Source organism: Oncorhynchus masou, chromosome 6, assembly GCF_036934945.1.
Source record: "Oncorhynchus masou masou isolate Uvic2021 chromosome 6, UVic_Omas_1.1, whole genome shotgun sequence".
In the NCBI taxonomy this organism is placed as follows: Eukaryota; Metazoa; Chordata; class Actinopteri; order Salmoniformes; family Salmonidae; genus Oncorhynchus; species Oncorhynchus masou.
The window spans coordinates 33,083,945-33,156,033 of NC_088217.1; the positions used below are offsets into that span (position 1 = coordinate 33,083,945).

At 43.5% G+C, this 72,089-nt stretch overlaps 1 protein-coding gene across 5 annotated transcripts; it reads right to left on the minus strand.

The window, feature by feature from the left end:
- Nucleotides 1–6,213: 6,213 nt before the first annotated feature.
- LOC135541922 (FYVE, RhoGEF and PH domain-containing protein 5-like) lies at nt 6,214–51,744 on the minus strand. 5 transcript variants are annotated; one of them, XM_064968429.1, is made up of 21 exons: nt 51,507–51,744; nt 44,637–47,412; nt 37,750–37,906; nt 37,574–37,632; nt 35,422–35,452; nt 34,183–34,334; nt 33,633–33,789; nt 23,544–23,631; nt 23,065–23,115; nt 22,508–22,566; nt 22,233–22,304; nt 20,263–20,331; nt 11,543–11,626; nt 10,963–11,042; nt 10,567–10,663; nt 10,196–10,333; nt 9,955–10,057; nt 9,397–9,533; nt 8,959–9,084; nt 7,997–8,151; nt 6,214–7,769 (listed from the first exon to the last, which is right to left on the minus strand). In XM_064968429.1, the coding sequence occupies exons 1-21, from the start codon at nt 51,514–51,516 to the stop codon at nt 7,733–7,735; spliced, it is 4,638 nt and encodes a 1,545-aa protein (XP_064824501.1). In that variant the 5' UTR covers nt 51,517–51,744; the 3' UTR covers nt 6,214–7,732. The 5 variants fall into 5 exon arrangements, with proteins under 5 accessions (XP_064824501.1, XP_064824498.1, XP_064824500.1 ...); XM_064968426.1 differs by having other exon boundaries at nt 10,513–10,663; XM_064968428.1 differs by having other exon boundaries at nt 23,544–23,634.
- Between the last annotated feature and the right edge of the window lie 20,345 nt (nt 51,745–72,089).

Below are 72,089 nucleotides of genomic sequence, written 5' to 3' on the forward strand. Positions count from 1 at the left end.
TCCTGTCCTGTTCTGTTTCTAATATCTCACTCTATCTCCCTGTTTCATACTGTCCTGTCCTGTTCTGTTTCTAATATCTCACTCTATCTCCCTGTTTCATACTGTCCTGTCCTGTTCTGTTTCTAATATCTCACTCTACCTCCCTGTTTCATATTGTCCTGTCCTGTTCTGTTTCTAATATCTCACTCTACCTCCCTGTTTCATACTGTCCTGTCCTGTTCTGTTTCTAATATCTCACTCTACCTCCCTGTTTCATACTGTCCTGTCCTGTTCTGTTTCTAATATCTCACTCTACCTCCCTGTTTCATACTGTCCTGTCCTGTTCTGTTTCTAATATCTCACTCTACCTCCCTGTTTCATACTGTCCTGTCCTGTTCTGTTTCTAATATCTCACTCTACCTCCCTGTTTCATACTGTCCTGTCCTGTTCTGTTTCTAATATCTCACTCTACCTCCCTGTTTCATACTGTCCTGTCCTGTTCTGTTTCTAATATCTCACTCTATCTCCCTGTTTCATACTGTCCTGTCCTGTTCTGTTTCTAATATCTCACTCTACCTCCCTGTTTCATACTGTCCTGTCCTGTTCTGTTTCTAATATCTCACTCTACCTCCCTGTTTCATACTGTCCTGTCCTGTTCTGTTTCTAATATCTCACTCTACCTCCCTGTTTCATACTGTCCTGTCCTGTTCTGTTTCTAATATCTCACTCTACCTCCCTGTTTCATACTGTCCTGTCCTGTTCTGTTTCTAATATCTCACTCTATCTCCCTGTTTCATACTGTCCTGTCCTGTTCTGTTTCTAATATCTCACTCTACCTCCCTGTTTCATACTGTCCTGTCCTGTTCTGTTTCTAATATCTCACTCTACCTCCCTGTTTCATACTGTCCTATCCTGTTCTGTTTCTAATATCTCACTCTACCTCCCTGTTTCATACTGTCCTGTCCTGTTCTGTTTCTAATATCTCACTCTACCTCCCTGTTTCATACTGTCCTGTCCTGTTCTGTTTCTAATATCTCACTCTATCTCCCTGTTTCATACTGTCCTGTCCTGTTCTGTTTCTAATATCTCACTCTACCTCCCTGTTTCATACTGTCCTGTCCTGTTCTGTTTCTAATATCTCACTCTACCTCCCTGTTTCATACTGTCCTGTCCTGTTCTGTTTCTAATATCTCACTCTACCTCCCTGTTTCATACTGTCCTGTCCTGTTCTGTTTCTAATATCTCACTCTACCTCCCTGTTTCATACTGTCCTATCCTGTTCTGTTTCTAATATCTCACTCTATCTCCCTGTTTCATACTGTCCTGTCCTGTTCTGTTTCTAATATCTCACTCTACCTCCCTGTTTCATACTGTCCTGTCCTGTTCTGTTTCTAATATCTCACTCTACCTCCCTGTTTCATACTGTCCTATCCTGTTCTGTTTCTAATATCTCACTCTATCTCCCTGTTTCATACTGTCCTGTCCTGTTCTGTTTCTAATATCTCACATTCAGTGTTTTCATTGAAACAGTATGGTAGTATGGGATAATGGAGTATGACTGCTAATGAAGACTTTTTAAGAAAACCCAGGCTGGATAATAGGAACAGGTGCAGAAGGCAGGTACGGGGGGGGGGGGGGGGTTGTGTCTAGGGAGGGAGAGGAATTGGAACAAATTAATGGCCACTAGTTAAGAAGAGCAAGCATCACTGGAATAGTATGCAGTATGAGTAGGGCCTGAAGTTTTTCCTAGTCAGATCATGAAAATAGGATGAGACCTGCATGAACTAAAGAGGACCTAACCAACAGCCTTACAACTGAGAAACAGGATACGTTGTGAAACACAAAGAGAGCTAGACAAAAATAATGAGGAAGAGTTGAAAGAATGAGGGATGCTGTTGAAGAAAGTAAAGAGAAAGAGAGGGACCCTGGGAGAGGGGAAAAGGAGAGCACTGGATGATGAAGGATCCAGCCTATATAGAACGAGGTGTCTGCAACTTTCAGGTACCCCAGAAAACAAACTTCCCCCTTACTATTCTGGGTCAGGAAGCCTCAGGGGAGAGGTAAGAAACAGAGCAGTGCTGCCCTTTCTCCTGTACTGCAACCTGCTGCCTGTCTGTCTGGATCTGTCTGGATCACCAGGCTCTGTTGCCTTACTGCTGCAGCCTTCACAGTAATCTCATTTTCACTTCCAGCATTGGAGAACATTGTACTATTGCAACTTCTGCTTATTTAGTGCCCAGTCAGGCACAGTGGAAATAAGGGTGGTAGTCTAAGGGTGTGTTCCTAAAATTTGCTCTGGCTATCTACTCCAATTTCAGAGCACTCTCTGTGCCAGAGCGCAGAATAACTGATGAATTTACAAACGCTCAACACCTGTTGAATATGGCCGGTGCCGGTAAATGCTGGCAAAAAAATCGTATTTAAATTGTTGCCAGCATCACAGTTACAGTCACCAACGCTCTGAATAACATGAAAACAGCCTAACCAGCTCTTCTAGGGCAAGTAAAATGGTCAGAGTGAGCTGTTCTCTCATTTTTGTCTGGAAGTAGCTAGCTAGATAGCCAATGTTAGCCAGTTAGCTTGGGTGCTTGACTCTCTTTGTGACGTCAGAACTCTCGGGTCAACCCTTCTCCTCGGCCAGAGCGTCCAGTGTGCGCTCTGAACGCTCAGAGAGCGAAACGCTCTGTGGATGGTGGGATAGTTTTGGGGCAACAATCAACATTGGACGTATGTGTGTGTGCAAACAATCTGGCACTGCTCTGAATTTACGAACGCCCAGAGCGCACTCTGGCACTCCAGAGTGAATTTAGGAACGCACCCTAAATCAGCCAGAGAGTGTTCTCACACCTGGTTCGGTCTTTCATCACAAACAGTAAATATGTTACATTCATATCATATCAAATCAACTGTTTTTCAACTGTTGAGAGCTTCAAATTCCTTGGTGTCCACATCAACAACAAACTAGAATGGTCCAAACACACCAATACAGTCGTGAAGAGGGCACGACAAAGCCTATTCCCACTCAGGAAACTAAAACGATTTGGCATGGGTCCTGAGATCCTCAAAAGGATCTACAGCTGCAACATCGAGAGCATCCTGAGCGGTTGCATCACTGCCTGGTACGGCAATTGCTCGGCCTCCGACCACAAGGCACTTCAGAGGGTAGTGCGTATGGCCCAGTACATCACTGGGGCAAAGCTGCCTGCCATCCAGGACCTCTACACCAGGCGGTGTCAGAGGAAGGCCCTGAAAAATGTCAAAGACCCCAGCCACCCCAGTCATAGACTGTTCTCTCTACTACCGCATGGCAAGCGGTACCGGAGTGCCAAGTCTAGGACAAAAAGACTTCTCAACAGTTTTTACCCCCAAGCCATAAGACTCCTGAACAGGTAACCAAATGGTTAACCGGACTATTTGCATTGTGTCGCCCCCCTTTTACGCTGCTGCTACTCTCTGTTTATCTTATATGCATAGTCACTTTAACTACACATTCATGTACATACTACCTCAATTGGCCCGACCAACCAGTGCACATTGGCTAACCGGGCTATCTGCATTGTGTCCCACCACCTGCCAACCCCTCTTTTCCCCCTCAGGAAACTAAAAAGATTTGGCATGGGTCCTGAGATCCTCAAAAGGATCTACAGCTGCAACCGCCTGGTACAGCAATTGCTCGGCCTCCGACCACAAGGCACAGAGGGTAGTGCGTACTGCTACTCTCTGTTCATCATATACAGTGTGGGGGGGGGGGGGAGTATTTAGTCAGCCACCAATTGTGCAAGTTCTCCCACTTAAAAATATGAGAGGCCTGTAATTTTCATCATAGGTACACTTCAACTATGACAGACAAAATGAGAAAAAAAATCCAGAAAATCACATTGTAGGATTTTTAATGAATCTATTTGCAAATTATGGTGGAAAATAAGTATTTGGTCCATTACAAAAGTTTATCTCAATACTTTGTTATATAGCCTTTGTTGGCAATGACAGAGGTCAAATGTTTTCTGTAAGTCTTCACAAGGTTTTCACACACTGTTGCTGGTATTTTGGCCCATTCCTCCATGCAGACCTCATCTAGAGCAGTGATGTTTTGGGGCTGTTGCTGGGCAACAGACTTTCAACTCCCTCCAAAGATTTTCTATGGGGTTGAGATCTGGAGACTGGCTAGGCCACTCCAGGACCTTGAAATGCTTCTTACGAAGCCACTCCTTCGTTGCCCGGGCAGTGTGTTAGGGATCATTGTCATGCTGAAAGACTCAGCCACATTTCATCTTCAATGCCCTTGCTGATGGAAGGAGGTTTTCACTCAAAATCTCACGATACATGGCCCCATTCATTCTTTCCTTTACACGGATCAGTCGTCCTGGTCCCTTTGCAGAAAAACAGCCCCAAAGCATGATGTTTCCACCTCCATGTTTCGCAGTAGATATGGTGTTCTTTGGATGCAACTCAGCATTCTTTGTCCTCCAAACACGGCGAGTTGAGTTTTTACCAAAAGTTCTATTTTGGTTTCATCTGACCATATGACATTCTCCCAATCTTCTTCTGGATCATCCAAATGCTTCCTAGCAAACTTTAGACGGGCCTGGACATGTACTTCGTTACTTTGGTCCCAGCTCTCTGCAGGTCATTCACAAGGTCCCCCCGTGTGGTTCTGGGATTTTTGCTCACCGTTCTTGTGATCATTTTGACCCCACGGGATGAGATCTTGCATGGAGCCCCAGATCGAGGGAGATTATCAGTGGTCTTGTATGTCTTCCATTTCCTAATAATTGCTCCCACAGTTGATTTCTTCAAACCAAGCTGCTTACCTATTGCAGATTCAGTCTTCCCAGCCTGGTGCAAGTCTACAATTTTGTTTCTGGTGTCCTTTGACAGCTCTTTGGTCTTGGCCATAGTGGAGTTTGGAGTGTGACTGTTTGAGGTTGTGGACAGGTGTCTTTATACTGATAACACGTTCAAACAGGTGCCATTAATACAGGTAAGGAGTGGAGGACAGAGGAGCCTCTTAAGGAAGAAGTTACAGGTCTGTTAGAGCCAGAAATCTTGCTTGTTTGTAGGTGACCAAATACTTATTTTCCACCATAATTTGCAAATAAATTCATTAAAAATCCTACAATGTGATTTTCTGGATTTGTCTTTCTCATTTTGTCTGTCATAGTTGAAGTGTACCTATGATGAAAATTACAGGCCTCTCTCATCTTTTTAAGTGGGAGAACTTGCACAATTGGTGGCTGACTAAATACTTTTTGCCCCACTGTATGCATAGTCACTTTAACCATACATGTACATACTACCTCAATAAGCCTGACTAACAGGTGTCTGTATATAGCCTTGCTACTCTTATTTTCAAATGTCTTTTTACTGTTTTATTTCTTTACTTCCCTACACACACATACTTTTCCCCCCCGCACTATTGGTTAGAGCCTGTAAGTAAGTAAGCATTTCACTGTAAGGTCTACACAAAAAGCTTATTTCTCTTAGATTGTGTGCACAAATTTGTTTACATCCGTGCAGATCTCCTTTGCTAAGGTGATCCATCCACTTGGTAGGTGTGGCATATCAGGAACCTGATTAAACAGCATTATCATTTCAGAGGTGCATCTTGTGCCGGGGACAATAAAAGGCCACTAAAATATGCAGTTTTGTCACAACACAATGCCACAGTTGGAAGTGGCATGCTGACTGCAGGAATGTCCACCAGAGTTGTCAGATAATTTAATGTTAATTTCTCTACCATATGCCGCATCCAACGTCGTTTTAGAGAATTTGGCAGTACATCCAACTGGCCTCACAACCGCAGACCACGTGTAACCACGCCAGCCCAGGACCTCCACATCAGGCTTCTTCACCTGCGGGATCGTCTGAGACCAGCCACCTGGACAGCTGATGAAACTGAGGAGTATTTCTGTCTGTAATAAAGCCCTTTTGTGGGAGAAAACTCATTCTGATTGGCTGGGCCTGGCTCCCCAGTGGATGGGCCTGGATCCCAACTGGGTGGGCCTATGCCCTCCCAGGCCAACCCATGGCTCTTCCCCTGCCCAGTCATGGGAAATCTTTAAAATTGGGCCTAATTCATTTATTTCAATTGACTGATTTCCTTATATGAAATGTAACTCAGTAAAATATTTGAAATGGTTTCATGTTGTGTTTATATTTTTGTCCAGTGTATATGCCATCTAGTGACCAATATAGGAATAGCACAGGGTAGTGAGAAGAAGTCATACAAACTGATACACACAAAGGATATCCACTTTACTTGTTTGAGAAACCCCAACAGTTTGAAATAAATAACTCATCCATTTCAAAGTCCACTACAGTGATTATGGCTGATAGCAGTGTTTCACATCAGGGAAACCACTCCCATTATAAGGCGGAGCTGAGGCTTGGTACAAATAGGAATTTGACATATTATGCAACTTAACGTTGAGGACAAGCCTCTTTTTTGTCATTGATCTGATATAATTGATATATCCATGGTTTGCTAACACAGAGAGCGAACTCCAGGCACTGGGCTTAGTGAGTTTGGCACAGGCTGACCAAGACAGATGATCAAACAATAACATTTAGAAGAGTGCACTTCACTACATTGCTCTTTCAGTTCCATTCTTCTTTTATGAGTGCAAAAAAAGCTAAATCAAAATCTCTACATATGTATTTACATGAACTAATTGTTGTATGTAAGGCCATTTCAGAAAATACAGTACATGGCGAAAATATGTAGCTAAGAAACACATTAAATGTAAAACAATACAAGACAATAGTCATACTTTGAGCAGAACCTGTGCTTCAAAATGTCAGGCACGTGAAGCTGGCTAAGTCCAGTGCAGAAACGTGTTCTGATAAAAGGATAGAAATAGGGTGTCCATTCAGTAAATAGAGATCTTTTAAAGTACCGCCATGTTGGTTTACAAAGGCTGTATTGCACTGTGAACATGGAAGCACATACTGGGTCGACCCGGGAGGGGTGAATGACCCTACGACCTCAGACCTTGGTGGATGGTGTAATAATACCTGGAGATCCAATCTGATTCTTCTGACATCACATTAAGATACAGTCACGTTGACATGTGTTCAACGTGTATTAATAACAGATTCTTCATCTAGTAGGACATGCAGTTTAAACACACTTACTGCTAATGTTCTTTTTCTGTCTTGTCTTCTTTACCCTCAAATGTAACCCCTTATCAGGGCTCTTCATGTCAAAAACATGTCAATGTAGTGATAGCTTGATATCAACCAACATATTCTTCTTTGCTTTAATAAATCCAGCATTTCTTTTGCATGCCATTTTCCTTCCATTTTTATAAGTAATCCAGAGTAGTTAATTCCATGAAAAGTGTGTGTGTGTGTTTTGGGGGGGGTCATAGGTAGTCTTGGTGGAATTTTCCAGAACGGAACATATCCGTGCCAGCTCCTCACTTGGCTCTGGGTGTCACACCTTCCGTAGCAGCGGGACGGGGACATTGGAGGGTTACAAAGTAGGCGAGCGTGTCCCCTCCTTTAAGAACACCATGTTTCCTTCTCTCCTCTCTCGGTCCACACACAGTAAGACACAGCCGTCACAGCTGACTAAAGGCAAAATTAACATATTCCTCCCTCTTACTCTTCCCTTTTTGTTTTACATTCAGGCATTCTGAGGCACTGCTATGTGTAGCAGGAGAGTGGCAGTGAGGTCCCCAGGGTAAGTCTGGAAGGTGAGTGATGCACATCCAAAGATACAGACTCAACAACCCACCCAAGATGGCCACTGCTATAAAACTGTGGCTTCCTCCATGGCGTTCACCCATCTGGGTAGAAAGAAAAGTGCTGACTGTAATTATAATACATTGTAATAACAATCTGATTGATACTGTTGCCAATGTGATTCATGCCTAGGACATGACTGAATGTGGCCTGTAAGTGGGGCCAGGAGTTTTACCTCACCACGTATAAGGCTAAAGACTATAACTATGGCCCAGAGTTAGTTTTGGTCAGATCATGTGGTGATATATTTTTGGTGCAGTGCAGGGCTCACCTCTTAGCAGTGTGGCTGTCCTCGGCCTTAAAGGTGTAGTACAGGGTCTTCTTGTGGTACAGCTCAAAGACGTTGGTAGTCTCCGCTCCACCTGGCCTGTCTGGCAGCTTCACTGTGAAGCCCAACAGAGGCAAACTCTCAGACGCCACCTTCTCCTGGAGACACAGAGAGAGACAGAGAGAAGGAGGAAGAGAGAGACAGAGAGAGAGAGACAAAGAGGAGGAAGAGAGAGACAGAGAGAAGGAGGAAGAGAGAGACAGCGAGAAGGAGGAAGAGAGAGACAGAGAGAAGGAGGAAGGAGAAGAGACAGAGAGGAGGAAGAGAGAGAGAGAGAGAGAGAGAGACAAAGAGAAGGAGGAAGAGAGAGACAGAGAGAAGGAGGAAGAGAGAGACAGAGAGAAGGAGGAAGAGAGAGACAGCGAGAAGGAGGAAGAGAGAGACAGAGAGAAGGAGGAAGAGAGAGACAGAGAGAGAGAGACAAAGAGAAGGAGGAAGAGAGAGACAGCGAGAGAGAGACAGCGAGAAGGAGGAAGAGAGAGACAGAGAGAAGGAGGAAGAGAGAGACAGCGAGAAGGAGGAAGAGAGAGACAGAGAGAAGGAGGAAGAGAGAGACAGAGAGAGAGACAGAGAGAAGGAGGAAGAGAGAGACAGCGAGAGAGAGACAGAGAGAAGGAGGAAGAGAGAGACAGAGAGAAGGAGGAAGAGAGAGACAGAGAGAAAGATAGGGAGGGAGAGAGAAATACACAGTGATCATTAACCTGCATCGTTTTAAGGATGCAGTTTGTGGAGGTTTTGCTGACTAAAAAAGTAGAGAGGGTGAATTAGCTTTACTAGAGAAACTCTGCTCTTTCTCCATCTGAGTCGTGTATGTGTACATTACAGAGTTACAGGGAGGGATAAGTGGTTTGGGTAGAGGTGTGTGTGAGGGTTCAGGTTTAAGGGGAGTGTGTGTTCCCCCTCACCTCGCAGGCCTGGTAGGTGTAAAGCACCTTGTCTTTGAGGAGGAACCACAGCCTCTTCCAGTTCCTCTTGCTCCTCTTACTGCGCTGCAGAGTCCCGCTCATAGAGCCCTCCTCTGACACACTCACCTAGAGACAACACAGGAACACACAGAGAGATTACTTACATACATAACAGGGCAAAGGGAACGTATGCTGCTTCTACCCAAGTACAACCAAGGTGCTTGAATTGAAGATCAAGCTGGAAAAAACCCTGTCTAAGAGACACTTTGAGGAAAATGTATGTTTACATTAAAATATATGTTTAGTGCGTGGACAATAGCTTTTACCATTTATTTGGTAGAATATTAGTGGTTTGTGTGTGTGTGTGTGTGTGTGTGTGTGTGTGTGTGTGTGTGTGTGTGTGTGTGCGTGTGTGTGTGTGTGTGCGTGTGAGATTACCTGGGTCAGAGAGGCGGTGCCCTTGCGTCTCCACAGGCTGGGAGGGTGAAAGTTCTGGAAGACGGCAGAGAGCGGGCGGATGGAGCGGCGATTAGAACGAGGACTGTCAGTACCACTCACCCCAGACACATTTGCTCCTATGGAGACAGAGAAGCCCTGACCTTAACACCTGGACTCACACACATTCAATATGCTCCAGTAGTTAAGAGCGGCATGTACAGTACAATACAGTATAGTATAGTATAGTACAATACAGTATAGTATAGTACAGTACAATACAGTATAGTATAGTATAGTACAATACAGTATAGTATAGTACAGTACAATACAGTATAGTACAGTACTATACAGTATAGTATAGTACAATACAGTATAGTATAGTACAGTACAATACAGTATAGTATAGTACAGTACAATACAGTATAGTACAGTACAATACAGTATAGTACAATACCGTATAGTATAGTACAGTACAATACAGTATAGTATAATACAGTATAGTATAGTATAGTACAGTACAGTATCGTACAGTACAGGAAAGGAGGGGGAGTTATGCACCTCTCTTCTGGAGCTCGCTGTAACAGTGGTCACACACGTTGGCCATGCGGTCCTCCAGGTACTTCAGAGGGGTTCTGTTCCTGGAGCAGCTCCGACACACAATCTGAGTAGAGCAGGACCACGTCACAACACCCAACACACACAGGTCAGGCCTGACTGTGGAAAACACACTCCAGCCACATCATACCGTGCTAAACCTCTCCCATGTGACGTAGCCATGCACTGTCTGCGAGAGACTCACCCTCCCGCAGGCGTGGCAGTGGTGTCTTCGCAGTGTGAGGCTGAAGTCTGAGGTGCAGTTCATACACATCATCACATGGGATACAGGCACCAGAGTAGGAGCCTTCTCCCCCAGGGACAGCCACTGACGCTCTCTGGCCTGGAAGAGAGACAGGACAATACGACTACCATACTAGACTTCACAGTCATACTCAGTGACTCATACTCAACTTAAAAGAGAAAATACTCCATCTGCAATGTTAATATAACCTCAGTAAATGTATGAGTATTGGTTTGCTATTGCCATTGAGTGGGGAGCATTGTTATGCTATTGCTAACATTGCGAGCGTCACTTTTCTGTATTCTCCGTCTCCCAGTCAAAGTCCTCCTCACCTCTCCAGAGCAGCTGCTGAATGGGGCAGGTCCTCTGGCGTGGTCAGACACTGTCCGACTCAGAGTGTGGAACCAGTCCTCTCTCTCACTACAGGAGCTGCACAGGGACACACAGAGCACAGGTGATTAAGCCCTCTCACCATACTTCTCATATACCAGTGATGTGTATGACTACACTACTATGAGGGTTATAAATGGCCCAGAGTGGTCTAGACAGATGGTCAGGAAAGCAGCACGGACACTACTTATAAAAGATCCAAAAGGTCTGTCACGAGAAGCTTTACTATACTTAATTCACTGTTTAAACAGTGCATTTGGTGACCATGGGAAGTGTGAACTACAATCGTTATACCGACCATGCCACCCAAGGTGTGAGTGTGTGTTAGTGTGACCCACCTGGCTGCCAAGGTGATGGAGATGTCTGCTCCCTCGATACTCAGAGCATTCTGTACATTCTCTATGATGGGTTTACTGACCTGGAACATCAACAACACATTACACAGACCCATCAGGAATCAGTGAGCGAGAGGACAGATAGGTTTGAGAAGGAAAAGAAGGAGAGATATAAAAGTGAGAGGGAGTAACAGAGACAATGACACAATTATAGAGAGAACAAGGGAGAGAGGGAGGGAGAGGGAGAAGTGAGGGGGTGAGTGATATAGACAAAGAGGAGAGAGAAATTTGGTAAATGGTGATGGAAAAAAACTGTGGGAGAGAGAGAGAAACGGGAGAGAGAGAGAAACGGGAGAGAGAGAGAAACGGGAGAGAGAGAGAAACGGGAGAGAGAGAGAAACGGGAGAGAGAGAGAGAAACGGGAGACAGAGAGAAAAACGGGAGAGAGAGAGAAACGGGAGAGAGAGAGAGAAACGGGAGAGAGAGAGAAAAACGGGAGAGAGAGAGAAAGAGAAACGGGAGAGAGAGAGAAAAACGGGAGAGAGAGAGAAAAACGGGAGAGAGAGAGATGGAGGACTCTGACCTTCATCCCAGTCAGTGGGAGGCTATTCTTCAGTCTGTATTTCCCATCCTGCTGAGGGTAGGTGTACAGCAGCACATCATTCATCTGTTAACACACAAACACACTCAGAATTCACTAACAAACCTCAGAATCACACATACTTCATTGCCTTCATGTACAAACTGTATCTACCTCTATTACCACATGTCCCTGCCAATTGATGTGGTTTTGGTACTCCTTGTATATAGCTTCATTCTTGTGTTTTCATTTTGTCTCGTTTAATTCTGCATCATTGGGAAAGGGCCTGTAAGTAAGCATTTCACTACACCTGCTTTATTCAGCGCATTTGACAAATAACATTTGATTAAAAATACATTGTACATTATTCCTGCACGTTAAATAACCACATGGTGGTGCCCTAAACTAAGAGGAAACCATCTGCTCCTCAACGAGGAAGTGGGCTGTTTTACATATCATCATTTCATCAGATTTTACAGTTAAATGCAGTGGCGGTTTTAGCATAGAAACCTTGGTGGGGCAAAAAATAAATAAAAGTGGAATGCAAGCCAGCAAAGCCACTACACAACACTAAACAATACATTAATTGCAATATGAAGGTGACAAACGGTGCCTACCACCTGTTAGGGCCTACATGAAGCTGTCCCAACAGCAGAGCTTTCTTTTCAGCACCATGGAGTGAATCCTTACCAACTCTACACCTGGCAATCAGCGGAACCGTGTCTGGCAGGGAAACAGTTCATTCAGCCTCATTTACTGCCTTTTAAAAAAACATAGCTGATATGGCTGACTTGCTTAAACAAATGTGGTTTCTACTGACAACTGAGATGTACAAACTATAGCTTAAGGGGACGACAAGCGGATAAGAGTCAATCTGTATTTTGATTTTGACAATGAGCGAGCTAGGACGAACATAATCAATATAACTATTTGTTCAGCACTTCTGAAATGTACAGCAACAGAATTCAGAACATGGGCAGTTCTTACAGTATTCTCCCTGTACACCAAGTCAGAACCGTAGGATAAATAAAGGGGCTTATAAGCAGACAATGAAAGCTCTTACAATAGTCGATGATTACATTTCTCTAAAACAGGTTATAGGCTACAGTAGAACAGTCAGAACAGTAGGCGAAATTAAGAGGGGTTAATATACCAAATTATTAGGGTGATGCACATGGGCTACTAACATCTTACTACACAACATACACTTAGTATGACTTTCTTAGCTACAGTATACATATCTCACTGGAATATTACATCCTTTATGAAGCAGCATACAATACATTGTTGTGCTCGACTCACTTGAACAGGATGAGTTAACAGTTGTTTTGAGCCCGGCACAAACCATGCTTTTTTCACGTTCGTCATAATGATTGGACCAAGGCGCAGCGTGCATAGAGTTCCACATGTTTATTGAAATGAAACTCACCAACAAAAACAATAAACAGCAAACGAGACGTAACGACTGGAGTGCTCACAGGTACTACACAAAAACATAGTCAAGATCCCACAAATCACAATGGGGAAATGGCTACCTAAATATGATCCCCAATCAGAGACAACAATAAACAGCTGCCTCTGATTGGGAACCATACCAGGCTAACATAGACATATAATTCCCCTAGATAACCCACCCTTAATAAACAGCTCTCAATGGTCAGGACGTGACAGCTTCATTGACAGCATGGCCAATGTTGAATGTTTATCATTTTAAACTTGGATTTGGGACCACACAGCCACTGTCACTGATTCCTTCCAAACCACTCGTTGAATTTGCGATTTCCAACTTGTTGTGTAATGTCTATGACCGATGAGCACCGACACGTTTTATCTATAATTCCTTTTCAATATTTCTCTTCATATGACAAGGATTAAAAAGGACTTGCCAGTAGATTGTCGACTTGATTCATGATGATGACTGCTAGCTAAGATTGTGAAAGTATGTCATTGACATGATCAGTCCAATCAAAGCTACTGTGCCAATGACCTTGAGCCTTCATGGATGGGCACTTCTATGGCAGGAGCCGAAGGGCTAGAATTTTCAATGTCCCCTCTTATACTTGGCAGTGACGTAAAGTCCCCATGAGTGACAGAATACTGAGCCAATCACGTCGCAACGCTCCGTATTTTCTGCTGGCTTGCCCCACCACCACAGAAAGCACTGAGCTAGGCTGCCTGCATTTTGGAGCTGCCTAACTCAAGAAAAGAAAAAAGAGACCATGTTTGTATGTGCCATTATTAACTCAATTATATATACTATTTTTACATTGTTTGCAAACTGATACGTGACACGTTTAAATGCCAAAATAAAATGCAAAACAGGCAAGCCCAAAAAATGTCTGCCCCACCTGGCCTGAATGACAGGTCACCACTGGTTAAATGTGTCTCAATTTCAAAAATGAAGATTTCTCCCTGTTTTTCTGACCGCATGACTTGACCAGTTAAAACTCTGGGCATGACTCATCACTCCACTGGGGTCCTAAGCACACCGTAACTCCACCTCCCGAAGAGAGTGAGAGATGTCACAGATTTTATCTCAGAAAAACAATAAATGGATTATAGTTGTGTGTGATCATGAGTGGACTGACTGCAGTGTTTTATTCTTAAATGTTAACGTGATTTCCTACAAGCAGTTCCTATAGTTTATCCTATAATACTTTAAATTACGTTTTATCCGGTTGGATAATATTTCCAAAATATGATTGAGTGAATCGTCTTAGTGCAAATCCCTGTAGTTGGACAACAGTGACCTAGAAAACCTTCAAGTTGACTCATTCTGGGTAGATATAAACAAAGGTCATTGGTCATTCAAGAATAGGCATTTGGGATTATCTTTTCATTTTCACATAACAGATTTTTCTTTTGTTAACTCTATTGTCGATCATTGTTTACCGTCACTGAGAGGCCTGTACATTTGAAAAAATAAGGAAGTCCCCTTTAACTCTGTAATTTTCCATCATATTAACCCATTCCTTGATTTAAGCTCTTTCTCTTCTTCTTCTGCCGACATCCCTCTCTCTCACTTTGAGATGGCAGAATCAGAGTGTTCTGTTGGCATAGTTACAGAGGGGTCTTTCACTGCCAGGCTGCTAAAGAATGGCCTGTCCGAAGTTGTTACTCTGTTTGGACTTATGGCTATATAAATAACACCCTCCTCCTCCTCAGACATGTCACCCCTACTACCATATCCTGTGTTGTGTGGGTGCTAAAGACGGGTATGTTCTTTTTAAAAGATTTTTAGGTGGGGGAGGTGGGTTGAATCTACGAAATTAGTAATGAAACAATTTTAGATGAACATGGCATGGTAAAACAATAGTCGGACATCCAAATTAATATCTACTGATATACATACAAAATAGATATCTAAGTACAATTATGATTAGACAAACTAAATTCAGGTTTAAACAGAGAGAGAAGCACGTTTAGTGTGTGTGACTGTATAAAACAGAGAGAGAAGCAGGTCTAGTGTGTGTGGGCGTATTAAACAGAGAGAGAAGCAGGTCTAGTGTGTGTGGGCGCATTAAACAGAGAGAAGCAGGTCTAGTGTGTGTGGATGTATTAAAAAGAGAGAGAAGCAGGTATAGTGTGTGTGTATTAAACAGAGAGAAGCAGGTCTCGTGTGTGTGTGTGTGCTTATTAAACAGAGAGAAGCAGGTCTAGTGTGTGTGTGTGTATTAAACAGAGAGAAGCAGGTATAGTGTGTGTATTAAACAGAGAGAAGCAGGTCTAGTGTGTGTGTGTGTATTAAACAGAGAGAAGCAGGTCTAGGGTGTGTGTGTGTTAAAAAGAGAGAAGCAGGTCTAGTGTGTGTGTGTGTGTGTGCTTATTAAACAGGGAGAAGCAGGTCAAGTGTGTGTGTGTGTGTGTGTGTGTATTAAACAGAGAGAAGCAGGTCTAATTTGTGTGTGTGTGTATTGAACAGAGAGAAGCAGGTCTAGTGTGTGTGTGTGTGTGTGTATTAAACAGAGAGAAGCAGGTATAGTGTGTGTGTGTATTAAACAGAGAGAAGCAGGTCTAGTGTGTGTGTGTATTAAACAGAGAGAAGCAGGTCTAGGGTGTGTGTGTGTGTGTGTGTTAAAAAGAGCGAAGCAGGTCTAGTGTGTGTGTGTGTGCTTATTAAACAGGGAGAAGCAGGTCTAGTGTGTGTGTGTGTGTTAAATAGAGAGATGCAGGTCTAGTGTGTGTGTGTGTGTGTGTGTGTGTGTGTGTGTGTGTGTGTGTGTGTGTGTGTGTGTGTGTGTGTGTGTGTGTGTGTGGGTGTATTGAACAGAGAGAAGCAGGTCTAGTGTGTGTGTGTGTGTGCCTGTATTAAACAGAGAGAAGCAGGTCTAGTGTGTGTGTGTGTGTGTGTGTGTGTGTGTGTGTGTGTGTGTGTATTAAACAGAGAGAAGCAAGTCTAGTGTGTGTGTGTGTATGAAACAGAGAGAAACAGGTCTAGTGTGTGTGTGTGTGTGTGTGTGTGTGTGTGTGTGTGTGTGTGTGTGTGTGTGTGTGTGTGTGTATTAAACAGAGAGAAGCAGGTATAGTGTGTGTGTGGGTGTGTGTGTATTAAACAGAGAGAAGCGGGTCTAGTGTGTGTGTGTGTGTGTGTGTGTGTGTGTGTGTGTGTGTGTGTGTGCTTATTAAACAGGGAGAAGCAGGTCTACTGTGTGTGTGTGTTAAACAGAGGGAAGCAGGTCTAGTGTGTGTGTGTGTGTGTGTGTGTGTGTGTGTGTGTGTGTGTGTATTAAACAGAGGGAAGCAGGTATAGTGTGTGTGTGTATTAAACAGAGAGAAGCAGGTCTAGTGTGTGTGTGTGTATTAAACAGAGAGAAGCAGGTCTAGGGTGTGTGTGTGTGTGTGTTAAAAAGAGAGAAGCAGGTCTAGTGTGTGTGTGTGTGTGTGTGCTTATTAAACAGGGAGAAGCAGGTCTAGTGTGTGTGTGTGTGTATTAAACAGAGAGAAGCAGGTCTAGTTTGTGTGTGTGTGTATTGAACAGAGAGAAGCAGGTCTAGTGTGTGTGTGTGTGTGTGTATTAAACAGAGAGAAACAGGTCTAGTGTGTGTGTGTGTGTGTGTGTGTGTATGTGTATTAAACAGAGAGAAGCAGGTCTAGTGTGTGTGTGGGTGTGTGTGTATTAAACAGAGAGAAGCAGGGTGTGTGCATTAAACAGAGAGAAACAGGCCTAGTGTGTGTGTGGGTGTGTGTGTATGTGTGTGTGTGTGTATTAAAAAGAGAGAAGCAGGGTGTGTGCATTAAACAGAGAGAAGCAGGCCTAGTGTGTGTGTGGGGGTGCATTAAACAGAGAGAAGCGGGTCTAGTGTGTGTGTGAGTGTATTAAACAGAGAGAAGCAGGTCTAGTGTGTGGGTGTGTGTATTAAACAGAGAGAAGCGGGTCTAGTGTGTGTGTGTGAGTGTATTAAACAGAGAGAAGCAGGTCTAGTGTGTGTGTGTATATTAAACAGAGAGAAGCAGGTCTAGTGTATGTGTGTGGGTGTATTAAACAGAGAGAAGCAGGTCTAGTGTGTGTGTGGGTGTATTAAACAGAGAGAAGCAGGTCTAGTGTATGTGTGTGTGTGTATTAAACAGAGAGAAGCAGGTCTAGTGTATGTGTGTGGGTGTATTAAACAGAGAGAAGCAGGTCTAGTGTATCTGTGTGTGTATTAAACAGAGAGATGCAGGTCTAGTGTGTGTGTGTGTGTGCATTAAACAGAGAGAAGCAGGTCTAGTGTATGTGTGTGTGTGTATTAAACAGAGAGATGCAGGTCTAGTGTATGTGTGTGTGTGTGTTAAACAGAGTGAAGCAGGTCTAGTGTGTGTGTGTGTGTATTAAACAGAGAGAAGCAGGTCTAGTGTGTGTGGGGGTGTGTGTGTGTGTGTGTGTATTAAACAGAGAGATGCAGGTCTAGTGTGTGTGGGGTGTATTAAACAGTGTGAAGCAGGTGTGTGTGTGTGTGTGTGTGACTGTATTCAACAGAGAGAAGCAGGTCTAGTGTGTGTGTGGTGTATTAAACAGAGAGAAGCAGGTCTAGTGTGTGTGTGTTTGTGTGTGTGTGTATTAAACAGAGAGAAGCAAGTCTAGTGTGTGTGTGTGTGTGTATTAAACAGAGAGAAGCAGGTCTAGTGTGTGTGTGTGGGTGTATTAAACAGAGAGAAGCGGGTGTGTGTGTGTGTGTGTGTGTGTGTGAGAAGCAGGTGTAGTGTGTGTGTGTGTGTGTATTAAACAGAGAGAAGCAGGTCTAGTGTGTGTGTGGGTGTGTGTGTATTAAACAGAGAGAAGCAGGTCTAGTGTGTGTGTGTGTGTGTATTAAACAGAGAGAAGCAGGTCTATTGTATGTGTGTGAGTGTATTAAACAGAGAGAAGCAGGTCTAGTGTATGTGTGTGTGTATTAAACAGAGAGAAGCAGGCCTAGTGTGTGTGTGGGGGTGCATTAAACAGAGAGAAGCGGGTCTATTGTGTGTGTGAGTGTATTAAACAGAGAGAAGCAGGTCTAGTGTATGTGTGTGTGTGTATTAAACAGAGAGATGCAGGTCTAGTGTGTGTGTGTGTGTGTGCATTAAACAGAGAGAAGCAGGCCTAGTGTGTTTGTGTGGGTGTGTGTATTAAACAGAGAGAAGCGGGTCTAGTGTGTGTGTGTGAGTGTATTAAACAGAGAGAAGCAGGTCTAGTGTATGTGTGTGTGTGTATTAAACAGAGAGATGCAGGTCTAGTGTATGTGTGTGTGTGTATTAAACAGAGAGATGCAGGTCTAGTGTATGTGTGTGTGTGTATTAAACAGAGAGATGCAGGTCTAGTGTATGTGTGTGTGTGTATTAAACAGAGAGATGCAGGTCTAGTGTGTGTGTGTGGTGTATTAAACAGAGAGAAGCAGGTCTAGTGTATGTGTGTGTGTATTAAACAGAGAGATGCAGGTCTAGTGTGTGTGGGGGTGTATTAAACAGAGAGAAGCAGGTCTAGTGTATGTGTGTGTGTATTAAACAGAGAGAAGCAGGTCTAGTGTATGTGTGTGTGTGTATTAAACAGAGAGATGCAGGTCTAGTGTATGTGTGTGTGTATTAAACAGAGAGATGCAGGTCTAGTGTATGTGTGTGTGTATTAAACAGAGAGAAGCAGGTCTAGTGTATGTGTGTGTGTGTATTAAACAGAGAGATGCAGGTCTAGTGTGTGTGTGTGTGTATTAAACAGAGAGATGCAGGTCTAGTGTGTGTGTGTATTAAACAGAGAGAAGCAGGTCTAGTGTATGTGTGTGTGTGTATTAAACAGAGAGATGCAGGTCTAGTGTATGTGTGTGTGTGTATTAAACAGAGAGATGCAGGTCTAGTGTATGTGTGTGTGTATTAAACAGAGAGATGCAGGTCTAGTGTATGTGTGTGTGTGTATTAAACAGAGAGATGCAGGTCTAGTGTGTGTGTGTGTGTATTAAACAGAGAGAAGCAGGTCTAGTGTATGTGTGTGTGTATTAAACAGAGAGATGCAGGTCTAGTGTGTGTGGGGGTGTATTAAACAGAGAGAAGCAGGTCTAGTGTATGTGTGTGTGTGTATTAAACAGAGAGATGCAGGTCTAGTGTGTGTGTGTGTGTATTAAACAGAGAGAAGCAGGTCTAGTGTATGTGTGTGTGTATTAAACAGAGAGAAGCAGGTCTAGTGTATGTGTGTGTGTGTATTAAACAGAGAGATGCAGGTCTAGTGTGTGTGTGTGTGTATTAAACAGAGAGATGCAGGTCTAGTGTATGTGTGTGTGTGTATTAAACAGAGAGATGCAGGTCTAGTGTATGTGTGTGGGTGTATTAAACAGAGAGAAGCAGGTCTAGTGTATGTGTGTATGTGTATTAAACAGAGAGATGCAGGTCTAGTGTGTGTGGGGGTGCATTAAACAGAGAGATGCAGGTCTAGTGTATGTGTGTGTGTGTATTAAACAGAGAGATGCAGGTCTAGTGTGTGTGTGTGTGTATTAAACAGAGAGAAGCAGGTCTAGTGTATGTGTGTGTGTATTAAACAGAGAGAAGCAGGTCTAGTGTGTGTGTGTATTAAACAGAGAGAAGCAGGTCTAGTGTATGTGTGTGTGTGTATTAAACAGAGAGATGCAGGTCTAGTGTGTGTGTGTGTGTATTAAACAGAGAGATGCAGGTCTAGTGTATGTGTGTGTGTGTATTAAACAGAGAGATGCAGGTCTAGTGTATGTGTGTGGGTGTACTAAACAGAGAGAAGCAGGTCTAGTGTATGTGTGTGGGTGTACTAAACAGAGAGATGCAGGTCTAGTGTATGTGTGTGTGTATTAAACAGAGAGATGCAGGTCTAGTGTGTGTGGGGATGTATTAAACAGAGAGAAGCAGGTCTAGTGTATGTGTGTGTGTATTAAACAGAGAGATGCAGGTCTAGTGTGTGTGGGGGTGTATGAGGAGCGTTCCTGACCTTCCCCGTTCAGTCAGTAAAGAGCAGCTCAGGAAGCTGCCATTCAGAAACATCCTGCCAGGAAACCCTGCTCTCAATAGCAGGGTCTGGGTCTGGGAGGGCCATAGATATAGAGCAAACAGAACAGATCTGCTGCTTATCCTTTTCAGATTACATTTACATTGCAACAAGATGGTGCATAGTTGTGTAGTCTTAATGACAAGCGCGGTGACCATGTTCAAATTTGAGAAAATTGTTATTTTAGATTTTTGGCCTAAAAGCTCTGTCCATTATCTGCAGGTTTGTGACAATGAGTCCCCTACCCTCCCTCCAAACAGGAAGTGACATTTACCAGAAACAGGTGGCGTGGCTGTCTGCACTTCCTGCTGACCTTCATCAGAGTGCCCTCCTTCACAAACACCTGAGTACAAAACACACACATGTACACAGGGTCAGATATATACAGTGGGGCAAAAAAGTATTTAGTCAGCCACCAATTGTGCACGTTCTCCCACTTAATAATATGAGCGAGGCCTGTAATTTTCATCACAGGTACACTTCAACTATAACAGACAAAATGAGAAAAAAAATCCAGAAAATCACATTGTAGGATTTTTAATGAATTTATTTGCAAATTATGGTGGAAAATAAGTATTTGGTCAATAACAAAAGTTTATCTCAATACTTTGTTATATACCCTTTGTTGGCAATGACAGAGGTCAAACGTTTTCTGTCTTCACAAGGTTTTCACACACTGTTGCTGGTATTTTGGCCCATTCCTCCATGCAGATCTCCTCTCAAGCAGTGATGTTTTGGGGCTGTTGCTGGGCAACACAGACTTTCAACTCCCTCCAAAGATTTTCTATGGGGTTGAGATCTGGAGACTGGCTAGGCCACTCCAGGACCTTGAAATGCTTCTTACGAAGCCACTCCTTCGTTGCCCGGACAGTGTGTTTGGGATCATTGTCATACTGAAAGACCCAGCCACGTTTCAACTTCAATGCCCTTGCTGATGGAAGGAGGTTTTCACTCAAAATCTCACGATACATGGCCCCATTCATTCTTTCCTTTACACGGATCAGTCGTCCTGGTCCGTTTGCAGAAAAACAGACCCAAAGCATGATGTTTCCACACCCATGCTTCACAGTAGGTATGGTGTTCTTTGGATGCAACTCAGCATTCTTTGTCCTCCAAATACGACGAGTTGAGTTTTTACCAAAAAGTTATATTTTTGGTTTCATCTGACCATAGGACATTCTCCCAATCTTCTTCTGGATCATCCAAATGCTTTCTAGCAAACTTCAGATGGGCCTGGACATGTACTGGCTTAAGCAGGGGGACACGTCTGGCACTGCAGGATTTGAGTCCCTGGCGGCGTAGTGTGTTACTGATGGTAGGCTTTGTTACTTTGGTCCCAGCTCGCTGCAGGTCCCCCCCTGTGTGGTTCGGGGATTTTTGCTCACCGTTCTTGTGATCATTTTGACCCCACGGGGTTAGATCTTGCGTGGAACCCCAGATCGAGGGAGATTATCAGTGGTCTTGTATGTCTTCCATTTCCTAATAATTGCTCCCACAGTTTATTTCTTCAAACCAAGCTGCTTACCTATTGCAGATTCAGTCTTCCCAGCCTGGTGCAGGTCTACAATTTTGTTTCTGGTGTCCTTTGACAGCTCTTTGGTCTTGGCCATAGCGGAGTTTGGAGTGTGACTGTTTGAGGTTGTGGACAGGTGTCTTTTATACTGATAACAAGTTCAAACAGGTGCCATTAATACAGGTAACGAGTGGAGGACAGAGGAGCCTCTTAAAGAAGAAGTTACAGGTCTGTGAGAGACAGAAATCTTGCTTGTTTGTAGGTGACCAAATACTTATTTTCCACCATAATTTGCAAATAAATTCATTAAAAAATCCTACAATGTGATTTTCTGGAGAAAAAAAATCTCATTTTGTCTGTCATAGTTGAAGTGTACCTATGATGAAAATTACAGGCCTCTCTAATCTTTTTAAGTGGGAGAACTTGCACAATTGGTGGCTGACTAAATACTTTTTTGCCCTGCTGTAGTAGATGAAATGGCAATTAAGGACAGTGTGCCACATATGTGAAGCAAGAGGGTTGGAGAGAGGGCTTTAAAGAGTGTGTGTGTCCACTCTTCTCCACCCGGACACAGAGAGAGGGCCAGGGGATTCCCAGCTGACTGGTTATATAAAGGTCGACACGGGCGGGATGGAGAGGTAGAGGTTGGAGGGGGGAGAGTGTGTACCATTGCCCGGGGCCCTGGGCAGAAACAATGGTGTTATCAGGCAGGCAGACAGGACGGAGCTTACCCTGCCAGGCTGGAGCAGATCCCTCTGGCCTCCAACACTGTACTCTATGTTGACAAGACGTAGCAGGTTCTCCTGAGAAAGTGAGAAAGAGAGAGGAGGGAGAGACATGCCATGTTGAGCAATAACTACCAAATAACAACACTGCATGTGTGCACTCTCTCAAGCACTCTCACACACACACGCACACACAAAACAAACATACACGCAACCATCACAAACACACACACACACAATAAACACACACTATGTTGAAAGACACTCATCTTGAAACTCACCCCATGTTTCAAACTGTCATTGGCTTGATCTGCAATGTCTGAGACTACCACCAGAGCAGCTGAGAGAGGAGACAGTGACAAGACAGAAGCAACGAGTTGTCGTTAACGCAAAATGAAACACATCAGACACACAGAGAACCAGAGAGGGACATGTTCACCAGAGACTATTCTCATATTTCATGAGGTGTTCATTCCAGCCTTGTCCCCCATACACATACAGAGAGATAACATCCCTACAATTTTCCTTCTACACACACATCATCTGGGCTGGAAGTGGCTTTTCTAGTGGCTAGAGATAGCACAGTGGTTAACCCACTCATGAATTACAGATACATCACACACAGAGACAAGAGAGACAAAATGGTTACCTAGTGATTTACACACCAACACAAATACACAAAAAAAACTGACAAAATGTCTCCCTAGTAAGGTAAGAATGCCAAATAAATCCCTTATAAACACAGAAACAGAACTGACATGGCCCTCTTGTGAATAACACAATGCAGAGTAAATAGGTGCTATACATGGCTAGGGCTTACAACAGAGCCCCACTGTACCTTGTGTGTCTTCGTATTCTTTGGAGTCTGGGGAGAGGTTGTTGAGGTAATCTGTAGCAGGAGGAAAACAAGCAGCAGCAATTGAGAAAAGACTCAAAGTGAAAGACACATGACCATTACTAAAACCCCGGTACAATCAGACATAATGAGATCATTTTCATCTGAAGACTGTCTGATGTATAAATGTGTACGTTATGACATACTTTTACACACACACTCCCACCCACACACCCACCCACCCACCCACCCACCCACACACCCACCCACCCACACACCCACCCACACTCCCACCCACACTCCCACCCACACACCCACCCACACACCCACCCACCCACACTCCCACCCACACACCCACCCACCCACCCACACACCCACCCACCCACCCACACACCCACCCACACACCCACCCACCCACACACCCACCCACCCATCCACACACCCACCCACACACCCACCCACCCACACACGCAAACACTTACCGGTGAGGAGCATGCGGTATTGAGCCACACGGACGATGACCTGCAGAAGCTGGTGTTTCAGAGAGACATTGTCACCTGCTGGACTCTGCTGCTGGGACAGACAGACACACACTCAGTACTGGGCCTCACCTACACCCATGTTACTGATACACATCACACAAAACTATTTCCTATGTCCATATCATCCCGAAATGTCTTAAGAGAAGCACACCCTATTTCATACTACCCACACAAACAAAATGGATCACAAATCAAGTCCTGGCAGAGAAATATGTTGATTTGATAAGGGAGAGCTAGCCAGCAGCAATGCAACCAAACACACACACACACACACACACACACACACACACACACACACACACACACACACACACACACACACACACACACACACACACACACACACACACACACACACACACACACAAACACACACACACACACACACACAAACACACACACACACACGAGTGGTGAGCGATTAACCAAATGTCAGTTATTTTTCATTTTTTAAACAACTAATTGACTGACGTCGGTTCAATTATTTGAATTCCATTTTGTATGTTTTTTTCGGTGAGCTCAATGCACAGTTTCTCTAGAGAGAAATCAGATCAAGCTCGAACTGTGCGATGTAGTAGTACAGACTTGTTTAGCACAGTAAACATGGAAATGAACTACCATGGCCATAAAGCACTGTGCGTCTACTTGTCCAGTCGTTGTGGGACAGACATGGAGAGAAGAGACAGAATAAAGCACGATGGAGAGGGATACAGAGCAGCTGCTTCGTGAGGTGTCTCTACCTGAAAATACATGACCTAAGTGATTGATAGTTGGTATTCAGCAGTCATAAAGTATGCCTTATTTACTTTGAAGAACTGCTAAAATAGTGATTTTGTCAGACAGCTTTAAGCAGCAGCTCTATAGAGATGAGATGATGACTTGGGGGATGAAATAATAAAGTCATCAAATAAAACAAATGTAATAACAACTGAAATATTTTATTAACGTGACGTAATGTGATTAAATGATGGTTAATAAGTAATAAGCAGTAATGGGCAGTCACTACCATCATGGGACTATCATCTTCATCTGTTTCAGTTCACACAGGAGATTCATCATGGTGACTGTACATGATACACACAGGAGATTCATCATGGTGACTGTACATGATACACACAGGAGATTCATCATGGTGACTGTACATGATACACACAGGAGCTTCATCATGGTGACTGTACATGATACACACAGGAGATTCATCATGGTGACTGTACATGATACACACAGGAGATTCATCATGGTGACTGTACATGATACACACAGGAGCTTCATCATGGTGACTGTACATGATACACACAGGAGATTCATCATGGTGACTGTACATGATACACACAGGAGCTTCATCATGGTGACTGTACATGATACACACAGGAGATTCATCATGGTGACTGTACATGATACACACAGGAGATTCATCATGGTGACTGTACATGATACACACAGGAGCTTCATCATGGTGACTGTACATGATACACACAGGAGCTTCATCATGGTGACTGTACATGATACACACAGGAGATTCATCATGGTGTCTGTACATGATACACACAGGAGATTCATCATGGTGTCTGTACATGATACACACAGGAGCTTCATCATGGTGACTGTACATGATACACACAGGAGATTCATCATGGTGACTGTACATGATACACACAGGAGATTCATCATGGTGACTGTACATGATACACACAGGAGATTCATCATGGTTACTGTACATGATACACACAGGAGATTCATCATGGTTACTGTACATGATACACACAGGAGATTCATCATGGTGACTGTACATGATACACACAGGAGCTTCTGATGGGAGATCCGTTAGAGGGAATGGGCAGAGAGAGGGGAGGAGGGCTCTTTCTTTCATCCCAGATTCATTCAACACTCATCCTCTATAAGGCTGGAGTATCAACTTCTGAAGGTGGCATAAGCATCAATAGGACTCTTATTCTACACAGCCTGAAGATCAATACACTCCTATACCCAGAATGCACCATGCTCCATTTTTAGCTACAGTCAAATCAAATCAAATTTGATTTGTCACATACACATGGTGAGCAGATGTTAATGCGAGTGTAGCGAAATGCTTGTGCTTCTAGTTCCGACAATGCAGTAATAACCAACAAGTAATCTAACTAACAATTCCAAAACTACTGTCAATCAATGGATGTCAATGAAGACACTACAAGTACATGACAATCAACTCCTTATAATGTACTGCAAGGGAATGCCGTCAATGCATGCAATATAAACTGGAGCATGCAGATATCCAGAGATGTTTGCACTTATCCAATATGCACGGTAGCTCACACACTCATGGATAGCTCATGGTTGCTTACGATCTGAATGATTTTGCTGTGGTTTCTACAATCATGTTCAACTCTGTGGTTACAGTGGTGCTACTGAAGAAGAGGACTACAGACCAGCACCTCAACCATTCAAAGCCTGACAATTACAATACATGTTGATGTGGTTAATAAAACAGACTCCTTTCGGTCGTTCTGCTTTGTGAATGGAGTTATCTTGCTCAATGGATCTTGCTTAATGTATGTATGAAGATCTTTACTTTGTCCATACTAAAAGCCAAACAAAGCAAATGAGATAGGAACTGTGTTCTTTGACATTCAGACATTTCCAACATGTTACTGATGTGGCAGCATTTCATCTAATCTTATAGGATGATGACTTGAAGAACCTGTTATGGTTGCAACCCTTTGTTCTCAATTTCCGCCTGAAGACATACCCAAATCTAACTGCCTGTAGCTCAGCCCCAGAGGCAAGGATATGCATATTCTTGGTATCATTTGAATGGAAACATTCTGAAGTTTGTGGAAATGTTAATTGAATGTAAAAGAATATAACACAGTAGATGTGGTGGAAGAAAATAGAAAGAAAGAGCAAACGTTTTCTGTTTTTTATTGTTGTAGTATCATATTTCACATGTACTAGAATAGCCACACAGTCAGATAGGATGCTGGAGATAATTTTGATGGATAACACAAGAGGGCATCTGTAGGTGTGAAACGTTTGAGACTGATAACTTCAGGAATGGGTGAGCTACATGACATTTAGCATGAAGCCCCCCAGGTGTCCCACACAAGTTGCCCAAATGTACCCAAATGGCCGAATTGGTGAAATGACCTATAACTATATACAGCAGTGCAAATAACTATATACAACATATCAAAAAGCAATTCTAACACACACACACACAAAAAATGTTTTTTTTTTAAACAGAAAATAAATATTTAAAAAAACAGTACACACCCCTTGGAAGTCCTCCTCATAATATTTTGCTGCCTGTGCCATGTCCCATAGCAGTCTCTTTCTGATGTAAAGCAGAGGCAAACTGAACAAGTGGTGCATTTCATGCGACACAGAACACAACGACGCCTCCATGCTGTGCCCTTTTGGCTCTGAGGCACAGTCATGCCTGCAGTAATGAACTGTGGCATATGAACACCACTGGGGGCACAGGTAGAGCGGGCAGCTGGGCACCGGGGCCTCCCAGTCGGAGTCGCTATCACTGTGAAAGAAAACATTTAAAAAATATTTGTATTGTATGAGCCTTTTATCATCACATAAAATAAACAGATATGTATTGATTGTATAGAGCAGAGGGAACAGTCACTAAGGTGTTCCATTCAACTCCGGCCATTGTTGTGTATATATATATACACATATGTATATATATATATATATATATATATATACACATATATATATATATATATATATATATACACACACACACACACACACACCCAAACAAACCAACACACACACTCACAAAAACAAACTACACATTTCATTGCAAAAAAAATATATATATATATATTTTTAAATATATAATATATATATATATATTTTTTAAATATTTCATAAAACGGCATTAGCACTTACCCGTCCAGAAGTATGTCCTGTCCTTGCAGAAACAGCTCCTCAGTTCGTCTGAATCATAACACTCCAAGATTCCTCAAACAAAAAATCTGTCTCACTTTCACTTTTACTTTAGAGTTTGACTTCGCTTTACATGAAGTATTCGCCAGGATATCTTCAATAAAATCGTTGAAACTACAACTTTCCGAAATACAGCTGCGTGTAAAAAGCCTTACAGCAACCCCTCTGATCGTCAAGGCGAAAATGGAGTTCCATGCGCGTGCGATTACAACCAAGGAATTGTGGTCCAACCCCAAACCATTACATACTGGTGTTTACCTCAGCTCATTGGCTATCTACTCAGCTAGATTTCAAGAAGATCAGTGGTCATTGGGCAGAAATATGGTCAATGAAGCTTCGCTAAAATTATTGGTGCGTCAGGTAGTCATTTATCGTTGTCTTCAAATCAGCTCACTTCGGTCAATTCTCCCCGCAAAAAAACAACGTTGTTTGACTGTGTTGCGAACATCCAGAGGAATGCACTGAAACCCACCATGACTATATAAACGATTGTTTACATGGGCAAATCACGCCGAATGCTCCGTAAAAAAATTATAGAGATGGAATTCCTGGCACAAAAAGTTTACAAAATGTTTAGATTTAGACTATAAAAATGGATTTTATCAAAGAAAATGGCACTTCAGTTGATCAATGGGATACTCAGGAAGAGAAATAAGAGCAAGATATCAGAATGTAAGTCATAATTTTACCTTCAGATGTGAAAGTCTAAAAACTGTCATGGCGGAAAATGTTTCTGTTCTTGATTGCTCTTCTCAAACAAAAGCATGGGATTTGTTCTCTGTAATAGCTATTTTAAATTGGAAAACGTAGTTTGATTACCAAGATTCTAATCTTTTGAAGGGTGTAAGACACTTGCATTTTCAAGAATGTTTAATGTTACAAATTGTATTTTTATTTGTCACTCTGAAATTTCCCCTGATGTTGGTCCCTGTACGGGGACAGCAGCCATAACAGGATTTATAGGATGATGACTTGAAGAAAAAGGTTTTCTTCATCAAAAGGAAAAACAGAATAAGATCTTATACGTGTAATACATTTGATTTCAAAATACGCCTGTGTACAGTATTAACATTATCTGTCCACTTCTTGATCTTGTGACTTATGGCTGAAACTCAAACGAGCTGCCTGTGAAAACCAGAAGCTGATTTAAAGCTGAAACCCAGCTGGATAGACAGTAGTTAGATCACCAGGCCAGTCTGTACTCATACCCTGCTCCTGTACTGACCCTCAGACTAAACCTGACAGCATCACATGGACTAAACTCTAGGATGGAAAGAGACCTGAGACCCAGAGTGATCTCTACAGAGACAGAGTGGAGATGTTTGATACTGAGAACTCTCCTGGAAACCTCTGTCCTCCTCTCAGAGCTCACTGAGAAGGATCAGGGAGATTACAGGTGTATAATCAATATTATAAACTGGGTGGATTGAGCACTGAATGCTGATTGGCTGACAGCCGTGGTACATCAGACCATATACCACGGGTTTGAAAAAACACATTTTTTTACTGCTCTAATTCTGTTGGTAACCAGTTTATAATAGCAATAAGGCACCTCAGGGGTTTGTGGTATATGGCCAATATACCACAGCTAAGGGCTGGGTCCAGGCACTCCGCGTTGCGTCGTGCATAAGAACTGCCCTTAGCCGTGGTATATTGGACATATACCACACCCCCTCGGGCCTAATTGCTTAAATAGAGAATACAGACATCACTCTTTATGTTAAAGGTTAGACACCTGATTCTGATCTAGCCTTTTCATTTATTTGTATGTATATTTAATTTCATTTTAAATACTCATTTTTACACCAAATCCATTAGAAAGTCAAGACATCATGATTACAAAATGCTTCTGCAAAGGATGTCAATTTTCAATAAAATACAAGGTCTCTATCTGACTCCCTGACCAGAGCCATTATCATACATCTCTGTCGCAGATCTGGCAGTAACATAGAGTATAGCCTACTAGATCAAACAAAATGTCTTCATTAACACTCATGACAACGATTATCATTTGAAAGGCATTGAAATATCTTGCCTCTAGAAAGTGGCCAGTCATACCTGTTGTAACAGTGCCTCTGTATAAGTGCTTCTGATGTGAAAAAAAACATTGATCATCTCTTCTCACATTATAGACCAACCCATTCAACCACCATATCTACCAACACCCAACCAACAACAACCACTACCCAACAAACAAAAATCACCACCAAACCAACAACAACCACTACCCAACCAACAACAACCACTACCGAAACCAACAACCACTACCCAACCAACAACAACCACTACCCAACAAACAACAACCAAACCACCATATCTAACAACACCCAACAAACAACAACCACTAACCAACCAACAACAACACCTACCCAACCAAAAACCAACCCAAACCAACAACAACCACTACCCAACGAACAACAATCATCACCCACCCACCCAACCAACAACAACCAACCAACAACAACCAACATAACCAACAACAACCACCTAACCATCAACAACCAACAACAACCACTTTACCAACAACCACTACCCAACAAACAAAACCACCTAACCAACAACCACCACCCAACCAACAACAACCACCGAACCACCATATCTAACAACATCCAACCAACATCAACCACTCACCCAACCAACAACAACCATCCAACCAACAACAACCACCTAACCAACAACCATCACCCAACCAACAACAACCACCCAACCAACAACAACTGCCTAATCAACAAAACACTCAACCACAACAACCACTACCAAACCAACAACAACCACTACACAACCGACAACCACCCAACCTACAACCACCACCCAACCAACAACAAACACTGAACCAACAACAACCGCCCCACCAACAACAATAACCACCCAACAACAACCACCCAACCAACAACCGCCTAATCAACAAAAAACACCTAACCAACAACAACCACCTAACCAACAACAACCACCTAACCAACAACAATCACCTAACCAACAACCACTACCCAACCAACAACAACCACCCAACCAACAACAACCACTACCCAACAAAAAACAACCACTACCCAACCAACAACCACCCAACCACCATATCAACCAACAACAACCACTAACCAACCAACAACAACCACTACCCAACCAACAACAATAACCACCCACCCAACCAAACAACAACAACCACCAAACCAACAATAATCAACCACCCAAAAACAACCACCCAAACAATAACAACCACCTAATCAACAAATACCACCCAACCACAACAACCACTACCCAACCAACATCAATCACTACCCAACCAACAACAACCACTACCCAACCACCATATCTACCAACAATCAACAACCACCCAACCAACAACAACCACCCAACAACAACCACTACCCAACCAACAACATCCACTACCAAACCAACAACAACCACTGCCCAACCAACAACAACCAATGAACAACAACCACTACCAAACCAACAACAACCACTACCCAACCAACAACCACCCAACCACCATATCTACCAACACCCAACCAAAAACAACCACTACCCAACCACTACCCAATCAACAACTACCCAATCATCAACCAACAACAACCACTACCCAACCAACAATCACTACCCAACCAACAACCACTACCCAACAAAAAACAACCACTACCCAACCAAAAACAACCACTACCCAACCAAAAACAACCACTACCCAACCACCATATTAACCAACAACAACCACTAACCAACCAACCAACAACAAACGCCCAACCAACGACAATAACCACCCAACAACAACCACTACCCAAACAACAACATCCACTACCAAACCAACAACAACCACTACCCAACCAACAACAACCACTACCCAACCAACAACAACCACTACCAAACCAACAACAACCACTACCCAACCAACAACCACCCAACCACCATATCTACCAACACCCAACCAAAAACAACCACTACCCAACCACTACCCAATCAACAACCACCCAACCACCATATCAACCAACAACAACCACTACCCAACCAACAACCACTACCCAACCAACAACAACTACCCAACCAACAATCACCACCGAACCAACAACCACTACCCAACCAACAACAACCACTACCAAACCCACAACAACCACTACCCAACCAACAACAACCACTACCCAACGAACAACAACCACTACCAAACCAACAACAACCACTACCCAACCAACAACCACCCAACCACCATATCTACCAACACCCAACCAACAACAACCACTACCCAACCAACAACAATCACCACCCACCCACCCAACCAACAACCACCCAACCAACCAACAACAACCACCCAACCAACAACAACCACCCAACCAACCAACAACAACCACCCAACCAACCAACCAACCAACCAACCAACAACCACCCAACCAACAACAACCACCCAACCAACGACAATAACCACCCAACAACAACCACCCAACCAACAACAACCGCTTAATCAACAACAAAAAAACAACCAACAACAACCACTACCCAACCAACGTCAATCACCACCGAACTAATAACCACCTACTCAACCAACAACAACCACTACCCAACCAACAACAACCAACCAGTAACAACCACCCAATCAACAACAACCACCCAACCAAGAACCACCACCCAACCAACAACAACCACCCAACCAACAACAACCACCTAACCAACAACAGCCATCCAACCAACAATAACCATCCAACCAACAACAACCACCCAACCAACAACCACTACCCAACCAACAACAACCACTACCCAACAAACAACCACCCAACCAACAACAACCACTACCCAAAAAACACCACCACTACCCAACAAACAACAACCACCCAACCAAAAACAACCACCCAACCAACAAGCATAGGTAAGTGTCAATACATAATTACATACTCATTATGATATAGCAACTCCATGAGAACATTATAATACAATTTCAGAAGGAACTATTTTACACACATACACATGGTTTGGTATTGCATGTACAGTAACGTTTTAACAGAGACCAGACACCTCCTGTACTTCTCCTTTAGTATTGTGTCAGCGCTCATTGCGGTCATCATGGTTATAACAGTCATTGTGGTTCTAGCAGTCATTGCGGTTATAGCAATCATTGTGGTTATAGGTGTCATCGTGGTTCTAGCAGTCATCGTGGTTATAGCAGTCATCATGGTTATAGCAGTTATTGCGGTTATAGCAATCATTGTGGTTATAGGTGTCATCGTGGTTCGAGCAGTCATCGTGGTTATAGCAGTCATCGTGGTTATTGCAGTCATCGTGGTTACAGCAGTCATCGTGGTTATAGCAGTCATCGTGGTTATAGCAGTCATAGTGGTTATAGCATTCATCGTGGTTATTGCAGTCATAGTGGTTATTGCAGTCATCGTGGTTACAGCAGTCATCGTGGTTATTGCAGTCATCGTGGTTATAGCAGTCATAGTGGTTATAGCAGTCATCGTGGTTATAGCAGTCATCGTGGTTATAGCAGTCATCGTGGTTATAGCAGTCATCGTGGTTATAGCAGTCATCGTGGTTATAGCAGTCATCGTGGTTATAGCAGTCATCGTGGTTATAGCAGTCATCGTGGTTATAGCAGTCATTGTGGTTATAGCAGTCATAGTGGTTATAGCAGTTATTGTGGATAGAACATTGTTACTGAAGAAGAGGAGCAGAGCAGCTGGACCAGATGTCAAACAGTCACAGTCTGATGATGTGAATTACAGTATGTTAATCAAACTGAAACTGTCAATATCAGATAACTTTTAAACAATGTAATCAACATACACCTGATTAAAAGTAAGAATGATATTCCACAGAAAAGTCCCCTCTTCAGCAGAGACAGAATGATGGCCTGCAGCTCCCTGCCACATAATGTGTTTTAGGTGGCATAGCATGACATTCTCACACTCATCTAACATTGTGCATGGAAAGCTGAAACTGGCTAACAAATAGCTCACTGTGAGTAAGGAGCCTGCACACAGAGAGAAACCTAAAAGAAACCTCCTGTGTCTTCTCTGGTCTTATTCAAAAACAGTGTCTTCGCTATGAACAGTCCTGACTTGACTTTAAACAGCCCTGCTGTCTGACCTCATACTGGCTGACGATGGCTGAGAAGGCGGGCGAGGTCCGGCAGCTTTCGTCCAGCAGGCTCATGCTGCGGTCGTAGTGACCAATGTAGGCCGTGAAGACCACAAACTCCAACTTCCTGGATAGGATGACATCCGCAATCCTCTGGCTCTCTTCCCTGAAGGAAGAGAAAGAATCAAATGAAGAAACATGAGGGATTGCATGATCTGATGAATGACCTCTGTGCTGCATTAATGTGTGTTCTGTCGGTCATGAGTACTGTGTGTGTCGGCTGTGTGTGTGTGTGTGTGTGTGTGTGTGTGTGTGTGTGTGTGTGTGTGTGTGTGTGTGTGTGTGTGTGTGTGTGTGTGTGTGTGTGTGGTGTGTGTGTGTGTGTGTGTGTGTGTGTGTGTGTGTGTGTGTGTGTGTGTGTGTGTGTGTGTGTGTGTGTGTGTGTGTGTGTGTGTGTGTGTGTGTGTGTGTGTGTGTGTGTGTGTGTGTGTGTGTGTGTGTGTGTGTGTGTGTGTGTGTGTGTGTGTGTGTGTGTGGTGTAGAGTCTGCAGTGTCTCACCACTGTCGGATGCGGTTCTCTAACTCGGTGAGGATTCTGCGGTGCAGAGTGTAAACATCAGGCAGCTTGTTGAGGATCTCCTTTAGCCTCTCCTCCTCCAGCACAGCATCCCCCTCATCCCCCACTGCAGCCCCCACCGCCTCCCTGAAGTCCTGACACAGAGATGAACATGATTTGATTATATGAGTTATTAACATACTGTATATGACACACACTAATTTTATAAAGTCAATCAGTGCTGCCAGTCCTACGGCTGGAAGAGTCCTCCATTCACACAACAAAAATGTGAATTTCTGAGCATTATGTCGATCTCTCTGGCTGTCGGCCATGATGTCTATTTTTAGACAGACTGCTAATGACTGCATGAGGCAGCCAGTTAGCTCCTATAATGTACAGAGCCAGAGCACTAAATTCTCTCCATAAGCCATAAGATGTAGGCCTGCTATGGTACATGTATGTTTACTTGCCTACATATACTGAAGAATAGCGCAGTACCCTATCAATGACTGCAATAGGGGCATTGCCACATTTTGTGATGGAATTTTCATTACATCTTACAATTACGTCTCTGGTCACAACAGGTTCTCTTCTTTTCACACAGAAATAATACACACTAAAATTGCTGTGTCAATGCATTAACCATGTTGAGCTGACCCACTTTTTGAAGCGCCTTACCAACCCCACCCTGGTTTCTCAGGAGAGGGGTGACAGACATTGTGATGTAATGTAGAGAGAAGTGCACAGAGATGAACTTTGACCCCAGAAGGGTTGCATTCCAAATCGCTTGCCTTCTTCTTGAAATGTGCAATGAACCACTTACCCTCCCATAAAATAGGATAGTTGCTCTGCTGCTAAAAACACTTCCACAGCTAGTTCAGACAGCACTGTTCTCCAGTCTGTAAGTAACCCTCCATTACATCATTCAAAGCCATCCCAATGATTCTATCTTGTCTCTGATTCACACGATTTGACTTTCCACAGACCAAAAAGTATTGTTTGCCATTTGAAATCATGGCTGCTAGTGTTCCGACTACTATACTGTTGTACCAAGTACCAAACATATCCCTGTAGATTACCATCCTAACCCTTACTCCACATCTTCTGTATCTCTCTCCTACCCAGCTCATAGGGACACTAAAAGACGACAGGTAGCTTTCTTGGAGCAGATTTTGTCCCATGAAAGTAAGGGGAAATCCATCAATAAAAACATGTCAAGTTCAAAGACTTCTTGATACTTACCACCTGGAGAAGCTTGAGGGCTTTCACATGTCTGCAGAGAGAGAAATTGAGGCACTGTCAGGTTTCCATGTGCAGACAAATGTAAAAATGCATCAATGTCCAGGTTATTAAGGTGAAAGGGACACAACAATGTTACAGAGTTACAGTGATGGTGATCATTAGTGTTCTATGTCAGTGGTTCCCATACTATTTATAGTCCCGTACCCCTTCAAACATTCAACCTCCAGCTCTAGCACCAGGGTCAGCGCACTCTCAAAATGTTGTTTATTGCCATCATTGTAAGCCTGCCACACACACACTATACGATACATTTATTAAACATAAGAATGAGTGTGAGTTTTTGTCACATCCCGGCTCGTGGGAAGTGATAAAGAGATCGTATAGGACCAGGGCACAAATAAAAATATATTAATAATCAATAATTTTGCTCTTTATTTAACCATCTTACATCTAAAACCTTATTTGTTCATCGAAAATTGTGAATAACTCACCACAGGTTAATGAGAAGGTTATACTTGAAAGGATGACCATAACTCTGCAATGTTTGGTTGTATTGGAGAGAGTCTCAGTCTTAAATCATTTTCCACACACAGTCTGTGCCTGAATTTAGTTTTCATGCTAGTGAGGGCCGAAAATCAAAGTCCAGACCTGAATCCAATCGAGAATCTGTGGAAAGAACTGAAAACTGCTGTTCACAAATGCTCCACGCTACAAAGTATTAACTTAAGGGGGTGAATCATTTTGCATGCCCAATTTTTCAGTTTTTGATTTGTTAAAAAAGTTTGAAATATCCAATAAATGTCGTTCAACTTCATGATTGTGTCCCACTTGTTGTTGATTCTTTACAAAAAAATACAGTTTTATATCTTTATGTTTGAAGCCTGAAATGTGGCAAAAGGTCGCAAAGTTCAAGGGGGCCGAATACTTTCGCAAGGCACTGTATGTACATGGTTGCAAAGGGCATCAGTGTCTTAACAGCGTGATTTACCAAGGCAGGATTCTCTGAGCGCAGCCCTATCCAGAAATCTGGCAGTGACTTCAGAATAAATTAAATTTTCACAAATTGCAACCGCTTGTTGGACTGGAGGCAGGGCATAAAAGGGATAACGAACCCAGTTGTTTGTGTCATCCTTTCGGGAAAGTACCTGCGTAATTGCGCACCCAGCTCACTCAGGTGCTTCGATATATCACATTTGACATTGTCCGTAAGCTTGAGTTCATTTGCACACAAAAAAATCATACAATGATGGAAAGACCTGTATGTTGTCCTTGTTAATGCAGACAGAGAAGAGCTCCAAATTCTTAATCATAGCCTCAATTTTGTCCCGCACATTGAATATAGTTGCGGAGAGTCCCTGTAATCCTAGATTCAGATCATTCAGGTGAGAAAAAACATCACCCAGATAGGCCAGTCGTGTGAGAAACACGTCATCATGCAAGCGGTCAGACAAGTGATACTTATGGTCGGTAAAGACAACTTTAAGCTTGTCTCTCAATAAAAATAAACATGTCAATACTTTGCCAATGATAACCAGCGCACTTCTTTCTGTATGTTGTTAAAGCGTTACATGGTCGCTGCCCATATCATTGCATAATGCAGAAAATACACAAGAGTTCAGGGGCCTTGCTTTAACGAAGTTAACCAATTTCACTGCGGTGTCCAAAACGTCTTTCAAGCTGTCAGGCATTCCCTTGGTAGCAAGAGCCTCTCAGTGGAGGCTGCAGTGTACCCAGGTGGCGTCGGGAGCAACTGCTTGCATGCACGATACCATTCCGCTATGTCTTCCTATCACGGCTTTTGCGCCATCAGTACAGATTTCAACATGAGCAGCAGCTACGTTTGGCTACATACGGACCGTTGGTGGAATTCCGTGAGAGAGTAACGGTTAATGTGATTATTTGACTAGGCTACCTGTATTTGACATTGTGTTGTTATTTCGCTGAACACTAGATGGTTGAATTTTATTATTGGCAGTGAAACGAGGCTACTCGGGAAAGAAATAAAACTCACCCAAATGTATACCCCAGTTGGAAAATATAAATGGACTGTTTGAAAATGTGCAGAAAATGAGAATCACATTTTTATTTGGCGTACCCCCTACGGCATTGCGCGTACCCCAGCTTGGGAATACCTGTTCTATGTGATACTCACAATCTCTCAGTGTCCACCAGCTCTTTGGCAATGTAGAAGGCTCTGGAATGACCATCGCTCTGTCAAGAACAACATTATCACTAACAAATCTCTGTTTAATAGCAAACATAATACAATAGCAAATTCTTAACTTGTTTTTTAACACTCAAGCCGTTTCAAAGGTTTTGAAGTCTCACCTGTCTGCCATATGTGTTATCTTCTCCTCCCTCCTCCTCCTCCTCAGAGGTGCGTTCTTGGTCCTCCTCCTCAGCTGTCCCTCCCCTCGCTTCACCCGATGACCCACCAGGGGGACCAACAGCTAGGGAGCACACGGTGTAGGCTTCTGTATAGGCACTGAATGGACAGGACCGAATCAGAGTATCAGTATACTGTAGTTCACACTTCACACACACAGTTCAACAAACACACACAGGTCAACAAACACACACAGACAAACAAACAAACACACACAGACAAACAAACAAACACACACATACGTATCAACATATGAGACTTTATTTCCAAAACACATTTGTGTTTTTTCGCTAGAAATGATTGATTATGGGTATCATCACGTGTGTGTAAAATATTACTCTTCTCAGATTTTTTATTATAGATTTTAGATGTTTATTGAAATGTGTTTTTTTTGCAAAATGCTATACACTGAGTGTACAAAACTTTATAAACACCTAATCTTTCAATGACATAGACTGACCAGGTGAATCCATGTGAAAGCAATGATCCCTTATTGATGTCACTTGTTAAATCCACTTCAATCAGTGTAGCTGAAGGGGAGGAGAAAGGTTAAAGAAGAGAAGGATTTTTAAGCCTTGAGACAATTGAGACATGGATTGTGTATGTGTGCCATTCAGAGGGTCAATGGCAAGACAAAAGATGGGTGATGGGTTCCTTTGTGCCTTTGAACAGGTTATGGTAGTAGGTGCCAGGTGCACCGGTTTCTGTGTTTCAAGAACTGCAACACTGCTGGGTTTTTTCATGCTCAACAGTTTCCAATGTGGGGCCTCCAGAGTGGCACAGTGGTCTAAAGGCTTGAGGCATCACTACAGATCCAGGTTTGATCCCGGGCTGTGAACAGCCGGCCATGTACGGGAGACCGATAAGGTGGCGCAGGGTAGGGTTTGGCCGGCTGGGATTTCCTAATCCCATCGCACTCCAGCGACTCCTGTGACTGGCCGGGCGCCTGCACACTGATTTTGGTCGCCAGTGGTACAGTGTTTCCTCTGACACATTGGTGCAGCTGGCTTCCTGGTTAAGCGTGCAGTGTGTCAGGAAGCAGTGCGGCTTGACAGGGTCGTGTTTCGTATATTTGACTGTGATATGTCCCATCCAGCCATCTTAAGATCAATGGACTAAGTCGCTCTGGATAAGAGTCAATGTTTATATAAAGATGTCATATTACTGTATTGATTAATAATAATACAAATAATACTAATATTGATGTGACAAATGTATCATTTCTATAGTTCTCTCACACACACACAGTGCAATACCATAACTTTTTGGTTGGTAAACTGAAATCTGGCAGATGGAGAGAGGGAGAGAGAGAGAGAGAGAGGGGAGAGGAGAGAGAGAGAGAGAGAGAGAGAGAGAGAGAGAGAGAGAGAGAGAGAGAGAGAGAGAGAGAGAGAGAGAGAGAGAAAGAGAGTAGTGACCTCATCAAAGATATTGCTAAACCAAAGTACATTTACAGGGAGTCATTATGAAACTGGAATTCATCGGATGGACAGTGGATCAGATCCATAAAAGACAAAACTCTAATTGTTAGACAGATAAAATATTATAAAACATAAAAAAAAACATTCTTCAGATTAATATGAAGTCCAGAGACAGAGTGAGACACAGTTGTCTTCAGCTGGTGTCCATTTCCAAACCAACACAGAGAGATCTGGTAACGCGTCTTTATAGGAAATTAAGAGGAACATGTCAGATCAATGGAAAGGAGTATTAATCAACCCCAGAGTGATCTCTCATAGGCCACGGTGTCGCCAGTTGATGAATGGCTCATAATAACTCAAAGGCTCTTAGAGAAACAAATTAAAAACCATTTGTTCAGGAAGAGAACAATGACGGTGTTAGAGTAATGTTTCAAGATTCTATCTGCCCACTCCAACGCACTGTATGTATGCCGTTTCAATCATTAATGTCTTTATCTACAGACCACAACATGAACTCTTATCTTCATGCAGCTTTTTCATTGATATAAAGTCTATAAAGTTGTTTCAATACACTGAGTGCACAAAACATTAGGAACACCTGCTCTTTTGATGACATAGACTGACCAGGTGAATCCAGGTGAAAGCTATGATCCCTTATTGATGTCACCTGTTAAATCCACTTTAAAGAAGGATATTTCAACATTAGACAAATGAGACCTGGATAGTGCAGGTGTGCCATTGCGAGGGTGAATGAGCAAGACAAAAGATTTAAGTGCCTTTTAACGGGTTATGGTAGTAGGTGCCAAGGCACCGGTTTTAGTGTGTCAAGAACTGCAACACTGCTGAGTTTTTCACACAACAGTTTCCTGTGCGCATCAAGAATGGTCCACTACCCAGAGGACATCCAGCCAACTTGACACAACTGTGGGAAGCATTGGAGTCAACATGGGCCAGCATCCCTGTGGAACTCCCTGTGCCCCTACGAATTGAGGCAGTTCTGAGGGCAAAAGGGGGTGCAACTCAATATTAGGAAGGTGTTCCTACTGTTTTTTACACAGTGTATTTCAGTTTCCTCCACATAATTTGAGCAGTCCTACTCTCCTCTCTCCATAAAGCTTTATCTGTGAGATATATGACGCAAATGAATTGCACTCAACCGTCTGAGTTGACTTTATATGCCTCCATGTTAAAATACTGCTGTAATAATAGCAAAGCTACAGTATGTGGAGGACCATCAGAAGTATGGATAGCATGAATGTGAAATGATGACAATAGATAGACAATAGATTCAGCGTGTGGAGAGACCAATAAACCTTCTGTAGTGCCTCCAGCGACACAGCCATACCCAGGCCATGGGATAGGATGGTACATGCTGACAGATGTACTTCTGCTGGGAGCCTGGGTGGATAAGGTAATGGATAAGGTAATGGATAAGGTAATGATTGAGGCTCAGTGGGGAGAGTGCGTTAATGCTCTAATGACAACACATCCGTGAGTTAGCAGCGTGGCAGACCCTGGTGCTTCTTATTGCTGTGACAGTGTGAATGCTGTGCTTCACTGCATGCTCCAATGGGTTTAACACCACTGAAATATCATTTCCCACCAAAACCACTTCTTAATCTCAGCATGTTACAACTTCCGCACTCTGGCAACACAAGGCAATAGCATCCCAGTCTCTGCAGAATTTGTGCTATGCTGTTTTAGGACAGCCGAAGGCTAAATCTACAGTGGCAAATTACAAAAGGAGTTAAACAATTATTCTTACCCGCTTCCCCAGGCTCTTTGTGAGCCTATTTGTTCCTTCTTCTGATAGTGGGAGGGTGAGTGGACACCGCTCAATGACCTTAAATATACTGAAGGATTTGGTTTATTGGATAGTAAGTATTCTACAGTGGCTAAAATAGTGAAAATACATGTATAGAAGACTGGGGTACAAATCATGTTCAGTGCTGTGCTGTTAATGCTATCACAAGAGGTGTAACACGGTGCTGGACTGTTTCTGCATTAAACACCACAAACAACTCAAGACAACCACATATTGGCTTAAGCAGACTGGCACCAAGGCTACTGGAGGTGTTAGGTCACCCTACTGTTACATCTCAACTTGGTGCACGCCAGTTGAGGTACAGTACTGTATGTACTGTGAGCCCTGTAAAGTCCTCCACCCCCTCTCTTGTCCGGCATTTTGCATAAATAGGGAAGTGGGCGCTCAAAGGCAGTATGATTCCTCCCACGGATGACCTGACAATGACCTCACAGGTTCCACACCCAGGCCTTCCTCCAGCCAACACCTAGCCTACAAACAGAACCCCTGAGCACTGCTGACCAACCTCCACCCAACACCTACAGACAGAGCCCCGGACCACTGCTGACCAACCTCCACCCAACACCTACAGACAGAGCCCCGGACCACTGCTGACCAACCTCCAACCAACACCTACAGACAGAGTCCCGGACCACTGCTGACCAACCTCCACCCAACACCTACAGACAGAACCCCTGACCACTGCTGACCAACCTCCACCCAACACCTACAGACAGAGTCCCGGACCACTGCTGACCAACCTCCACCCAACACCTACAGACAGAGCCCCTGACCACTGCTGACCAACCTCCACCCAACACCTACAGACAGAGCCCCTGACCACTGCTGACCAACCTCCACCCAACACCTACAGACAGAGCCCCGGACCACTGCTGACCAACCTCCACCCAACACCTACAGACAGAGTCCCGGACCACTGCTGACCAACCTTCACCCAACACCTACAGACAGAGCCCCGGACCACTGCTGACCAACCTCCACCCAACACCTACAGACAGAGTCCCGGACCACTGCTGACCAACCTCCACCCAACACCTACAGACAGAGCCCCGGACCACTGCTGACCAACCTCCACCCAACACCTACAGACAGAGTCCCGGACCACTGCTGACCAACCTCCACCCAACACCTACAGACAGAGCCCCTGACCACTGCTGACCAACCTCCACCCAACACCTACAGACAGAGCCCCTGACCACTGCTGACCAACCTCCTGCAGAAACTACAGTCTGATCCTTCTGACCATTACAAACTGATCAACAGCCAAATAGTCTGCTATGCACAATAAAGACAGTCAACATGTGCAGTCTAAACCCACATCAGTTCAAATGTTAGAGTAAAATACAGTAAGACGTGTGGTTGGTACAGGCAGTGGATCTCTGACCCTTTATTTGCAAACAATTTCATTTCAAATGTCTTAGTGCCAATGTATAATTTTAATGTGAACTGAACATCATTTGGATGTTGATGATGCAACAACATGCAACAGCATCACCAATTCAGAGGATTCCCAGAGTCCTGTGTATCAACACACCCTTATGATTACCTCCCATGCACCTCCAGAAAAATAAACGTGGCTACTATACTGAGGGCAACACATCATAGAGCACACAGAATACTGAGATTGCATCTCCCAATCCTGTTTCTGATTGGCTGGAGGGAAGAGGGATGACTCCAAAATGCGCTGACAATTAATCATCTGGGGTGGTCTGTATAATAAGGGTGCAGTACTGTGGGGGTGCAGGGAGGGGGGGGGTAGTAATCTCATCCCAGCACTGGAGATCATCCCCGCAAAAACCATAACAGGAGAATACTCTGCATTTCACACAGTTCACTTCACTATGGACTCAGCTTGTCCAACAAAACAGAATCCCTTGTCCACTGTCCAGCCCCACCAAACCATGGGACTCGTAGGTAGGGAGAGTTGGGTAAGTTGAAAAGATAATTTCATTCAGCATCACTCCGTCAAAAGAAATATAGTATTCTTTCTAACAAATATACCTACATATATTTCAGGATGTTGTGTATCCCTGGAAATAATCAGAATTCAAGTAAACATTACTGTTTTGAAAACATAGCTTGTCCAAATAAAGGGTATGGGGTAAGTTAAGCAGCGATACAGGGTAAGTTAAGCAGCGGTACAGGGTAAGTTAAGCAGTGGTACAGGGTAAGTTAAGCAGCGGTACAAGGTAAGTTAAGCAGTGGTACAGGGTAAGTTAAGCAGCGATACAGGGTAAGTTAAGCAGCGGTACAGGGTAAGTTAAGCAGCGGTACAGGGTAAGTTAAGCCGCGGTACAGGGTAAGTTAAGCCGCGGTACAGGGTAAGTTAAGCAGCGGTACAGGGTAAGTTAAGCAGCGGTACAGGGTAAGTTAGCGGTACAGGGTAAGTTACAGGGTAAGTTAAGCAGCGATACAGGGTAAGTTAAGCAGCGGTACAGGGTAAGTTACAGGGTAAGTTAAGCAGCGGTACAGAGTAAGTTAAGCAGCAGTACAGGGTAAGTTAAGCCACCTACAAATTTCTGTACCGAACAAAATATTACCACTACCTTTTTAAAACCATGTCTATCTTGATTTCCCAAATACAATTCAACACAATCACAATCGCTTTTTTGTCTTATAATCATTTTAAGCATCTTTTAACACAGGCTTAACATCTAAGAAATACTTTGTACTTTTTTCAAACACTTTTAATATAGGCCAGGCCCTATTGTTACCTCATATCCCAACAATAAAGCCTTGCATATTACGCCTATGAAGAAAACACTTCAGTTTTCTCAACTTGCTATTGGCTCAACCATTGGCTCAACTTACCTCAAGGCAAAGAATGTTTACCATATTAGCCCATGCTAAGTTTAGGACCTCATATTGAAGCTTAAAGAGTGATGTATAGAACAATATTAAAAAGATCAAATCAAATGTTTTTGGTCACATACACATATTTAGCAGATGTTAATGCAGGTGTAGCGAAATGCTTTTGTTCCTACAGTAGCTCCAACAACGCAGTTGGAGCTAGGTTTAGACACAAGCATCATGAAACCTCAACACAATAAATTAATTTGAATCTTCTTTTTTACCGAACTTGCTTACCACTTTTTCCATGTGGTTTCCTCCTTCACAGACTACATGAAATGATGACCTCTTCCAAAATATTTGGTCAAATGATACATAGTGTGTAGGGTTTCCAACAAACAAGGGTGGCCCAAACTACCCATTTGGCTCAATTTACCCCACTCTCCCCTACCGTATCCCTTAGGTAGCCATCCAAGGCAGAAAAACTATGAACTGCCCAAATTAATTGTTATGTCCGTTCCTGAATGATTTATTCACTCCTACAGATGTAGAATCTTAATTTGAGCCAGTTTACTAAAGCAATAAATGTGAATTATTATGTGGATTATAATTAATGGAAATCTTTGCAGAGGTTGATACATGTTTCCTAAGGGAAAATCAAGTCAGAACTACAAGTTTAAAATTTTGCACACACACATGCATACACACACCAATAACACACAAGGCCAAACTATACAACTTAAAATCCAAGTCAGTAGTGAAGCTCAAGGTATAAACAAAAATGTCCCCATACCTTTCAGGCTCCTGCTCAGACGATTGAGCATTTCTCTCATACCCAGGGAAGCTACTCATATCCACATAACCATCTGTGTCATTGGCAGAAGACAGCGCCCGACTCGGATGATCAAAAAACTCTGCAAAGGTCCCCGGTCGTACAGGCCTCCGAGAGGGGATCTGGATGTTCTCATAGTCGGAGTTGAGAGTCTGGGCGGGGATATTCTCGTAGTCTGATGTGTCAGCGTTGGGGAAGGAGATGGAGCGGGGTTTAGTCAGGGGGAGGGGGGTGAAGGGGGCGAGAGTGCGATCCTCGAAGGACTCTACCCGGGCCACGCTGCGGTTGAGGAAAGCCACAGAACCCCTTTTTCTTTTCCCGTCCTTATAGAACAGAAAGGTGGATGGGGACTCTGGAGAGAGCTGGGGCTTACTGACTGTCCAGGACTTGAGCTGCGGGGAGCCGCCTGTGCTGCGCCTGTCTGAATCAAGGACCCTGGCAGGGCCGTGGTGGCTGGACTCAGAGGAGGACCTGGAGGAGGACACGTTGACATCCACCAGCAGCTTGCTCTCCGTCTTTCTCCTGAATTTCAACATCAGGAAGTGCTTGAAGGAGGACTTCTTCTTCTTCCGCCTGTCTGGGGAGTCTCCCTCGATGAACAGGGACGGAGAACTTTTGGTGATGGGCTTCTTGGTGATGTAGGCCAGCTCGAAGGGAGGAGGGATGTCCACCATTGATGTAGGGGTGGACAGGCCGCTGGAGGGCAGGGGGCTTCGCTGGGAGAAGCTTCCAGAAGAGCCCGTGACACACGGCAGAGAGAGGCTGTCCTCCCTCCTCTCCCCCGGGGAACCCTGGCCCTCCCTGTACACACTTAGGGGCAGGTCACGTCCCTTCATGGAGAACGAGCGGGGGTACAGGAGAAAGCGATGTGGTTTGGATGAGCTCTTGGCCCGGGTTGAGTTTAACATGGGGCTGCTGCTCAATGCGGGTCCCCTCCGGTCCAATCCCACCTCGCAGTTGTTCTGAACATGGAACTCTGAGCCCGCCTCCTCAGGGACAGTCTCAGGTACATAACCAGGCACTTTCCCCGACAGTGACCGGGACCTGGTGACAATGGACTTCCTGTCAAAAGGCAGGAAATTCTCCCCCTCTGAGTCCAGGCCGGCCTCTTCGTAGACATGCTCATCACTGAGGTTCTCTTCTGTGTCTGTTGTCTCATCCAGGTAGGGAATGATGTGGCCCTCTAGGTCCTCCTCATCCCTGAACACATCAGAGTCATCTGGGGAGCGCAGCTGGCTGTCAGAGTACAACAAGACCTGGGAGGTCTCTGTGTCCGCTGGCACAGAGATGGACAGCAGCCTGAAACGGGGCTGGTTGTTACTCTGGTTAAAGAAAGCCTCCACCGTCTGGAATCCAGGCATCCTTCTCTGACATGGACCTGTCATGTTCTCCCTGTCATCATTATCATCATCATCTATCTCAACGTAGTCCTCAGAGGAGACACACTCAATCTTCCCCATGTCGTCAGAGTCATCACACAGCGAGTCATTGTCACCTATGGCTGAATACTTACTGGGTTCCATGGTTTCTGTGGTGGCCAGTGAAGATTCCTCCGGAGTGCTCTCACTTTCTGCCAATCTGTGAACTTTGCCCTCTGTGGGGCTCTGCTCTGGGTTCACGATGTCCTCAGTTGAGATGTAATAAGGCTCCAGGCTGGGGTCAGCTGCTTCTTCCTCTGTCTCAAAGAGTTGATTTGCTTTATGGTGGCTTAGTTGGCACTCACCTCCTTCCATTTTGTACTGAATAGTCATGGGGTCTTCGTCAATGATGGAAAATGGTTGGTACCTTTCTACTCTCTCATTTGAGGGACCAATTACATTATTTCCATCGTCCTCCTGTAGGACATTGTGAGGACTACCAGGGTTAGGTAAGGATTCCTCTGCTTCCTCCTCATCCTCCTTGAAGAATGAAGGCTCTTGGGTAACAAGGTCATCTTTGTTGTCTTTGATGAGAGCTATGGGTTCCTCAGAAAGAGATTCTGTTACTTCGTCTGCTGTGCTATCAGCTGCTTCTTTTTCTTCCTCTCTTCGGCACTCCACCTCCTGCTCCCTCTCCTCCTCTACATCCCTCTTCTCTTTCCCAGGCCCAGTTTCACAGGGGTAGCATGCTGACTCCTCCTCCTCAATGCTGGTTATGGAGAGGTTGCACACTGAGAGGCCATCTTTGTCGGCCAGCGCCTCGCCTGCATAGCTGCCCTCAGCGTCGATGTCATCATTGATGTACGAATCGATCATCTCCACCGTGTCCTCTGAGTCAATTGTGAATCCAGCATTACTGACCGTCAGCATTTCCAAAGAATCCACCTCCTCTGTTTGAACCCTGTCAGTTAAACTCCAGTCCTCCTCTTCCTCCTGCATCATCTTTTCCTCCTGTTCCCTCTGCTCTTCATACCCATTCTCGTTGACCCCTGAACTGAGAGTGTCTGAAGAATACTGAGTTTCCACTGGCTCCCCCTCTAGCCCCTCCCCTCCACTCAGAGAGTCCTCTGGCTCGTTCTCCTGGTCCAGCTCCTCGTCTGAGGGCAGCAGGTCCCTGTTGGCGCACCCCTCCTGGCTGTTGTTGGAGAACAGGGAAGAGTCACGCCCCTCAATGTCATGTGGTACTTTGGGTTTGGGGGCAATGGGAGGTTTGGGGCCCCTGGCTGAGGAGCAGGGCCGGGACATGAGTGGGGATGGCAGCTTGAAGGAGAGGTGACTCACAAGCTTTGGTTTAGGAGCAAGAGGAGGCTTCTTAAAATCTGAAAACAAAACAAAAGAGATCATCATTAGTGACTTCAGAAATGTAATATTCAAAACATACAGGGGAGGAATCGTGAGGTTAGCGATCTGCACAAAAAAAAACGATTAACTAGGAGTTCAAAGAACAATGCATATAGCGTCAGAAGAGATTTCAATGCTGTAGGCTATCTTTACAACAACTTTCATTATACTAGCTCATATCATTATGAAAAGCATTGCCTAAGTTATTTCTAACTATCTTTGTACCATGATAGCCTTCAAACAGATAGGTAACCTGGGAAGGGTATTAAAAGTGGACACTTTTCTTAGAGGGACAAAAGTTACAACACAAAAGGATTTATTAAAGGATTTCCCCCAAGTCACTTCCTGCGATTCACTGGAGAGAAGCCCCTCTCAGACTGTTTCTGCTCTTTTGAAGGTGTGAGTATCAAAGGACAAAACAACAAAAGATAACACATGACAGCACAACTGGTCAAACATGACCTCGACAGATCAATCAACTACATGATCTCCATCCCTTGAGGAAAACAGAAACCCTAGCTGGACCATGAAGAACCAATCAGATTCTCCATAAAGTTGCAATGTGACATGCATCATAGGCTGTGCATCATAGCCCAATTCTGATATTCTTTTCACTAATTGGTCTAATACCATTAACAACCTTGTCATAAATCCATAATGGCATTATCAAAAGAATATCTGGTGTCAATAAAATCCTCATCACTCGTGCTTAGAAATGCATATTATACTAGATATATTAGATATACACTATATATACAAACGTATGTGGACACCCCTTCAAATTATGGGATTTGGCTATTTGAGCCACAATGTTGCCGACAGGTGTATAAATTCGTGCACACAGCCATGCAAACTCCATAGACAAACATTGACAGTAGGAATGGCCCATACTGAAGAGCTCAGTGACTTTCAACGTGGCACAGTCATAGTATTCCACCTTTCCAACAACTCAGTTTGTAACATTTCTGCCCTACTAGAGCTGCCCCAGTCATCTGTAAGTGCTTTTATTGTGAAGTGGAAACATCTTGGAGCAACAACGGCTCAGCCGCGAGGTGGTAGGCCACAGAAGCTCACAGAACGGGGCCGCTGAGCACTGAAGCACATAGCGCATAAAAGTGATCTGTCCTCGGTTGGAACACTCACTACCGAGTTCCAAACTGCCTCTGGAAGCAAAGTCAGCACAAGAACTGTCCGTCGGGAGCTTCATGAAATGGGTTTCCATGGCCGAGCAGCCGCATACAAGCCTAAGATCACCATGCGCAACGCGAAGCTCGCCGCCATTGGACTCTGGAGCAGTGGAAACGTGTTCTCTGGAGTGATGCATCACACTTCAGCATCTGGCAGTCCGACGCACAAATCTGGTTTTGGCGGATGCCAGGAGAACACTACCTGCCAGAATCCATAGTACCAACTGTCAAGTTTGGTGGAGGAGGAATAATGGTCTGGGGTTGTTTTTCATGGTTCGGGCTAGTCCCCTTAGTTCCAGTGAAGGGAATTCTTAATGCTACAGCATACATTCTAAACAATTCTGTGCTTCCAAATTTGTGGCAACAGTTTGGGGAAGGCCTTTTCTTGTTTTAGCATGACAATGCCCCTGTGCACAAAGCGAGGTCCATACAGAAATGGTTTGTCGAGATCGGTGTGGAAGAACTTGACTGGCCTGCACAGAGACCTGACCTCAACCCCATCGAACACCTTTGGGTTGAATTGGAACACCGACTGCGAGCCAAGCCTAATTGCCCAACATCAGTGGCCAACCTCACTAATGCTCTTGTGGTGGAATGGAAGCATGTCCCCGCAGCAATGTTCAAACATCTAGTGGAATGCCTTCCAGAAAAGTGTAGGCTGTTATAGCAGCAAAGGGGGGACCAACTTCATATTAATGTCCATGATTTTGGAATGAGATGTTTGACGAGCAGATTTCCACATACTTTTGGTCATGTAGCTTATTTTTAGACTATCAACAGCAATTTCCCTCAACACTGCATCACAGATAACTACTACATTGTAGGTTTTCAGTCTCAAATATACACTACAGACCTAGTAACTGTTTCACACTTGGGACTTCAATGGTTGAAATAATATGATTGGAATTGCATGATCAATTCTATATCTAAGCAACAATTTGCTCTCTATTAGGCTTGCCACCAATGGCTATAGGCTATCCCAGTCTGTGGCATTATGATCCCAGGTCTTGTCAACTTCCACCAATTATTGTAGTCTACACAAATCAGTAAGCAAAATAATGTTGAGAAGACTTCCAAAAGATGTTTAAAATAGATATTTTCTGGATGTTGAAAAAACATACTTTCCGTGTGTTAAAATCATGTTGAAAAGATGTCATTACAGACATTGCAATAACGTATTTTATGGAAATTGAAAATAGGTCTTTTTAAGAATTTTGCTTATTGATTCTATGGCCAAATATCAACAGTACATTAATTCTCAATTAAGTTAGCGTTATATCACAATAATCATTTGTACAACTATTTTATATAGGAAAGTGGGCCAAACTGAAGATTGCAACATAGAATATTTATTATTACTCCCATCTGTCACATGCACTTATGTTAGCTTTTTCAAAAGTTTTAAATCTGGCAGCAATGATACATAAAGTAGTCCAATTTACAGAATAAACCAACAGACAACTTCAGCTACAATGAGATTTATTTCTTGCTATGACTGTGATATGTTGTTGTTTATCTACATTAGTTGAATGCACTGACTGTAAGTCTGCTAAATGACCAAAATGTGAAACAAACCCGTGCACAGCATGTTGGGTGCTATTCTAATGAGCTCCGCCCCCAAACAAGTACACAATTTGGTTGGCCCAAACCAGACTAGATCTGAGCGAATCATAGACATCTAGGCTATGTTTTACAAGTTTGTACAGTACAGTACAGTAGAGTACAGTACAGTAGAGCACAGTACTGTACAGTAGTTTTATTCAGAGAGTAGTGTAGAGTAGAGTACAGTAGAGTACAGGAAAGTACAGATTAATTCAGTATAGTAGAGTTTCATTCAGCAGAGTATAGTGCAGTACAGTTTAGTAGAGTTGAGTAAAGTAGGGTACAATACATTATACTGTACAATATACTGTACAATACTGGAGCTGGGCGGTATACCGCATTTTACTATATACTATATACAGGTATTGATGCACAGACCAGTTTGGGTTTCTATAGTATTTCAATGTTTGGTTTGTTAACCCTCCTATTATGTTGCGGTTCAATTTGACCCATTTCCACTTTTGAGTTACTAGTTAACCTCTCTTTATGTCCATGAAATTAAATAACTTTTCCTCGTGTAGGGTCATGAACTTAACTTCAAAATGTGGACACGCTGATGTGTAGATTTTGTATACAAACATGATGTGGGTCATTTTGACCTGTGGACTTTCATGTGTATAGGTATTTGCACAGGTCCAAAATAAACACGTCTTTGATGTATTTTGTTTTGACTGGTTCTGATTGCACGTTTATAATTATGTTTGGATGAAAAGGAGATTTCCCAAGCTTCTCCTTCTCAGTGTGAGAGCAGCAGATCTCTGACACAGACACTCAAAAATGTCAACAAATAGTTCTTAAATATCGTTTTTGAAATCAAATGTTCGTGTATTTCTTCTTTCCGAAAGGTCTGACAAGACAAAATATCGTTTCGGCTGTTTTTACATGATTCTTTGACTGTCTTGAGTGTGTTTAAACTGTGCAGGTGAATCTAATCCATACCACAATGGACATATTTTTTTTCCAGCGAAGCACAAGGGTTAAATGGTTACACCACTCAGACGTCTATGAATGTTCCAGATTTTTTGGGGGGGACACGACCAAAAATCTACTTGAAATCAAGGCCGCACCAAAAAATGACAGACGTTGGCGTTGGTCCATGCTTAGTGGGAAGTATGTCTCCCTACCTCCACAAGCAATCCCTTTCCCATTTTTTATATGGGTAGGACACACTCTTTTTTATAGGGACAAAACAAATCAGACAATCAGCGTTTTATTATGAACTGACCAAAACGTTGTCTAGACCTATATGATCTGTACATTTGTCCAAATTAAAGTGATCTTACCTGTGTTCATTTTCGTGAACCATCCGCGCGAACATCCGAACCGTTTATCATTTATCAATCCTTGTGAGAAAGCAACAACTCGTACATTCCATACAACAACACGTATCCCAAGAAACAGAAAGCAAGCTATTCAAAGACAAGCAAGGTCAAATAATAACTTTTGTTTTCTTATGTCGTTTTTATTTCGTCAAGTTACTTTACAGCTGTTGTGGTCCTCGCCTGGTGAAGCGCGCATTGTATGTGGAGAGAGGCGCGACTAAATTGATGCACGAGGGTTTGGCGTTGGGAGCTGAGCGCGGGAGGTGCTCCCCTGGCGTTTCCTGAGGAGGAAGCGCCTTTTTCCCTGTCAGGGACTGACTTGCCCTTAAAACAACACACATAGAGGTGGAAAAGTTGAACTTATTATTTAAATTGAGTAGCCTACTAATGAGAGTGGTTAATTTAAATAGAAAAGAATATGGCCATTGCATGAAAAGGCATACACAACGAGTATCTTTTATTTTTACATTCCAATTGCCAATATGGGTAGGCTACTGTAACCCAAGAACATTGTAAGACTCGTTGACCCAGAATGCATTGCCTTTTGGCCCTCATCAGACAGATAGCCTATGTTAAATGCATTGACAAACTGGAATTGACAACATGCATGATATAGAAACAACTGATGGATTTCATGTTGTCCAAGCTGATGATGTTTTGTGTGTTGAAAATGGATGGTTTTCTTTTCCACATGAGGCTATGTGATCATAGGCTCTGAGACATCCAGCTGAAAACAGAATGTGTGGGATCCCAGAGACTGCTGCCATTTGAACATTGCTTCCTGCCTATACATCTGAAGTCTGATTGGAGGACAGCAGTCCCTTAAAACATTTCTGCATAACAGGAAATTGCTCTCCCTGTTTCCTGCACAAGGAGGCTTCACTTCCTTAGCAACTAATGGACAAAATGAGCACATTTAACCCTTTGGAGTGTTAAAACTGAAATGATGACAATGTAACGTCACAGGATGTACACCAAAAATAATTTATATTCCATTACAACAATGAAGCGTTGTGTTTAGGAGACCTCCCTATTTCCTATTGTGGTATACATTTCTATACAGTAGGCCTACTTATAAACCATATTTGGCATATTTATCATGAATGTACCATCTTTCAACTGCCTTGTCCTAACGCACCCTCAACGGAGTAGATAGAAACCAGAAACATCCGGTTTTCAGGGATACAGCATCTTCAACCAAGCTTCCTTTCCCCCTGGAAACCGGATGTGGGGACCCCACTCAGGCCTGCAATGTCAGGTTAGTCTTACTGTAACACCACAGCAGCTATTATGATCCATGAGTACTGAACTGACTTTACCTCACTCTGTATCTCTCAGGGTGTGACACATGGACACACACACACACACACACACACACACACACACACACACACACACACACACACACACACACACACACACACACACACACACACACACACACACACACACACACACACTCAGTCATGTTCAGCTGCAGAGGTAATCCTAGCAATCTCACTGTCACATGCAGTTCAGAGAGAGGCTAAACCCGCACAGAAGGCATGTAGATTTCTGCTCAGGACCACCAAAGAGGAAACTCAGAATGCCGGGATTACAGTGTTCCCAACCCCCAGGACATCCCTCCTTGCTGTGACAGTGAACATGGGAGGATATTGTATAAACTGCCTCTGCCTGAGAAAGGACCATGGGGTGCCATCTTCCTCTTGCTCTCTCTCAAAACATTGAATGGTCAAAAAATCTGGGCACATTAAAGCCGGCCTGGGGATTACTGCAGATATAATTCAACATGCAAAATACATGTGTCACACCCTGACACCCTGAGAGATGCAGAGTGAGGTAAAGTCAGTCCCATTGCTGGCACTGGCAGCATTACAATAAGAGACACAGAAGGAAAACATCCAACTGTAGACCTGTCTCATAAAGAAAAAACTATCTACAGTCCAGTCTAGTACTCCCAGGCTCAAACTAGACGGCACCACACTCTGATCATAATACACATTGATTAAACATACTTGAATTCGACCACAACTGTATTTCTGCAGAATTGTCCTATTTGTACTTTTCAATCAGGGGCATCATGCATTTTTACCAGTCCATATCATTTAAAGCTAATCCCTTAACTTCAATAGGCATGACAACTGTTTTCAACAGTCCCCCAACTCAGGCCAAGTATAGCCTACTAGCAGCACAGATTGTTTTCAGATGATCGAAAAACATTAAGTACCATTACCTCTGACCCCTTTTGTTTGTCCAAGAAGAGTGTTTTCATATTGAGTCAATAAAGGGGAGGGAGGTGGGCTCAGAGAGCAGCCCTGCTCTGTGGTGTGAGAGAATAATGGATCTCCTGATAACACATGACTGCAGATGTGGAGCACATGAAAATATGTGTTGGGCTCTGAGATGGGGGGGGGTTTCCTCCACACACACACACACTCTCTAACACACACACACAGACACACACAGCAATCCTTGCCCCCTCCTGAAGGGGAACAGATGTGAAAGAGCTATTTAACATGCCAGCTCCACAAACTGATCTGAGGCCAGTGTTGTCTAACACCTGTGCTGTGTGCAGCCAGCTGTGGTGTTACAGAGCAGGTTGTTGTGGGAAGAGGAGGATGATTAATGGATGGATCCATTCATGTGGCTGCTACACCACATGCAGTAATTAGGTCCACTTTCAAATCAGCATTTATAACCAAAGAGTGAGGAAAAGTGTATGTGTGTCTAAGAGAAAGAAAGAACAAAAGAAGGAACAAAAGAAAGGAAAAAAAGAAAAGAAAGACAAAAGAAAGAAAGAAAACGAATGAACGGGGAGGACGGCTCATGAACCCAGTCAATAACTTCCCTTTATTACAATGCCTTGTTCTCCTGGTTGTAACATTCATTAAAGGGAATTACTGACCCAACCAAATGGTATTTATTTGTGCACAGTGTGTTACAGGGGATTTTAACATTAGACTAAACATGGACGGTATTCAGTTGTTTTCTTTAGGAGCATGAAGGACTTTCTGTGAAGCAGCCTCATAGAACAATCTCATGGATGATATTACAATGACCACCCTCTCATAGGAACAGGTGTTATTTAGAGCCATTCAAAAACAATGACAGCACAGTCAAACCAAAAGCCAGCAAAATCACTCCTTCACACAGTTGGCTGTCAGGCCATGCATCGGAGAGGCACATAAGCATGCTTCTCGGTGCTGTGGTTTGGCTCTATCATACCATGCACAATGGTCTGATACTGAAGCATTATACTATCAGTGCACTCCATAATTATTGAGAAGGTGAAGCATTTTTTATTCTCTACACTTCAAAACTTTGGATTTGAAATCAAACACTGACTAAGAAGTTAAAGTGCAGATTGTCAGCTTTAATTTGATCCACATTGAATCGTTGTCACGACTTCCACCGGAGGTGGTTCCTCTCCCTGTTCGGGCGGTGCTCGGCGGTCGGCGTCGATCTACGCCGATCTCATCAATATACACACAATACCCCATTATGACAAAGTGAAAACAAGTTTAGGCATTTTTGCAAATGTATTAAAAAGAAAAAACAAAAATGTATTAAAAATAACAAACATAACAAACATACCGTCTTTACATAAGTATTCAGACCCTTTGCTATGAGACTCAAAATTGAGCTCAGGTGCATCCTGCTTCCATTGATCATCCTTGAGATGTTTCTACAACTTGATTGGAGTCCACCTGTGGTAAATTCAATTGATTGAATATGATTTGGAAAGGCACACACCTGTCTATATATAAGGTCCCACAGTTGACAGTGCATGTCAGAGCAAAAACCAAGCCATGATGTCAAAGAAAATGTCCGTAGAGCTGCGAGACAGGATTGTGTCGTGACACAGACCTAGGGAATTGTACCAATAAATGTGGGAAACATTGAAGATCCACAAGAAACAGTGGCCTCCATCATTCTTAAATGTAATAAATTTGGAACCAACAAGACTCTTCCAAGAGCTGGCCGCCTGGCCAAACTGAGCAATCAGTGAAGCATGGTGGTGGCAGCATCATGCTGTGGGGATGTTTTCAACGGAGAGACTGCCACCACCATGCTTCACCGTGCCAGGTTTCCTCCAGCCGTGACGCTTGGCATTCAGGCCAAAAAGTTCAATCTTGATTTCATCAGACCAGAGAATCTTGTTTCTCATGGTCTGAGAGTCTTTAGGTGCCTTTTGGCAAACTCCAAGCGGGCTGTCGTGTCCCGTGTATATACACTGCTCGAAAAAATAAAGGGAACACTAAAATCTAACTTTGATGTAATGTCCTTAAAACAAGTCAAAATGAGGCTCAGTAGTGTGTGTGGCCTCCACGTGCCTGTATGACCTCGCTACAACGCATGGGCATGCTCCTGATGAGGTGGGGGATGGTCTCCTGAGGGATCTCCTCCCAGACCTGGACTAAAGCATCCGCCAACTCCTGGACAGTCTGTGGTGCATGGAGCAAGACATGATGTCCCAGATGTGCTCAATTGGATTCAGGTCTGGGGAACGGGCAGGCCAGTCCATAGCATCAATGCCTTCCTCTTGCAGCAACTGCAGACACACTCCAGCCACATGAGGTCTAGCATTGTCTTGCATTAGGAGGAAACCAGGGCCAACCGCACCAGCATATGGTCTCACAAGGGGTCTAAGGATCTCATCTCGGTACCTAATAGCAGTCAGGCTACCTCTGGCGAGCACATGAAGGCTATGCGGCCCCCAAAAAATGCCACCCCACACCATGACTGACCCACCACCAAACCGGTCATGCTGGAGGATGTTGCAGGCAGAAGAACATTCTCCAAGGCATCTCCAGACTGTCACGTCTGTCATATGTGCTCAGTGTGAACCTGCTTTCATCTGTGAAGAGCACAGGGCGCCAGTGGCGAATTTGTCAATCTTGGTGTTCTCTGGCAAATGAAAAACGTCCTGCACGGTGTTGGGCTGTAAGCACAACCCCCACCTGTGGACGTCGGGCCCTCATACCACCCTCATGGAGTCTGTTTCTGACCGTTTGAGCAGACACATGCACATTTGTGGCCTGCTGGAGGTCATTTTGCAGGGCTCTAGCAGTGCTCCTCCTGCTCCTCCTTGCACAAAGGCGGAGGTAGCGGTCCTGCCGCTGGGTTGTTGCCCTACTATGGCCTCCTCCATGTCTCCTGATGTACTGGCCTTTCTCCTGGTAGCGCCTCCATGCTCTGGATACTACGCTGACAGACACAGCAAACCTTCTTGCCACAGCTCACATTGATGTGCCATCCTGGATGAGCTGCACTACCTGAGCCACTTGTGTGGGTTGTAGACTCCGTCTCATGCTACCACTAGAGTGAAAGTACCGCCAGCATTCAAAAGTGACCAAAACACCAGCCAGGAAGCATAGCAACTGAGAAGTGGTCTGTGGTCCCCACCTGCAGAACCACTCCTTTATTGGGGTGTCTTACTAATTGCCTATAATTTCCACTTGTTGTCTATTCCATTTGCACAACAGGATGTGAAATGTATTTTCAATCAGTGTTGCTTCCTAAGTGGACAGTTTGATTTCACAGAAGTGTGATTGACTTGGAGTTACATTGTGTTGTTTAAGTGTAGTGTATATATTTTTTCCTTCGTGTATATTTCAGATATATTTTGATATATATTGTATATTTTTAACCTCAGTTAACATACTCTCCTGCAACCCGCCTCATCCAATGTGGTTTGGATCTGCTATTTTCTATACTTTAGAACCGGAACCCCCAACAGAAGCTAGCCAGCTAACTAGCTAATAGTCAGTTAGCCACTGCTAATGGTCATCAGCTAACCTTAGCCTGGTCAACTCCTGTTAGTCTGCACAGTGTGTTTCAACCCAGAGCATACCGGACTGCTCTTTCTCCACATCTCTGATTTCCTAACGCAAGCTGAACCCTTCCACCTGGATCATTGCAGCTAGCTAGCTGCTATCCTAGTGGCTACCCCCTGGCTAACGTCTCTGTCCCGAAGCAAGCACCAATGAGCCTGGAATTACCCTCATGCTAGGCCCATCTCTCAGCTAGCTGAAGAGGTCCATCAGCCACTCCTTGGGCTACAATACATATTTTGCCAATTGGCCTGGACCCCTTTTACTGCCGACACGGAGCCCGCCGATTCCACCATGACTGGTCTACCGACGTAATCCGCCCGAGGGGTTTCAACAGGCTCCTCCGTCACGACGTCCCCTGAAGGCCCATCCGATAGCCTGCTAGCCGCGGCCCGCTAGCTGTCTAGAGCATATCGGACTGTTAGCTGAAAAGGACCATCAGCCATTTCTTGGGCTACAATAACTATTTTACTAATTGGCCTTACCCTTTTACTGCCAACACGGAGCCCTGCCAATCCAACACGTCTGGTCTGTCGTCGTAACCGTCCGAGGGTGCTACAACAACAGATTTGTTCTGTTGCTATGTCCCCCCTAAGGTCGTTCTGCTAGCCTGCTCTACCCGGCCCGCTAGCTATCTGAATCGCCGTGTCTCCAACTAGCTTAGCCTCCCACTGGTACCTATAATCACTAGGCTATACATGCCTCTCCCTAATGTCAATATGTTTTGTCCATTGTTGTTTTGGTTAGTGATTATTGTCTTATTTCACTGTAGAGACTCCAGCCCTGCTCAATATGCCTTAGCAAGACCGTTTGTTTCACCTCCCACACTTGCGGTGACCTCACCTGGTCTAAATGATGTCTATAGAGGCAAACCTCTCTCATCGTCACTCAATGCCTAGGTTTACCTCTGCTGTATTCACATCCTACCAAACCCTTTCTGTACATTATGCCTTGAATCTATTCTTCCGCACCCAGAAACCTGCTCCTTTTACTCTCTGTTCCGAGCGCACTAGACAACCAGTTCTTATAGCCTTTAGCCATACCCTTATCCTGCTCCTCCTCTGTTCCTCTGGTGATGTAGAGGTTGATCCAGGCCCTGCTGCACCTAGCTCCACTCGCATTCCCCAGGTGCTCTCATTTGTTGACTTCTGTAACTGTAAAAGCCTTGGTTTCATGCATTTTAACATTAGAAGCCTCCTTCATAAGTTTGTTTTACTCACTGCTTTAGCACACTATGCCAACCCGGGTGTCCTATCCGTGTCTGAATCCTGGCTTAGGAAGGCCACCAAAAATCCTGAAATTTCCATCCCTAACTATAACATTTTCCAACAAGATAGAACTGCCAAAGGGGGCAGAGTTGCAATCTACTGCAGAGACAGCCTGCAGAGATCTGTCATACTATCCAGGTCTGTGCCCAAACAATTCGAGCTTCTACTTCTAAAAATCAACCTTTCCAGAAACAAGTCTCTCATCGTTGCCACTTGTTATAGACCACCTTCTTCCCCCTGGACACCATATGTGAATTGAATGCCCCCTAAACTGGGACATGCTTAACACCCGGCCATCCTAGATGCTAGATCCCTTCAATCTCACACAAATTATCAATGAACCTACCATGTACAACCCCAAATCTGTAAACACGGGCACCCTCATAGATATCAAATCAAATCAAATGTATTTATATAGCTCTTCGTACATCAGTTGATATCTCAAAGTGCTGTACAGAAACCCAGCCTAAAACCCCAAACAGCAAGCAATGCAGGTGTAGAAGCACGGTGGCAAGGAACAACTCCCTAGAAAGGCCAAAACCTAGGAAGAAACGTAGAGAGGAACCCGGCTATGTGGGGTGGCCAGTCCTCTTCTGGCTGTGCCGGGTGGAGATTATAACAGAACATGGCCAAGATGTTCAAATGTTCATAAATGACCAGCATGGTCTAATAATAATAAGGCAGAACAGTTGAAACTGGAGCAGCAGCACGGCCAGGTGGACTGGGGACAGCAAGGAGTCATCATGTCAGGTAGTCCTGAGGCATGGTCCTAGGGCTCAGGTCCTCCAAGAGAGAGAAAGAAAGAGAGAAAGAGAGAATTAGAGAGAGCATACTTAAATTCACACAGGACACCGAATAGGACAGGAGAAGTACTCCAGATATAACAAACTGACCCTACCCCCCCGACACATAAACTACTGCAGCATAAATACTGGAGGCTGAGACAGGAGGGGTCAGGAGACACTGTGGCCCCATCCGAGGACACCCCCGGACAGGGCCAAACAGGAAGGATATAACCCCACCCACTTTGCCAAAGCACAGCCCCCACACCACTAGAGGGATATCTTCCACCACCATCTTACCATCCTGAGACAAGGCTGAGCCCACAAAGATCTCCGCCATGGCACAACCCAAGGGGGAGCGCCAACCCAGACAGGATGATCACATCAGTGACTCAACCCAATCAGGTGACGCACCCCTCCCAGGGACGGTATGAGAGAGCCCCAGTAAGCCAGTGACTCAGCCCCTGTAATAGGGTTAGAGGCAGAGAATCCCAGTGGAAAGAGGGGAACTGGCCAGGCAGAGACAGCAAGGGCGGTTCGTTGCTCCAGAGCCTTTCTGTTCACCTTCCCACTCCTGGACCAGACTACACTCAATCATATGACCCACTGAAGAGATGAGTCTTCAGTAAAGACTTAAAGGTTGAGACCGAGTTTGCGGACTGAGACAAAGAGGAAGCGGAGGGCGCATGTCTCACATGGGTAGGCAGACCGTTCCATAAAAATGGAGCTCTATAGGAGAAAGCCCTGCCTCCAGCTGTTTGTTTAGAAATTCTAGGGACAATTAGGAGGCCTGCGTCTTGTGACCATTGCGTACGTGTAGGTATGTACGGCAGGACCAAATCAGAGAGATAGGTTGGAGCAAGCCCATGTAATGCTTTGTAGGTTAGCAGTAAAACCTTGAAATCAGCCCTTGCTTTGACAGGAAGCCAGTGTAGGGAGGCTAGCACTGGAGTAATATGATCACATTTTTTGGTTCTAGTCAGGATTCTAGCAGCCGTATTTAGCACTAACTGAAGTTATCATCATGACCAACCTGCCCTCTAAATACACTTCTGCTGTCTTCAACCAGGATCTCAGCGATCACTGCCTCATTGCCTGCGTTCTAAATGAGTTTGCGGTCAAACGACAACCCATCATTACTGTCAAATGCCCCTAAAACACATCAGCAATCGGGCCTTTCTATTCGACCCGGCCCGGGTATCCTGGTAGGATATTGACCTCACTACATCAGTAGAGGATGCCTGGTTAATCTTTAAAAGTGCTTTCCTCACCATCTTAAATAAGCATGCCCCATTCAAAAAATGTAGAACCAGGAACAGATATAGCCCTTGGTTCACTCCAGACCTGACTGGCCTTGACCAGCACAAAAACATCCTGTGGCGTACTGCATTAGCATCAAACAACCCGCGCAATATGCAACTTTTCAGGGAAGTTAGGAACCAATATACACAGGCAGTTAGGAAAGCAAAGGCTAGCTTTTTCAAACAGAAATTTGCATCCAGTAGCACAAACTCCAAAAGGTTCTGGGACACTGTAAAGTCCATGGAGAAAAAGAACATGTCCTCCCAGCTGTCCACTGCACTGAGGCTAAGAAACACTGTCACCACAGATAAATCCACGATAATTGAAAATTTCAATAAGCATTTTTCTACGGCTGGCCATGCTTTTCACCTGGATACCCCTACCCCGGTCAACAGCCCTGCACCCCACAGTAACTTTCCCAAACCTCCCCCATTTCTCCTTCACCCAAATCCAGATAGCTGATGTTTTGAAAGAGTTGCAAAATCTGGACTCCTACAAATCAGCTGGGCTAGACAATCTGGACCCTCTCTTTCTAAAATGATCCGCTGCAATTGTTGCAAACCCCTATTACTAGCCTGTTCAACCTCTCTTTCCTATCGTCTGAGATCCCCAAAGATCGGAAAGCTGCTGTGGTCATCCCCCTCTTCAAAGGGGTAGACACTAGACCCAAACTGTTAGAGACCTATATCTATCCTACCCTGACTTTCTAAGGTCTTCGAAAGCCAAGTTAACAAACAGATCACCAACCATTTCGAATCGCACCGTACCTTCTCCGCCATGCAATCTGGTTTCCGAGTTGGTCATGGGTGCATCTCAGCCACGCTCAAGGTCCTAAATTATATCATAACCGCCATCGATAAAAGACAATACTGTGCAGCCGTATTCATGGACCTGGCCAAGGCTTTCGACTCTGTCAATCACCACATTTATTTTTTTGCATTTTCCAATTAAGAGCATTCAAAACAAAAGTGAAAAGATATTAGACAACGATATGACAAAGTGACAGTAACAGACGAGCATAACAAAAAATAAATAATAATAATAATTATATAAACAAACATACAACAAGAAAAACAATAATAATGAGACATTGGATCACCTGCCGTAGGCTACATATTATACATTACGTGTGAAACATTATGTGAGGATTATATATAGATTCAATCAATGAGATGTGGGGGGAGATTCTCCATATAGTCAATAAAAGGTTGCCAAATTCTGTAAAATGTCTTTAACTTATTCCTCGAGCAGTAAGTGATTTTCTCCAAAGGGATACAACTATTAACTTCCGATAGCCACATTGCAACTGGCAGGGAGGAATCCAATTTCCATTTCAAGGCAATACATTTCTTGGCAATCGCTAGCAATATTTCTGTTAGCTTTATAGTATGGCTTTGCCTAAGATTGGTGTTCGTAAAGTTACCCAGTAGACAGACCTCCGGGTCTAAAGGGAACCCCGTGAATTGAGGATATGGTATCGCATACCCCCTGCCAGAAACCGTGTAGTTTTGAACACTGCCAAGTGGAATGGAGGAATGTTCCTTCATCTGAGCCACATCTATAACATAGGGAGGAGATATCTGGGTTGAACTTGTGCAGTCTAGATGGGGTGATATAGAGCTGATGGAGGAAATTAAACTGGATCAGTCTGTATCTGGAGTTCAATGTGGATGTAACACCATGCATAGGTCACTCCATAGATCCTCATCAAGATCAATACCCAGATCTTTTTCCCATCTAAGTCTGGGTTTATCTAGCCCAGGCAGTGTTAGTCCTGACATAAGAGCATCGTATACATGGGAAATGGTCTTGAACAGTGGTTGGTCTGCGTGGCAGAGTTGTTCAATAGGTGACATCTTAGGCAGGTTCCATTGTCCCTTGAGAGTCACCCTCATAAAGTTTTGTAGTTGTAGGTAGAAGTCCCTGTTAGGCAAGTGGTATTTCTGTTTCAGCTGATCAAAAGACATAAGAACTCCCTCCTCGTAACAATGTTCCAGAAGAGTGATGCCCTTAAATTACCACATTCTTATCGGCAGACTCAACAGCCTTGGTTTCTCAAATGACTGCCTCACCTGGTTCACCAACTACTTCTCAGACAGAGTTCAGTGTGTCAAATCAGAGGGCCTGTTGTCTGGACCTCTGGCAGTCTCTATGGGGGTGCCACAGGGTTCAATTCTCGGGCCAACTCTTTTCTCTGTATACATCAATGATGTTGCTCTTGCGGCTGGTGATTCTCTGATCCACCTCTACGCAGACAACACCATTCTGTATACATCTGGTGTCACGCCCTGAACTTAGAGATCCTTTTGATGTCTCTATTTGGGTTTTGTCAGGGCGTGAGTTGGGGTGGGTATTCTATGTTCTATGTTGTGTTGTTCTATGTTTTGGCCGGGTAGGGTTCTCAATCAGGGACAGCTGTCTATCGTTGTCTCTGATTGAGAACCATATTTAGGCTGCTCTTTTTCCCACCTGTGTTGGTGGGAAGTTGACTTTTGTTTATGGCACATAGCCTGTAGCTTCACGGTTTGGTTTTGTAGTGTTTGTTTGGTTTTGTTGTGTTAACTAACCTCCAGATGAGCTTCAATGCCATACAACTCTCCTTCCATGGCCTCCAACTGCTCTTAAATGCAAGTTAAACTAAATGCATACTCTTCAACCGATCACTGCACGCACCTGCCCACCCATCCAGCATCACTAATCTGGAAGGTTCTGACTTAGAATATGTGGACAATTACAAATACCTAGGTGACTGGTCAGACTGTAAACTCTCCTTCCAGACTCACATTAAGCATCTCCAATCCAAAATTAAATCTAGAATCGGCTGCCTATTTCGCAACAAGGCATCCTTCACTCATGCTACCAAACATACCCCCGTAAAACGGACTATCCTACTGAACCTTGACTTTGGCAATGTCATTTATAAAATAGCCCCCAACACTCTACTCAGCAAATTGGATGCAGTCTATCACAGTGCCATCCGTTTTGTCACCAAAGTTTTGTCACCAAAGTGCCTTGCGAAAGTATTCGGCCCCCTTGAACTTTGCGACCTTTTGCCACATTTCAGGCTTCAAACATAAAGATATAAAACTGTATTTTTTGTGAAGAATCAACAACAAGTGGGACACAATCATGAGGTGGAACGACATTTATTGGATATTTCAAACTTTTTTAACAAATCAAAACTGAAAAATTGGGCGTGCAAAATTATTCAGCCCCTTTACTTTCAGTGCAGCAAACTCTCTCCAGAAGTTCAGTGAGGATCTCTGAATGATCCAATGTTGACCTAAATGACTAATGATGATAAATACAATCCACCTGTGTGTAATCAAGTCTCCGTATAAATGCACCTGCACTGTGATAGAGGTCCGTTAAAAGCGCAGAGAGCATCATGAAGAACAAGGAACACACCAGGCAGGTCCGAGATACTGTTGTGAAGAAGTTTAAAGCCGGATTTGGATACAAAAAGATTTCCCAAGCTTTAAACATCCCAAGGAGCACTGTGCAAGCGATAATATTGAAATGGAAGGAGTATCAGACCACTGCAAATCTACCAAGACCTGGCCGTCCCTCTAAACTTTCAGCTCATACAAGGAGAAGACTGATCAGAGATGCAGCCAAGAGGTCCATGATCACTCTGGATGAACTGCAGAGATCTACAGCTGAGGTGGGAGACTCTGTCCATAGGACAACAATCAGTCGTATATTGCACAAATCTGGCCTTTATGGAAGAGTGGCAAGAAGAAAGCCATTTCTTAAAGATATCCATAAAAAGTGTCGTTTAAAGTTTGCCACAAGCCACCTGGGAGACACACCAAACATGTGGAAGAAGGTGCTCTGGTCAGATGAAACCAAAATTTAACTTTTTGGCAACAATGCAAAACGTTATGTTTGGCGTAAAAGCAACACAGCTCATCACCCTGAACACACCATCTCCACTGTCAAACATGGTGGTGGCAGCATCATGGTTTGGGCCTGCTTTTCTTCAGCAGGGACAGGGAAGATGGTTAAAATTGATGGGAAGATGGATGGAGCCAAATACAGGACCATTCTGGAAGAAAACCTGATGGAGTCTACAAAAGACCTGAGACTGGGACGGAGATTTGTCTTCCAACAAGACAATGATCCAAAACATAAAGCAAAATCTACAATGGAATGGTTCAAAAATAAACATATCCAGGTGTTAGAATGGCCAAGTCAAAGTCCAGACCTGAATCCAATCGAGAATCTGTGGAAAGAACTGAAAACTGCTGTTCACAAATGCTCTCCATCCAACCTCACTGAGCTTGAGCTGTTTGCAAGGAGGAATGGGAAAGAATTCAGTCTCTCAATGTGCAAAACTGATAGAGACATACCCCAAGCGACTTACAGCTGTAATCGCAGCAAAAGGTGGCGCTACAAAGTATTAACTTAAGGGGGCTGAATAATTTTGCACGCCCAATTTTCCAGTTTTTGATTTGTTAAAAAAGTTTGAAATATCAATAAATGTCATTCCACTTCATGATTGTGTCCCACTTGTTGTTGATTCTTCACAAAAAAATACAGTTTTATATCTTTATGTTTGAAGCCTGAAATGTGGCAAAAGGTCGCAAAGTTCAAGGGGGCCGAATACTTTCGCAAGGCACTGTACTACCCATCACTGCAACATGTATGCTCTTGTTGGCAGGCCCTTGCTTCATATCCCTCGCCAAACCCACTGGCTCCAGGTCATCTATAAGTGTTTGCTTGGCAAAGCCCCGCCTTATCTCAGCTCACTGGTCACCATAGAAACAGCACTCGCTCCAGAAGGTATATTTCACTGGTCACCCTCAAAGCCAATTCCTCCTTTGGCCACATTTCCTTCCAGTTCTCTGCTGCCAATGACTGGAACGAATTGCAAAAATCACTGAAGCTGGAGACTAATTTCTCCCTCACTAACTTTAAGCATCAGCTGTCAGAGCAGCTCACAGATCACTGCACCTGTTCATAGCCCATCTGTAAATAGCCCATCCAACTACCTCATCCCCATATTTTATTTATTTATTTTGCTCCTTTGCACCCCAGTATCTCTACTTGCACATTCATCTTCTGCACATCTATCACTCCAGTGTTAAATTGCTAAGTTGTAATTACTTCGCCACTACGGTCTATTTATTGCCTTACTTCCCTAATCTTACCTCATTTGCACACACTGTATATAGATTTTTTCCTATTGTGTTATTGACTGTATGTTTGTTTATTCCATGTGTAACTCCCTGTGTTGTTGTTTGTGTCACACTGCCTTGCTTTATCTTGGCCAGGTCGCAGTTGTAAATGAGAACTTGTTCTCAACTGGCCTACCTGGTTAAATAAAGGTGAAATAAAATAAAATAAAATAAAAAATGTGCCTTTTACTGAGGAGTGGCTGGTCACTCTTCCAGGACCTCTGACTGGGGAGAAGGTTCACCTTCCAACAGGACAACAACCCTAAGCACACACTCCCCAAATACAGGTGTGCCAAGCTTGTAGAGTCATAGCCAAGCAGACTCGAGGCTGTAATCGCTGCCAAAGGTGCTTCAACAAAGTACTGAGTAAAGAGTCTGAATACTTATGTAAATGTGATATTTCAGTTTTATAAATGTGCAACAAAAAAAGTATGTTTTTGCTTTGTCATTATGGTGTATTGTTTGTAGATTGATGAGGGTAAAAGAACAAAAGTTGAATCAATTTTATAAAAAGGCTGTAACGTCACAAAATGTGGAAAAAGTCAAGGTCTCTGAATACTTTCCAAATGCACTGTATTTGTGTCATTTTGGAGTCACCTTAATTGTAAATAAGAATAGAATATGCTAATTTTTAAATTAAGGAATCCAGAAGGAATCATGAATAATGATGAGTGAGAAAGGGGGGGTCAAAGATCATACCTCCAAGACATGCTAACCCAGGGTTTCCCAAACGTAGTCCCCGGGACCCCAAGGGTTGCACATTTTGGGTTTTGCCCTGGCACTACACAGCTGATTGAAATAGTCAACTAATGTATTGTGTCATTTTAGAGTCACTTTTATTGTAAATAATTATAGAATATGTTTCTAAACACTTCTATATTAATGTGGATGCTACCATGGTTACCCTGAATGAATCGTGAACAATTGCGAACAGAGAAAGTTATAGAAGAACAAATACCATACCCCCCAAAAAATGCTTACTTCCCCTGTTATTTTAATGGTGCGAAGTTAGCATGTCTTGGGGGTATGATATCTGTGCATCTGTAACTGTAACGATTTTCTTCTGGGGAAAGAGAGGCGGACCAAAATGCAGCGTGGTTAGTTTTGTACATCTTTAATAAAGATGAAAGTACAACAATCTACAAAACAAGAACTGTGAAAAAACCAAACCAGTCCTATCTGGTGCCACAAATACAAAGACAGGAACATAAAACAGGCTACCTAAATATGGTTCCCAATCAGAGACAATGACTAACACCTGCCTCTGACTGAGAACCATATCAGGCAAAACATAGAAATAGAGACAATGACTAACACCTGCCTCTGATTGAGAACCATATCAGGCAAAACATAGAAATAGACAAACCAGACACACAACATAGAATGCCCACCCAGCTCACGTCCTGACCAACACTAAAACAAGGAAAACACACACGATCGATGGTCAGAACGTGACAGTAACTTTCATTATTCACGATTCATTCAGGATTATCCGTAATCATGGTAGCATCCATATTAATGTAGAAGTGTTTACAAATATATTATATTCTTATTTAAAATACAAGTGCCTACAAAATTACACAATACATTTTTGACAATTGCTTTCTATTATGCATGAAATCTGAAACACAAAACAAACAGCAAACGCATCCAACAAATCTGTAGAGTCACAAGTTTGATGTAGTCTTTGCCTGCTATGAATATTGGACCAAATGCTGCACTTTTTACTACTTTAATTCATATAGGTGAATTTGTCTATATACTTTTGACCCTCTAAAATGTTCTTCACCGTCCCAATAATAATGGTGGGCACTGTATATGATAAAGTGGGAGAATCCCTGTGCTGTGTGTGTTCCCTCTTGATTCACTCTTTCCTGTCACTGTTTTAAGGTCTTTCAGCTAAATTGGGCAGGGAAAGAGGGAGAGTATGGTTTCCAAACTTGTAAACATATTTTCTTTCACACCTTCTGAACCAATAGCTTTGTATGAGTGATAGTTATGGCCAGAGCAGTTATCCTTCAGTCTATGGTATATACAGTTATGTATTGGGTCCTTCAGTCTATGGTATATACAGTTATGTATTGGGTCCTTCAGTCTATGATATATACAGTTATGTATTGGGTCCTTCAGTCTATGATATATACAGTTATGTATTGGGTCCTTCAGTCTATGATATATACAGTTATGTATTGGGTCCTTCAGTCTATGATATATACAGTTATGTATTGGGTCCTTCAGTCCATGATATATACAGTTGAATTTCTTATGTTATGTGAAGTGTCACAAAAAAATAGCTGGTTATAAAAGTAAGATAATAACAAGTAATCACTTACAATGTTAACACAATCACTACTTCTGTTAAAACCCATCTGACTAGTAGTTGGTGGGGTTTACATTAGCTGTAATTCAACAGTAACTGTTTTGTGGGAGGGGATTAAATTGTGTCAAGGGGTTGAAGTGTGTTCCTGCGTGTTCACTTTTATCTGTCTTCATATCTATTGTGTGAGCCTTGGAGTAGTTTCAGATATTTTCCCACTGGGCAACGCTAATCATAAAATACAGTCACACTTTCGCAGTATTGAAAATGACAGAAAATATTTATGTAACAATGTAAGCAAACACTCATGCTCACACGTACACACAAACTGGATGAAAACATGTTTGTTCTACTTGGATTGTGCTCTTGGCTGGCACAGCTATGCTGAGTGTAGCACAGCTGTGTGTCCTGTCAGGTCTACAGAGGGGAGAGCAATGGGGTGCTGACAACCTCTTGTTGTGTCATGGTGAGCTAAATATAATTTCACTTCATGGCTAAGGAGGAAAACACATCAGGGTTGTTTTTCTTTTTTCTGTAAGACCTTCCTGACCTTTGTACAATGATCACAGGACATTATTCCCTCGCTCTCTTTCCCTCTGGATATCTCAGCAAATACGTTTTTTCAAAGAATGTTCTGAATCCTGGTGAGAAGTTTAGAGCTACCCCCTCAGGTCTGAATAGTTTTTGATAAATCAAACTTTATTGAATCACAGTGGACCCCTTGACATAGATTATGGTTATGGTGAAAACATAGACCTACATCTTTCAGGCGTATTCTTTGAATTGCTAATGAATGTTATTTGAAAATCTGATTTGAAACATTCCTGCACCTAAATCATGGAAAGCAAAAAAAATTGCATCAGGGTAAATGATGCACTAAAATAGCAACCAAAAAACAGCATGGTATGCATGCAATTTCAACCCCTGAACAATAAACAATGGACAAAGGAAGGTCAAAGTGTGTGTGTGTGTGTGTGTGTGTGTGTGTGTGTGTGTGTGTGTGTGTGTGTGTGTGTGTGTGTGTGTGTGTGTGTGTGTGTGTGTGTGTGTGTGTGTGTGTGTGTGTGTGTGTGTGTGTGTGTGAGTGTTTGTGTGTGAGTGAGTGAGTGTGTGTGTGAGTGAGTGAGTGAGTGAGTGAGTGTGTGTGTGTGTGTGTGTGTGGAAAGAAAAAAGAGCCTAGAGTAGGTCAAAGAGTGAGTGAGTGAGTGAGTGAGTCTGTGGTGCTCTGCTGCCTGGGTTACAGCCCAACATCTTCACTTTACTGCCTCTCTCCATGGTCACTAAGGTCACAGGCATCATCAACTATACACACACAGCAAAAATCCCTGGTTAAAATACAATTATAAACTGGGTGGTTTGAGCCCTGAATGCTGATTGGCAGACAGCCATGGTATCTCAGACCATATACCAAGTCTATGACAAAACATGTATTGTTACTGATATAATTACGTTGGTAACAAGTTTATAATAGCAATAAGGCACCTCAGGGGTTTGTGATATATGGACAATATTCCACAGTTAAGGACTGTGTCCAGGCCCTCCGCGTTGCATTGTGCTTAAGAACAGCCCTTAGCCATGGTATATTAGCCATATGCCACACCTCCTCTGGCATTATTGCTTAAATACACTTTGCAGGAGAAACTATGATGTAGGTTCTGCTTTAGAATAGAAGGCCCTGGATCCAGAAAAGTGCTAAAAATAGCCCATATTAACATACGTAGCCTAAGAAACAAGGTCCATGAAGTCAATAACTTTCTTGGAACAGATGACATTCATATTCTGACTATCTCTGAAACTCACTTAGAGAAAACATTTGATGATACAGTGGTAACAATACATGGTTATAACATCTACCAAAAAGACAGAAATGCCAACTGAGGCGGTGTTGCTGTCTATAATATGTGTGAAATGCTTGATAATGTATGTGACAAACAGAGAAGTACAGATGAAGTCGGAAGTTTCCAAACACTTAGGTTGGAGTCATTAAAACTTGTTTTTCAACCACTCCACAAATTTCTGCATTAACACGTTCATCTGCATTTACATTTACATTTACGTTCATCTGTACAAACAATAGTACGCAAGTATAAATACCATGGGACCAAGCAGCCATCATACCGCTCAGGAAGGAGATGCGTTCTCTCTCCTAGAGATGAACGTATTTTGGTGTGAAAAGTGCAAATCAATCCCAGAACAACAATAAAGGGCCTTGTGAAGATGCTGGAGGAAACAGGTACAAAAGTATCTATCCACAGTAAAACAAGTCCTATATCGACATAACCTGAACGTCCGCTCAGCAAGGAAGAAGCCACTGCTCCAAAACCGCCATAAAAAAGCCAGACTACGGTTTGCAACTGCACATGGGGACAAAGATTGTACTTTTTGGAGAAATGCCCTCTGGTCTGATGAAACGAAAATAGAACTGTTTGGCCATAATGCCCATCGTTATGTTTGGAGGGAAAAGGGGGAGGCTTGCAAGCTGAAGAACACCATCCCAACCGTGAAGCACGGGAGGGGCAGCATCCTGTTGTGGGGGTGTTTTGCTGTAGGATGCACTGGTGCACTTCACAAACTAGAGAGCATCATGAGGTAGGAAAATGATGTTGATATATTGAAGCAACATCTCAAGACATCAGTCAAGAAGTTAAAGCTTGGTCGCAAATGGGTCTTCCAAATGGACAATGACCCCAAGCATACTTCCAAAGTTGTGGCAAAATGGCTTAAAGGACAACAAAGTCAAGGTATTGAAGTGGCCATCACAAAGCGCTGACTTCAATCCTATAGACAATTTGTGGGCAGAACTGAAAAAGTGTGTGCGAGCAAGGAGGCCTACAAACCTGACTCAGTTACACCAGCTCTGTCAACAGGAATGGGCCAAAATTCACCCAACTTATTGTGGGAAGCTTGTGGAAGGCTACCCGAAACATTTGACCCAAGTTAAACAACTGTAGTACAGTTGAAGTCGGAAGTTCACATACACCTTGGCCAAATACATTTAAACTCAGTTTTTCACAATCCTGACATTTAATCTTAGTAAAAATTCCCTGTCTTAGGTCAGTTAGGATTACCACTTTATTTTAAGAATGTGAAATGTCAGAATAATAGTAGAGAAAATTATTTATTTCAGCTTTAATTTCTTTCATCACATTTCCAGTTGGTCAGAAGTTTACATACATACCTTTAAATTGCTTAACTTGGGTCAAACTTTTCGGGTAGCCTTCCACAAGCTTCCCACAATAAGTTGGGTGAATTTTGGCCTTCCAGGTGACGCTGATTGGAAGAATGCCAAGAGTGTGCAAAGGGCCATTAAGGGAGACCCATGTGTGTAACCAACAGTGAGTCAATTTGACGTTTCTAGGGATGGAATGATATCCTGTCAAAGTGTCCGTGACATAACACTGGTGTTAGTGAGGTTTCCCAGTATATGCACGCCTTTGAAAGTTGGCTTGCTGGTTTGCTGAACCACAATGGTCTACTCCTGTATAGTAACTCTTCAGGCATTATCTCCACACCAGAGACAGAGGTCCACCTCTGTAGCTAACCTATCTCCCTGTCTCATATACACCTTGTGAGGAGGGCTACCCAGAAACACTTGGAAGAAAGACGTCCAGGCAGAAATGACTGAGAGAGGCCTCAACTGGTGTGACCTGAAAAAACTTGTCCTAAACCAAGTGAGATGGAGAACATTTATCAACGGCCTGTGCTCCATAGAAGCCAAGTGCTTAAGTAAAGTAAGTCCTGAGGTGGACAGGCATGATTTCCTTTTGCAATGCCAACATCCATACATCTGGTTGGGATCATTTGTATGCCATGTACCATAACTTACAGGAGACCATCGGGCATAGGGGAGGATTTCAGAGT

What these genes read in the sequence shown, in the direction of transcription:
- LOC135541922 (XM_064968425.1), bottom strand. An exon ending in AGCCACGCCACCTGTTTCTG is followed by an intron (nt 11,627 to 20,262) that starts GTAAATGTCACT and finishes GTGTGTTAACAG; the next exon opens with ATGAATGATGTGCTGCTGTA. An exon ending in ACACCTACCAGGCCTGCGAG is followed by an intron (nt 8,152 to 8,958) that starts GTGAGGGGGAAC and finishes CTGTGTCTCCAG; the next exon opens with GAGAAGGTGGCGTCTGAGAG.